We start from the raw sequence: 72,089 nt of genomic DNA, 5'->3' as shown, positions 1-72,089 counted from the left end.
CACATCCTCCATCTAGTAACAAGTCTAGTAGAAATTAACTCATTTTTATCATTCTTTACTACTATAGTACCACCCTTTTTAGGTATAACTTGGACAGGACTGACCCACTTAGAATCAGAAATAGAGAAAATAATGCCAGCATCAAGTAATTTCTGTACCTCTTTCCTTACCACCTCCAGCATTGGAGGATTTAGTCGTCTCTGACCCTGTGCACTAGGCTTGTGGCCTTCTTCCAAGTGAATACGGTGCATACAAAAGTCAGGACTAATACCTTGCAAATCATCAATGCTATACCCAATGGCCTTTTTATGAGTTTTCAAAATAGTCAACAAAGCAGAAAGTTGACCTTCAGTTAGGCTAGCATTGACAATTACGGGGTTCATTTCACAGTCATCAAGAAACTCATATTTAAGATGAGAGGGAAGGGGTTTTAGTTCAGGTTTCTTTACCTCAGTTACCTTAGGTGCGATACCGAAACTGTATACCTTTTGATGGGGGCATTCCTCTCCAGTTAGAAGCCTCTCAATCTCATGAACTTATGGACTCCATGAACCCGTCTGTTCAGCTGAATCAGAAACTAGAGCAATCTCCAGAGGATCCCTGTCCAAACACATAGAAAGACACTCATCAATAGTAAAATCAACAACATCTATACTATGACAAGTTTCTTCTATCACGGGATGTTTTAATGCTTTTTCTAAGTTAAAAACAATGGTATCATCCCCCACAGCTAAAGTCAGTCTCCCTTGCCTAACATCTATAACCGCCCCTACCGTGTGAAGGAATGGTCTACCAAAGATGATGGGGATTTGGTTGTCCTCAGCCATGTCTAAGACAACAAAATCTACGGGAATGAAGAATTTCCCAATTCGAACGGGAACATCCTCCAACAACCCCAATGGGTGTTTAACAGATCTATCAGCCATCTGCAAAGTCATATTAGTAACTGTCAACTGACCTATATTTAATTTCTTGTAAATAGAATAAGGTATGACACTAACGCTAGCTCCTAAATCACAAAGAGCTTTACTAATAGCAAGATGACCAATATGACAAGGGATATAAAAACTTCCTGGGTCCTTTAATTTAGGTGGTGAATTAATTGGCAACATGGCACTGCACTTCTGAGTGTAAGCAATAGTTTCCACTGCATCAAAGGATCTATTCCTTGTCAAAATCTCCTTCATAAACTTTGCATAAGCCGACACTTGAGTAATTAATTCAGTGAAAGGAACACTTATCTGTAAGTTCTTCACTACCTCCATAAACTTACCAAACTGCTTGTCCAGCTTAGATTTTTGTTGACGGTGAGGAAAAGGTAGTGCAATAGTAAAGGGCTCGGCTTGTTTAGCTTTAGAATCAATTTTTGAAACACCATCGTCTGCCAGAGAGGTGCCTCGATTGAGCCCTGATGTTACTCGATCGAGCACAGAAGTTCCTCGATCGAGCCTGGGTTGACTCGATCGAGGAACCTTAGCAGGTTCATCTTTTTCGTTCTTTTTGCTTTTGTCTTCAGCTCGTGTTTCAACTTCGTCATCTTCTTTTTCATCATCACTAAGCTCCAAATTGCCCAATCCTTTAGGATGCATATAAGGTACCTCATTATCAGCAGTGGGCACGTCATTATCATGGCTTTGCAGCTCGGGATTTGCATATGTGGTACCGCTCCTCAATTGAATGACATTAGCTTGCTCGTGAGCTTGTTTACCTTGAGGAGGAAGACCCCCGGGCTGTTTTGATGGATTTTAAAGTGCCATCTGAGCCACCTGATTATCTAGCATCTTATTATGGGCAATCAGCTCAGAAATTTGAGCCGTCTGCTTCTGCTGCATTGATAAAGTTTGTTGCAAAAGATTGCGCAACTCTGCCATCTCATTGTTCGGAGCTTGTTGAGGAGTTTGTTGAGGAGGTTGTTGATATTGATTGTTAAACTGCTGACCTCCTTGATTTTGCCTTTGATATCCCCCTTGTGGTTGATTACCACGATTGTTGGGAGAGACATAAGTATTCTTTTGTGGTTGCTGCTGCTGCGGGTTTTGCACATTTTGACTAGACCATTGAATGAAAGGATGTTCCTTCGTTCTTTCATTGTAAAAGTTGGAGAAAGGTGTACCTTGTGCACCTTGTCTGTAAGACTGAAAGGCATTAATCTGCTCCAATGTGCTCAAACATTCAGCTGCATTGTGATCGTCTAAACCACATCTAGCACAAGACTCCTCTAGTTGTTGACTCATAGCATGGACTCTCTCTTTACTACCCAATGATTGGGTAGTCTTTATCTCAGCAATTTGGGCAGAAATAGCCTCTAATTGTGCCGCAAGAGCACTATCACCAGTTCCTCGCGTGATTCCCCTAGGATTTCCATACTTGGCAGTATGGGTGGCAATCTGATCAATTAACTTCCACGTGGTAGCATCATTGGTGTTGTCCTGAAACCTCCCATTAGCTAAAGAATCCAAAAGGGCATGATGATCGTCATACAACCCGTTATAAAACTGGTTGCAAAGAAACCACTTTGGGAAACCATGATGGGGAACTGATCGGACTAAACGTTTGAAGCAAATCCAAGCTTCATTCAAATCTTCAATAACTCCTTGCTTGAAACTAGTAATTTGACTTCTCAACGCATTAGTCTTCTGAGGTGGGAAGTACCTCTTATAGAAAGCAAGAGCTAAAGTATTCCAGTCAGTAATTCCTTCACCCTCCATATCTAAATCTCTCAACCATTCTGCAGTTCCATCCTTCAGAGAAAAAGGAAAAAGTACCTGCTTTATCTGATCTTGTGTCACTCCAGCTGTTAAAGGGATAGAACAGCAATAAGTGACAAATTTCTCCATATGTGTCGCAGGATCCTCAGCAGCTGCCCCTCCAAATAAGATCTGCTCCACCAAATTGATGTAAGAAGGGCGAATTTCAAAGGTTCCATTGTCAGCAGTGGCGGAGTCAGGATTTGAACTTAGGGGGGGAAAAATTTTTAAGGGGGGCGAACGACTAATTTCATAAGGTACATTCGAAAAAAATTCGAAAATTTAACTAAAAACTTCGAAAATTTCATCCGCCAGGGGGGCGACTGCCTCTGCTAGCCTCCCTAGCTCCAACAATGATTGTCAGTAGTGGGCAGCTTGAATCCTTGTGGGATGGAAGCCAAGGTAGGCTCGGAGTGACTGGATAGAGTAGGCATGATGGTAATCTTAGGAGTGGGAATTTCGACAGGAATTTCAAGTTTGGGAATTTCATTCTCTTCGTAGGACTAGTCGGCCGAAAATTCTGAGCTCGCCGTGTAATACCCCGTATTTTATATAATCGATTAAACAGATATTATTATATATTAGTTATTATACATTTTATATTGGTTGCATCGTAATATCGTGAATGTTATTAAGTCGGGTTTATATCGTATATGTTGAGTCGGGTTACATCACATTTTGTCTTCTGGGTCAAGAATCGTATCACCCATTTACCCATCTACAATTGTAATACTCCGTATTTTAGTTGGAGTACTCGGTCGAGTACTTGGTTGGTACTCGGTCAAGTGTGTGTTACTCGGCCGAGTGCACTTGGCCAAAGTAAAACCGGTTCAATGAGTTGACGGTTTCTTTTATGTTTTGGCCAAGGTTTTTATTTTTAACTGTTGAGTCATTTCTAATTTCATTTTATCATTCATAAAACCATTTCTAAACCTAGAGAGAGGGAGAGGAAAAAGAATTGTCGAGCCTTTCATTTGATTGAAGATTTCTCATCGATTTCAACCTAATTCGATTTCCCTGTTTGTAAGTCGATTTCATTCCATTGTTTATACTGTTTTAAAGTCGTCGTCTTCGAAAAGGTTGAAAAGAGAGTCCTATTTAGTTGATGTCTAGTTTATGCATATAAAATCTTGTAGTCAAATTCTTTATGGTTTGTCCTAGGTAATTTATTTATGAACATGTCGCTGAAAAGTCCGCGAATCTGATTTGGTTGTGGAAAATGATTTGAAACCCTAATTTTTATGTCGATTCAGTTATGAGGCTTCTTCATAAATCATCTTTGTATAGTCTAGATGATAATAGAATTTGGAATTTCTGGAAAATAATGTTTTAAACTCGTTTTATGAATCAATACTTTTTATGCGACGGTTTCTGTCAGTTTTTGGAAATCAGTCTGAAAACCCTTGATAAGTTTGGAATTTGAGAAAAACACGTTAGATATAATTTGTAGCTAAGACTCATGGGGTTCCAATTCAATTGGCCTTGAATCAATTCGAATTTGCTGGAATTAGTTATTCATTTTATACCGAGTCTACCATGTGCAGGAAAATCAGGAAAAGTCGTGTTTGTTCTTTAAGTTGATATTCCTATTAAATTACGATGAGTCTAGGTTATGTGAATGATTAATTGACTGAGTAGGTGGTAATTATACATAATTATGTTATGTAGGTGATGGATATGTGAAGGATCATAATTGATTGCTTGTGCGTGCTTGGATTGCGAAAAGGTAGGGAAATACACTTGACTTATATTTGTTGTTAAATTGGATTGACCTGTTGTGTTTCGTATGACCAAGCTGTGAACGTTGACTTGTTTCGTGGTTGTTGATTTATGTTATGATTCATATACTGGAATGTGGTTGACTGAATTGATCGTGTTGAGTATGTTATCACAACATTCGGTAGCTGGCATGATTTCATTCATTGATAATACATATTGTGTTGCATTGATTACTGTTGAGCATTTCATATGCATTGGAGTTGGAGGATGGTGTGGTAGTGACGATGTTGAGATACGATGTGATGTTGTGATAAGGCTCAGGCTGGTTCTGCAGGACTTGCCCTGGTGCCCTCAGCTGTTGAGCTGGTATATCGACGACGGTCGATTGTTGTGCTACTGGGGGATCGGTATGGCGGGCGTTCGGGTTATGAGATATGAGTTGAGATGGAGATGGAGGTGACGGAGGAGCATGCATATCATATTTTGTTGTTTCATTGTATTCCCTACTCAACCTCGTGGTTGACCCTGTGTATTCGTGAACACCTGTGATGATCCAAATATTGGGAGCGGACTTGACGGAGTTTATGAGATGGGATGGGAGCTTGATGGGCGTGAGACACTGGATCAGAAGACTTAGTAGCTAGATCATCATTTAGAAGACTTTCACTTTCATTTATGTTAGTTCTTTGTAATTTGAGGTAAAAGAGGTTTTGTAATTATAATTAAGTTAAAGTAATTATATAATTTGCCTTGGAGTTTAATTTGTTATTCACTACCTCGGGAAACCGAGATGGTAACAGTCCGGTTTATTAGGGAATGTCTTGCTATAGGCTCCTTCATAAATCGGGGTGTTACAAAGTGGTATTAGAGCGAACGATCCTCGGGCCTAAACCAATGAACCTAATGAACGTAGGATTTGTCTAAATAAAATGAACCCCTGGGAATAAACTGTTAGGAGCTCACAGTGCGGTTAAGAAGGCGCCCTTAATGCGTGCTCTTTTGCCCTCTCGTTTTGAACTGAAACCGAGATAAATTGAGTGAATGGGGTAGTTAGAAGGAAAACCTTGGATATAATCGAGTTGATGTATACCTTGAGACCCATATATTCTAATCATTCTGCAGGACAACGTTACGGTAAGTATTTTGTATGAATGATGACGTGATCATATGATGTTGTGGAGATGAGAAATAAATTTTCGTGTTCAGGTTGATAATCAATGAAGTGTTGGATTGTGATAATCGTGAGCGTGAAAATAATTGCGAATTGATGATATTTATCTAGATGGATGTTGATTGACGTGTTGATAGTGCTATTATGTCTAGTGATATGCGGTTATGTGATCCCGAAGCCATGCTAGTATAGTATTGTGATAGTAATCAGAAACACTATTGAATTGCATGTTTCTAGTCATAGCAATCGTGATTTAGATGTAAGGAGTAGATCGAGATGCGAAGGGATTCTAGGGGATAGATGTTTACGTAAGTACAAAGTGTGATATTTAAGTTGGGATGGGTTAGTATACATAGTATGTTCATAAGAGCTTGTAACATAGTAAACAATGACCTAGTGCTGAAACTCGTTTTGTTTGATTTTACTCTTTAATTGACTTTACTGCCATTTCTTTTCTGTTTATTGCCTATGGATGAAAATTTTATGAGAGATAGCCTCGTGAGTTAATGTTCATTTGGCGTTAGTTTCATGCTTATAGGATATACGGATTAGGAGTAATAAATATTTTAGTGGGCTGTGGTCAGGAAGTTCCTGTGCAGTGATGTTTTGACCAACGATTTTGTAAAAATCCTCATTTAAATGGTATTAATAATTTTTGCATAATTCCAACTCCATCGATCAGAAGATTCGCATATGTTTTCAAATTGATAAGCCACGAAAATTCTTGATGTCTCTATATTAAAAGGTGAGTTTTGCAAACTGACCCAAGTTTCGGACCAATTGTTGTTACATGCTGTTTGGACCAACGGAGTTTTAAAATGCTTTAAAAATTGAATTCTTGAGCTTTGGACCTCATTCTTTTTCTCACGTATTATTAACTCTCTGTATGTTATAAAAAGTAATATAACTCAATTTTTCGTTGAACGGTTATTTATTCGTGATTTTTGGAAGTTACAAAGTGAATCATAACTTTTAGAATGTGAATTCTATGTTAAGTTTTCATACAGTTGTTTGATTATTTCATGAGCCTTATTAATGTGAATTTATAATGTTCTTATATGATGATAGTAACACGCATATTCATTGGTTATGTATCTTAACAAGTGATAAAAAAAAATTATTGTTAAAGTTTAGTTTATAACATTGTTGGCATGATAGTATGTGTGAAATTGAATAGCTGAATATGATTCTTAATCAAAGGTGACATGTTTTATACGAGTTCAGTTGTTTGCGTACCTTAGATGTTGTCATGTCGTAATGTCTCTTGTTGTTCCTAATCTTTGTAATGGCCGGAATATGTACATAAATACCTATGTTGTTTTATCTTATTAAAGTTAGTGGCAGGTAAGCATTAAATCCAGATATTCTAATATATGTTCTTGATTGTTACCATCGTTATTTTCTCTTGCATAGATAATACATGCTACGGATGTTGGTAGAAAGCTGGAATCGCACCTGATAGTTGGATGTTGCCAATTTATTGTTGTTTCCGCATGAATGTTTTATGATAATATTAATCATGTTTAAATGTTTACACACGTATGGTAGTAATGATTATGTTAAACTGTCCACACATGTAGTATGCCATCTGAGTTCTAATGTCTTTCACGTGAGTTTGTGTGCCTATAGCTATATTTATTACCTTCATCGCATTAAACTATTTCAGTTGAACCTAAACCTATGACATGATAATAAACAGTGTTGTTATTCCTTATTGGATATGCTCGTTATTATATTGTCATAAAATGCTAAAGTGATTCTTGCAATTGTATGGGCGTGATATATAGGAAACTGTTTGATGTAGCACGACATTTGACATATCTATATTCTCGAGTCGTTGCTATCAATTATATTTTAATGAAGATTGCTTATGATAACTATGTTGACAATTATAATGGGATAACCCTTTGATGATTCACATGATATGCGTTGGTTTAAATGATAGTCGTTGTAGTTACATTTAATTGAGCCTACGAGTTGCCTAATTATTCAAATCGTGCAAATCAGAGGAGTTGTTCAAGTTACTAATCTTTTATCATAGATAATGTTCTACAAAGTATATGATGGCAAAAGTATATGTTTAAGCTAATCATGCGATATCTTTTGTTTTCTTTGAAAATGAGTTATACTAAGTTCTTTGGACACAATTGAACGATATGGTTGCTAAAATGTTAAACACATGTGTGATATGGAAGTAATGTTGATGTTGTCATGGATCATATGTTGTTACTTTTATTGGGAAATATGTTTTTGGATTTATATCATGCAAACCGACTAATTCGTCTTGCATATCGATGAGTCAAATGGTTTTGATTACATGTTATGTTTTCTGTGGTTTCAAAGTGCTTAAGTAGTGCATATGCACAGCATGTTTTAATACTCCTGGTGATTGTTAGTAGTAGGGCGGAATGAATGCGCATATGGATCAATTGTTCGGAATTAGTAATAATTTTGGCTTGGGAGAGGAATTTGGTGGGGTCAATGTTAAATTATATCTTTGGTATAAGTATATTCTTATGGTTGATCTTTCTAAGGTTGTTGTTCTCTAGTAGATAATGCGGGTGTTCTGTGTTGTGTGAAGGATCATAACTCTTTGTTAATATATCTTGTTGATCAAGTCGTCCGGCAGGGTATGGTTAATATCTTTTGCTCACATGTCCACACGTATGATGTTCCTCTTGTGTGTTAAACAACTGGTGGCATAAGATGTTGTGTGTTGTTTATGTCCTTGATGGGTGATTTCTTGCCTTAGTTAAGTGAAGTGCGTTTATCCGTTACAAACCATATATATATATATATATATATATATATATATATATATATATATATATATATATATATATATATATATATATATATATATATATATATATATATATATATATATATATATATATATATATATATATATATATATATTGCATAGTTAAGTGTTTCCATATATGTGCACAAGATAGTTAATGAACCCCTATATGTACCTGAAACCGAATACCTTGGTTGATTGTTCCTTTAGATGTAACGTGGGGGTAGGATGAGGTGAGAGTACGAAGTGAAGGGATGGATGAACTAATTCGGGAGAGACAATAGTAGGCGAACTGTGATAATCTCGAGTTGACCAAAACCTTGGTACTACAATGACTACTCGGAAACTTGTTATATGTTTTTCACACACTTAAACCTCGTGAATGAATCCTTTATCTTAACACCCTTCTACGGTATCACCCCTGTGTCCTAATTTGTTTAGCTTCTAACTCTGTAGGACGGATCCCTACAATATACCACCCGCGGGACTGCTACATGTCACGTGATGCTGACTTCAATGAGCATTGTGAAAAACTTTGTGCTACCATGGACAAGTATGGCCACAATGGGCACCCTGAGTACTTAACTAATACTCAGTTAAGAGCGTATACCCTTATTGATACTATCCCTGACTCTGGCATACTAAAGGACAGCAAACACTTCTATATGAGAGAGTTGTCCACCCATTGCATGAGGTTATGCCGTGACCCCAATTACTGCGACGGGGCCAGTTACCCGCCCGAGCATACCTTTGACTTTATATCAGGCGACCTGAGGTACGAATTTTATGCTAATGTACCTGATGCCGAAAGTACGTTGAACCACCCAAACCGGACATTGGGGAGGAGGTGAACCAAGAAGGGAATGACATAGAAGTCACTGGGAAAGGAACGCCTGAAACTAAGTCACCGAGTCGATTAAGCGCGACCTAAGGACTGTTATGTCGAGCTAGTAACACCATGATTGGTCATTATGAAACCGTGTAAACCTTTGGCTCTTTTCTTGTTGATCTTTTAGTTTGATGTTGTGTTTTTAAGTTAAGAATGAGCTAAGTAATAAGTGTTATTTGTTGACAATCAGTTAATTCCATAATAAAACCTTGTTTTCGACCTTAATGTTAATGCGCAATTTCTTACCATGTGTTCTTTTCTGTTCCATGTTGTTGACAGTGATGTTGTTGTATATGTATATGAAAGTTGAAAAAGAGGTTACGAGGACGTAACCATGTTTTTAGTTGGGTAGGATTGTAAAATCTTAATGTTTATGTTGCACTTGAGATGGAAATTGGTTACTAGTGTTGAGTTATTGAGTTACTTGAGTTGAAATCGATATTGAGATGGAAAGATGACGGTGTTCTCAGGTGGTTATTTAGTTGTTATACATTTGTGTTCTCAGGTAGTTATTAGTTGTAGTTAGTTGGGTTAAGTGAAGATGAGTTAAACTTCGGGACGAAGTTTATTTTTAGGAGGGTAGAATGTAACATTTTGTGTCTGTTATATTTAATTGATGTGTCAAAAGTGTGTGTTAACTGTGTTAGGAATGCGTGATGTCCGTATGTACGATATACAATACCCTTTTGATGTTTGAGTACCGGAGCAAACTTCGGGACGAAGTTCTTTTTAAGGGGGAGAGACTGTAATACCCCGTATTTTATATAATCGATTAAACGGATATTATTATATATTAGTTATTATACATTTTATATTGGTTGCATCGTAATATCGTGAATGTTATTAAGTCGGGTTTATATCGTATATGTTGAGTCGGGTTACATCACATTTTGTCTTTTGGGTCAAGAATCGTATCACCCGTTTACCCATCTACAATTGTAATACTCCGTATTTTAGTTGGAGTACTCGGTCGAGTACTTGGTTGGTACTCGGTCGAGTGTGTGTTACTCGGCCGAGTGCACTTGACCGAGTAAACCGGTTCAGCGAGTTGACGGTTTCTTTTATGTTTTGGCCAAGGTTTTTATTTTTAACAGTTGAGTCATTTCTAATTTTATTTTATCATTCATAAAACCATTTCTAAACCTAGAGAGAGGGAGAGGAAAAAGAATTGTCGAGCCTTTCATTTGATTGAAGATTTCTCATCGATTTCAACCTAATTCGATTTCCTTGTTTGTAAGTCGATTTCATTCCATTGTTTATACTGTTTTAAAGTCGTCGTCTTCGAAAAGGTTGAAAAGAGAGTCCTGTTTATTTGATGTCTAGTTTATGCATATAAAATCTTGTAGTCAAATTCTTTATGGTTTGTCCTAGGTAATTTATTTATGAACATGTCGCTGAAAAGTCCGCGAATCTGATTTGGTTGTGGAAAATGATTTGAAACCCTAATTTTTATGTCGATTCAGTTATGAGGCTTCTTCATACATCATCTTTGTATAGTCTAGATGATAATAGGATTTGGAATTTCTGGAAAATAATGTTTTAAACTCGTTTTATGAATCAATACTTTTTATGCGACGGTTTCTGTCAGTTTTTGGAAATCAGTCTGAAAACCCTTGATAAGTTTGGAATTTGAGAAAACCACGTTAGATATAACTTGTAACTAAGACTCATGGGGTTCCAATTCAATTGGCCTTGCATCAATTCGAATTTTCTGGAATTAGTTATTCATTTTATACCGAGTCTGCCATGTGCAGGAAAATCGGGAAAAGTCGTGTTTGTTCTTTAAGTTGATATTCCTATTAAATTACGATGAGTCTAGGTTATGTGAATGATTAATTGACTGAGTAGGTGGTAATTATACATAATTATGTTATGTAGGTGATGGATATGTGAAGGATCATAATTGATTGCTTGTGCGTGCTTGGATTGCGAAAAGGTAGGGAAATACACTTGACTTATGTTTTGTTGTTAAATTGGATTGACTGTTGTGTTTCGTATGACCAAGCTGTGAACGTTGACTTGTTTCGTGGTTTTTGATTTATGTTATGATTCATATCTTTTGGAATGTGGTTGATTGAATTGATCGTGTTGAGTATGTTATCACAACATTCGGTGGTGGCATGATTTCATTCATTGATAATACATATTGTGTTGCATTGATTACTGTTGAGCATTTCATATGCATTGGAGTTGGAGGATGGTGTGGTAGTGACGATGTTGAGATACGATGTGATGTTGTGATAAGGCCTAGGCTGGTTCTGCAGGACTTGCCCTGGTGCCCTCATTTGTTGGTGGTATATCGACGACGGTCGATTGTTTGCCTACTAGGGGATCGGTATGGCCAAGGCGTTCGGGTTATGAGATATGAGTTGAGATGGAGATGGAGGTGACGGAGGAGCATGCATATCATATTTTGTTGTTTCATTGTATTCCCTACTCAACCTCGTGGTTGACCCTGTGTATTCGTGAACACCTGTGATGATCCAAATATTGGGAGCTTTGACTTGTGGGTTTATGAGATGGGATGGGAGCTTGATGGGCGTGAGACACTGGATCAGAAGACTTAGTAGCTAGATCATCATTTAGAAGACTTTCACTTTCATTTATGTTAGTTCTTTGTAATTTGAGGTAAAAGAGGTTTTGTAATAATAATTAAGTTAAAGTAATTATATAATTTGCCTTGGAGTTTAATTTGTTATTCACTACCTCGGGAAACCGAGATAGTAACAGTCCGGTTTATTAGGGAATGTCTTGCTATAGGCTCCTTCATAAATCGGGGTGTTACACGCCGTCTCGACGTCAAGTATACTCAAGTCTTCTACTTGACTCACTTCTTTCTGAAACTTCCGTCTGTAGCGAAAAGTCTTCTCTGGTTCAGGATCAAAAGGAATAATCTCGGACCTAGTCGACCTGGGCATACACGGAACTAACAAAAAGAGTGTGAGAACGGTCTCAAGGAACTAGGTCCCTTGAGACAAAAAGACAAAATAAACAGAAACAAACTAAACAATTGTTGCCTCCCCGGCAACGGCGCCAAATTTGATATGGCTAAGTCGTATCACCAATATCAAAATAAAACTATCGCGGTACTAACCAAAATAGCTAGTGGTAAGACAGGTATCGAATCCACAGGGAGGCGGTAATAGTCAGTTTGCTAATATTTAGATCGTCTGAAGGTAACCGTTTTCTTGGGGGTTTTGGTTTGTTTTCTATCAACTAATGACGAATGAATGAAAGGTTTATAACAATAATATTAAAGGTCTAGAATTTTCGGTTCACTAGGTCAATTATATGGGGTCTCTTAATTAATTGCTAGGTCTATCAAGTTATCTAAGGTCATAAGATTGATTAATTCTGTTTATGCCCTTTAGATCGATTCTAACATGCAATCGCTATAATTAGACACAATCTATTTGATTATCGCAACCTATATTAATTCTAACCATGTCGGTGAAAGTATTAATTCGCTACACTAGTTAACAATTCAGGCCTAAATTAATTAACTAGAAGAAGAACGATAATCAAACAATAACTTATACGATTTCACTAGTAATAAATTAATAATCCCCTTTCCAATCAACCTAGATCCTCTTCATCCTAGATGAGGAATTTAGCTACTCATAACGAATGTAACAACAACAATAACGATAATTGAAGACATAATTAACAATATGAAATAAGAACAATTAATTGAGAGCATAAACTTGAATGAATAATTAACGAAGAATGATTAATACCGTAGCAACAAGGAAAGATTAAGAACTAGAATTCCAAGCTAAGAGAGTTTTTAGCCGTCCTAAGCAAAATAAAGCGCAACCTAATAATAACATACGAGTTTAGAATTTATATTACAAAATAACTGTTTTAGGAAAATACGGAAATTAATCCGTCAGATAGGTTCCTCGATCGAGCCTAGCAGCAATCGATCGAGGAGGATTACTCGATCGAGCCTTAATGGACTCGATCGAGGAACTAACTCCACAGGGCTTGTTCTCGTCTTCTTCACTTCTAATCTTCAAGCCACCTCGTTTCTCGTGCCATGCTTTGTGTATTCCACTATGCCATATCCGCAATGCTCATCTCAACTCGATTATCCTCGTAATGCGTCATTTCTGCATCAAAACACAAAATAGCGGCAATATCGACAATTCACCATAAAAGGCATATAAATGACATAAAAGGCACGAAAACGCTAAATAAATCATCATGAAAGGAGTTATAAAAGTGAAAAAGAAAGTGATACATCACTACTCTCTGAGCCAGCTACAAAAAAGAAAAGAATTTACAAAGACAGACTGCCTGTGTTGAGGACTAGGATGTCTCCTTCTGGTTTTTACAATTTTATCAACCATGAGACGAGTCCACCTTCTGAAAACCAGATAGAAGCCATCAAACAAATGGGCTTTGGTGACCTCTTACACCTTAAAACCGATCTTATTCCTGGAAACTTAGCTTATTGGCTAGTTTTAAATTATGACCCCTTAAAAGGATCGTTGTTTGGTGGGAAACTTCCTGTTTTAGAGGAAGATATACATCTTTGCACGGGAATACCAGTGGGTCCACAAGTTGTTGTTAAAGCAAAAGTGGGAGATAAGTGCCCTGAATATCTGTCTCTCTTGGAAAAATTCAAAAGTCAATATGCAAAAGATGCAATTGAGGTGAAAGACATCCTGATCAAGCTGCAATCACAAAGAGATGGTGGTGATGATTTCAAGCGAAACTTCATCATCTATATATTCTCTGCTCCTCTAGGTGGTGTCGTAGGCAATAGGGCAAGCCTAAGACTTCTTAAAAGTTTGTCAAACCCTGATTGCATCTCCGAATTTAACTGGTGCACTTTCATCAAAAGGAAATTGGCTGACAGTGTTCAGTCTTGGCAGAAGGAGGAGTTCGAGACCAAGAAGCTGAACGAAAATTGGTTTGATGGACCAATTATCGTCTTGGTTTTCATTTACCTAGATCGCTGTGTATTTAAATCAAGGCTAGTGAATCGACAGTTTCCAACACTGTCGACTTGGACAAAAGAAGCAATATCCATGCGCGTAAAGGCGGAATTGAATGTCAAACATGGTGTTGTAAAATCTTTCGGTCGGGATTCTATTGAGCCTCCAATGGTGATCAACCACAATATTCCACATCATTCACAGTTGTGTCCTCCAAAGATTGAGCTTGGTCAGTCTTCCAAATCAACAATTCAAGATACTGTTCAAGATAAAGTATCTGAAGCCGAAGCTGTCATTTTACCTCTACCTGGGAATGAAAATACAGGCACTAGTGAGTTTATCCATAAACTTGTGCATTCTGCAAAGGCAATGGCTCAAGCTTTTGTGGACTACAAATCACTTGCTAGTCAAGCTCCCTGCAAACTGCCTTCAACAACAACAGTGAAGAAACTAGTTGCAGTTGTAGATGGTATGGCAGAAGGTTTTAAGTCATCTCAACAAGAGGATGATGCGAAAAATGTGGAGGATTTGAAGAATGAGGAAAAGGTCTCGGACATTGTGGATGAGAATATTGTTGAGAAAGTGGTTGAAAATATTCATGAGAATGTGGAGAAAGGTGGAGAGAATGTGGATAATTTTTTGGGGTGGTTTGAGGCTGATTTGTTGGAGGCATTGGATGCGATGGGTGAAGCTTTGCAACCAATAGCGCCACACTATTTACCACCACCAACTGTTAAATACCCATCCTTTAGGCTCCTACCAGCTGATGACCATTTGTTGTCTCAACCTTAACCTGCAACATCTTCTCAACCTGAACCTGCCACATATGCTGCTGTAGATGTCATCCCTCCTTTCACTGAGCCCACTCCTGTGGTAGGGAACACATCCTCTCACGCTGCTATGGATGATGTTCCTCCTGTCAAGGACGTCACTGAGCCCACAATTATTGTTCTAGCAGCTACTCCTACTCCTTCTACTACTGTGGTACGGAACACAATACTTGATAAACCATCTGTCAAATGACGATCTGTCAGTAATGTCCATATTCGTCGATCGCCACGTCATTTGGCAAAGTCGATTGCCAGTGTTCCTTGCAAAACCCCAACTACTGCTGCAATCCCATTTCCCTTATCTCCATTACCAATTGAAGACGATGTTCCAGTTCGTTGTAAGAGGAGGGTTGTAGTTCCAGCGGAAGTTTTCCGATCGCCCTATTTGCAAAGAAATCTTAATATTATTAGGGATTTGAATCAAGATGAGAAACAAGTATTAGGTTTCATACTTGGCGAAGCATATGATGAAACGGAGATTCTTTTCCAAACTCAATGTCAGACTTTGATAAGGAGCCAGTTGAAGAGTGTGGCTGAAGGCGATCGGATATCTTCTCGTGTCGTAGATGTTTATTGTGAGATCTTAAATAGTAATGAGATATTCAGATCCCGGACTTCCCCTTCTCGTTTATTTGTGCCGTATAGAAATGAAAGTGTTAGTCTTATTACTCTCTACTTTATCCAATTCTCCAAGTCTATTTTACATGATGTTGACTTATAATCGTTACTCACACTGATCTTATTTTTTGTTCCCAGTGTCTCGACAATGTTGATGTTTCTGGAGTTCAACTAGTAAGTCTTTGATTTTGGTCTGCTTATATTTCAACTTAAGTTCATTTTTGTCTTTTTTATTCACTGCATTTTTATCTTTTTAATTCAGTGACTTTTTGTCCTTTTTCAGGTTTGCGCTCCAATAGTCTCCTCCTCATGCCCACCTTTCTTGATTTATATCGACATAAGAACTAAAAGTAGCAAAATGCAAATCATCCATCCTATGAAAGGCACATCTGTTGATTATTCGTGTTTTATACAACCTGTGGTACGTCTATTGTTTCCATTTTGCTTAGGAAAATGTGTGTTATTGTGATTCTACTAGGAATTGACTTTGTGAATGTAGGACTTTATTTTGTGAATCCTACACTTAAGGTTTGTGAATCTTAAGTTACAAGAAAGCACTCTTATCATTTTAACCACTTATGTTGACCAAGTTTCACAAAACAAGCCCTAAGATTCACTGAACAAGGTCTGAGATTCACCAAGTAAGTAAAAGGGCAAAATAAGTGACTTTAACCACTTATGTTGACCAAGTTTCACAAAACAAGCCCTAAGATTCACTGAACAAGGTTTGAGATTCACAAAACAAGGTCTGAGATTCACCAAATAAGGAAAAGGACAAAATAGGTGACTTTGTGAAAGTAGGCCTTTATTTTGTGAATCCTAGATCTTATTTTGTGAACCTGTGGTCCTTTACCATTTCACTTCAAGTTTTACAAACTAAGATGTATGGTTCACATGATTCGTAGCTAGTGTTTGTGTTGACAGTCTTGTACCTTATATGATTCCTAGCTAGTGTCTTGTACCTCACAAAATAAGTTTTGTTCATACCTGTGCTAAGAAAGACTAATTTCTCTTTTGTTCATACAGAAAGAAAGGCTCATCCGGCTTCTTAAACAAAAGTTGCCAGCACTGACAAGTATTTTGTGCACGATGCCCAAAGTGTTTATCCCAAAATCAAATCTAAATTCTGATGAAATTGATAATGGCCTCTATTTATTGAACATATTAGAGAATTACAAAGGAAACAAAAGTGATTGTCCAATAACCATATATACTGTAAGATTACTTTTTCAACTTTTACTCTCTATTTATACATTGATAAATATAAATTTTTATAAGTTTGCAACACATTATTATTCCCCTTTTTCCATTTATAGGAAATTCAGCTGAAGCGTTTTGCATTGAGGGTGTGCCATCACATTATTACATGTGATAAGAACCTATTAAGAGATAGAATGAAAAAAGATGCACTAGAATGGAGTCGTGTACCGCTGTAAGAACCTTCTTTTACATTCTTTATTACTTTAGTTGATTAAATAATCTTATATGTTCGTATTATGGCAGTGGCTCTCGACCACTACCTTACAGTGACCAGCAATTGTTGGATTATGTTTGCAGATCCAAATCGGCGAAAACTAAATTGTAATGATTTTGCTTTGATTTTTTAAATTGTTTTTACAATATTAAAGTTATATTATGAGAGATATATTGACTAATTGCATTTCCTAAATATTTAAGTGACGCTATGGTGTCCACTCCGTGGATGGAAGTCACAAGACATGCTTTGTAGACTCTTGGACCGCGTGGCTTTGTTATGGATCAGGTAAGTATCATTTTCCTTTCCTTTTTCTTCTCATGTTTCATTTTGTTCACTCAATGTCTCTTTTTATTAACAAATTTGATTTTGTAGGTGATTGATATGTTTGGAGTTAAGTCCACACTGGGTAGATCATATGTCCTCTACTTGCCAACGACAGTATATGTCAGCTTGAAATCCTTTAGATGTTGATATTCAAGTATTTGATTTCTTAATATTGCGCTGGTTTATTAAATTAGTCCTACTTTTGTCACATGCAGACTGTTCATCTCGAGCGCAACCCAGCTATTTGGGGTCAATACCTGAAGTCTGATTACATTCCATTTGATTGTAGCAATATCTAAAAAGTGAAAGATCCTTCTTCTGCTATTTATTTTCTTCTTTATTTATTTTCGTTCATGTGTATTGTTGATTGGTTTGTCTATTGCAGGTTTTTATCCCTATGCGTACCGATAAGTGTCATCATTAGTGGGCTTGCATTTGCGATTTAAAGCAAAAAGTAAATTTCATCCTCGACTCGAGCACCGATTTAGATGCGGATCCTGATAACCACACAGCCATAGAGATTGTATGATTTTTTCCCAAAATATTTTAGAGTATTTATCTTTAGTCTCTTAAAAATATAACCCAATATAACCCTGTCATATTTTTATATTTTATTGGCTTTTTCATGTTCCAGTTGTACCATATTTCATCTGTTCTGTGTGGTGGTTCATCTGCATTTGAATCTTTGCGGTTGATGCACATGAACGAAATTGTCAACCTTAAAGTCCCTCAACAAACAACATGGTAAGTAACCATGTATCTTCGTTTTTTAGGCTATATTTGTGTTTTTATCATACAATTTTGAATGGTTGAAACTGGACCTGGATGGTTGAAACTTGGACCTGAATAGTCCCTCTCTGACCAAAACCAAATACCCAATCCCATATTGCTGAAATGAATGGTTGATATTTGAACTTAATAAATTTCTTTATCTTAATTTGTGAATCCTGGAACTTATTATGTGAAACTGGAACATCAAATTGTGAAACTTGGTCATGAATAGTTGATCTTCACTTGAAATGTTTCTTTTACTCATAAATGTTTTTTTTCTTTGTAGTTTTGATTGTGGAGTGTATGTGCTGAATTGGTTGGATGCGTTGGACAATGAAAGTTTATGGACCAACAGTGAATATTTTGAGGTAAGTTAGTGATTTTTTTTGTTTTTGCTGGTATAAATTTACGGGTTTTCCCCCCTAGCTTGCCATTGCTACATATTAAATATATCAAGCACACCTCTATGAAAGTAAGTACCCAATCTCATAATTCTTTTTTGTCTCATGCGTTCATCAAATCTCAAATGGTTTAGTTTCATTAATATACTTACGTGGACTGTATGAAAATCTCTTTTGCAGAAATTGTCGGACTATCGAAAGAAGATAATATTGGAACTTCTTAAATGGGATAAAAAATACAAAAACGGTACACTTCCTTGACTTAAAATTGATGCAAAGTCCATTTGGTCATAACTTGGGTGAACATTTTGTAAATAAGTTGGGTGAAAATCTCTTAATTGTTACTTGTTTTTGATGGTATAGGTGTTTCATTGATGACATGAAAGTCTGTTTGTAAGCAAATGATCTTTCTCCGATAGATATGTGTTCACTGGCGGACATCCGTTGCTTCAGCAGGCCTACTATATCTATCTTGTGTTGATGTATTCAGTATTCGAAATGGTGAAATTCGGCCATATGACCTTGTTTTTTTGTAATTGTACCATGAATTGATTAGTCTTTAGTCTTGTATTTGAGTAGCCGAGAATGTAGTGAGTAGTCGAGAATGTAATGCTACAAGAAATTGTGAAACTTGGACCTGAACATAAGATGAGACGGTTGTACTTCGTATGACGGTCTTTTATTGAGAGACAAAGATGTTTAATGCAAGCCTTCTCATTTCATTCGCATCAAAGAACGAGGACTAGCACCCGAAGCGGGCAACCCCGTGAAGGACCTCAACTCCTTAAGTGCCACCATGGCACCACCCAACGGATATGAGGACCACCCTCCTCCGCCAATCTTGCGGCCCAATAGGCCTCGGTGGAAGCAAAACTATCCGAGTACAACTTCTTCCTCATGGTAAGGTGACGGAAAGAATAAGAAGAAGAATCAACCGGAGGCTCTACATACCTTAGCCTCTCCAATAGCCACACTTGGAGGATCCTTGGAGATCCGAACGAGGGAGCTTCTCCACAAGAGCCCTTCTTGTCCAAAGCTTGGATGACCTCGCCAAGCACCAACCATGATGGATCTCTGCCATGCTCCATTTGCTCGACTACATGTACAAGGGTCATGCTACCATAGCATTTTGGTCCCTCCTTCTTCAAAGCATCAACAAAGAGGTATGCATGGACAAGGAAAAAGGCAAGAGCCCTCCTCCTAGCCACCTCTGAAACATTGGCATCCAATCGATTCGAAAAGATGTTGATAAGCGCCAACATATCCACACAATGAGGAGCAAGGAGAAAGTTGACTTGACTTGTCGATAAACCCAACATCGAACAGAATTTCTCCTTATAACACAACCGAGTCGGAGGAAGTACCAAAACACAACCCGGCCACCCACCAATGGCTTCTACTTCCTCGGCAAGAGGACAAATTTTGCCTTTCGGGAAGACGAAAACATGATGTTTCGAATTCCAAAACCGAGAGCATTCTTCAAAAAATGAGGATTGCACCTTGACTTGACGAAGCACCAACAATGGACCAACTCCCGTGCAAATGAGTTGATACTTCTCGGGAGGTGACAAATCCCGACACCATTGTCGCAACGCATTTTCAAAGGCATCCATGAATAATTTTGTGGAAGAAGAAGAAGTTTTGTAGAGATGTTTTTTGTGTTTTGGATGATGAAACAATGAAGTACAAACATCCCTATTTATACAAAACAATCAGCGCATTTTTCCGAAAAAAAGGAAGAGCTGGCTTCTATCGCCAATTAACTCGTGCCTCTTTGGGGCCGTTCTCAGGATTCCCACCTTGAATTGTCCCTTTCAAGTTGTGTTTTCTCCTGACACCTCAAACCTCCCGCCGGAATGCTCGCGCCTCTTCGGGCCTATCCAAGATGTTTTATGTTTCCTCACACTCACATTTCCTTGTTTTCGCGTTTTACGAAATCCGACACGGTTTCCATGACGCAGCTTTAAACATACGGGTTTTTCTCTTTTTTTAAGGGGAGGAAGGGCTAATCGCCCCGATCCACGATAGATCGTTTCCATGTCAATCGAAATTCCGAAAATTTTTCGCTCTTTTCGCTTTTTCCACAAAAAATCGGAAATTGATAACACGACATCAATTTTCTTCAAAATCCGAGTCTAGATCTCACAAAAATCAAAAATAAAATACACTCGCAAAATTTAATTTAAAATTCACCCCTGGCGGTTTGAGTTTGAATTTTTCGAGTAATAAATCAATTTCAACAATTTCGATACAATTTAATTCAAGACACGAGTTAATTGTTCAATTTTCAAATCATTTCTTTTCCGAGAAATCCAAACGTGACGATTCGTCGCGGAATTTTCAAAATATCATCTCAAATTTCAAATTTCAATTTTAACTTCGAGTCATCGTGGTTAATTTTGTTTTCAATCAAATGCCTATTTACATGTTTACATTTATGCGTATGTGCTACCTGTTGCCTGTTTTCTACACTAACGATGCAGAAACTAGTGCGACGCAGAAGGGAACTGACAGCCAACAACGCTTCTCCGAAACACAACACAAAAAAGCCGAAAATTACAAATAAACCACAATCCAAAAACACATATATACAAACCGCCTCACGCAAAATACATCGACACACGTTTGATACAAACGACTGACCATACAAACAAGAGCTAGTACAGACATATATCATACAGACGCGGGCCTAAAACAATGAACTAGGGGCTATCTGCCACCTACCGAACTAAGCACTCCATATCCTTCCGATCGGAAAAGAAAAGGAGCAACACGGGAAACAGAGGAGTAACAGCGGAAGCAGAGGTGGTTACCACAACGGTAATACCTCGTTCCTACTCCACGATAAAAAAGAAGACAGTGTATGGCAGACTTTGGATGATAAAGAGGCCAAGAACCATGATGCGGCGCACCACCCCGGTGTTGACCTCCAATCATCATCCATCCTGCCTATGAGTCACAATGAAAAGGATAAGTCGTCCGCGTCAGCCGCCTCCCCTCCTCTACGGAAGCATCCTCTACCACCACCTCGGCTCTGGCAGCCTCCCCGGTCACTTCTCCTCCTCCCGGGTCATCCTCCTCCTCCAAGGCCTCAACGACAGACCCCGTAGGTCCCGAACGCTCCCCTACAACCAAAGGCAAACAAAAAACGTCAGCCGAAATTTCGGCATTACGACGGCATAAAATGGACGAATCCAGAAAAAAAACCTGCCAAACAAAACAAGGGCAATCCCGCCCAAACTCAACCAAACAAAACAATTTACAAAAACGCACAAAAAAAACCACTCGCCCTTCTTTTCAAGCAAAAGACGAGTCAAAAAAACGACAACCAAAAACGGCACCTCAAGACCCACACAAGGTCCGCCAACAACCCAAAATACGTTCTCGATGCAATTGGGTCTTTTCTACGACTTAAAAGGGCAATCTTACGCCAATTTGAGCGCAAACAGGTCAAAATTTCAAAAATACGACCACAACGAGGCAACGTGATTTTACCACATCTCAAAGCGACCTAAACTACCAATAAGGTCCATTTCAAAACAAACTGACTCAATTCAAGCCCAAACATGCGCTTATTTCGTCAGACATAAAAGGCAAAAATTCCAATTTTGCCCACAATACCCAACAAAGGTCTAAAATGGCAAACACAGCCTTCCCCGACTACAATGCAACCTAGTGGGGCACACAACTCAAGCAAACAAACTTAACATTGTGAAATGAGACGGTTTCCTTGTCTCATTCACGTTTTTCGAGCATAGGGAGCGGGAACGGGGACCAAAATGCAAACTAAAACCACCCCTATACTCCTAAACAGGTTTCTAACCTAATGCAATCATCAATTTCACTCGAAATTGGCTTAATCAAAAACGCCCAATTTGATTTTTAAGGGTATATAATTTCGCCCCAATTCAATCAACAAAAAGACCAACAAATTCAAATTGATTCAAGAGGAATTACATACCTTGAGATGACATATTGATAATGGCATGAACTCAAGCAAGCTAGAAGACCAACAAAGGCAATTTGGTTTGTTTTTGTCGAAGAAATGGAGAAGACGAAGTGAGAATGGGGAGCTTCCCATTCTCGCATCTTTTATAGAAAAAAAGGGAAGCTCCCTTCCCTCACCAAGGTGCTCGCGCCTTAATGAGGCCTCCCCTTGCTTTTCCAGCGAAATTTTGGGCTTTGGCCCAATTTCCCCACTCAAATTATCAAATTTCAACAAAGGCGAATAAAACCGCCATGTCACTTCAAAAATTATAGTGAAATTCAAAATTCACTATTTCTTCAAATTTCAATCAACGGCAATTAAAACCGTCACTTCAAAAATAATAGTGAAAATTCAAAATTCACTATTTCTTCAAATTTCAAACGACGGCAATTAAAACCGTCACTTCAAAAATAATAGTGAAATTCAAAATTCACTATTTCTTCAAATTTCGAACGACGACGATTAAAACCGTCATTTCACTTCAAAAACAACAATAGTGAAAGTTCAAAATTCACTATTCCTTCAAATGTCAACGGCGGCAACAAAAACCGTCATTTCAAAAACAATAATGATGAAATTCAAAAATTCGCTATTTCCACGGCGACGTCAAAAGCCCTATCTGTCAAAAAACAAGCAGGTAGCAAGATTCAAACTCGCTATCCCCACAAACATTCAATACAAACACCGAGATTCCCCAACAGGATGTCGGGGGCTTCCTCGCGAAGCCCGCTATTTCAAAACAAGCCCATCTAACGCGGCTGCTTCCACGGTCGATCAATCGGCCCTTCATTATGGTTGGCGGGCCTTACAATCACATATGGCTGGCGAGCCTTACAACGCGCAGTGGCTGGCGAGCACCTTCATATATGTACAACAGCTGGCGAGCCCCTTCATATACGCACAACAGCTGGCGAGCCTTTGTCCGTAAACAATATACAAATCGAGGACGTATCCCGAAGATGCCTCGGGTACGACTCCTCCACAACAGCTGGCGAGCCTTTGTCCGCAAACAATATACAAATCGAGTATGTATCCCGAAGATGCCTCGGGTATGACTCTCCCACAACAACTGGCGAGCCTTTGTCCGCAAACAATATACAAATCGAGGACGTATCCCGAAGATGCCTCGGGTAGGACTCCTCCACAACAGCTGGCGAGCCTTTGTCCGCAAACAATATACAAATCAAGGACGTATCCCGAAGATGCCGCGGGTACGAATCCTCCGTACAGCTGGCGAGCTTTTGTCCGCAAACAAGATACAACTCAAGGACATATCCCGAAGATGCCTCAGGTATGACTCCTTCTTATGGCTGGCGAGCCTTTGTACGTAGTCTAACGGACTTTAAACGACCCACACGGACAGCCGACAGACTCTAAACTATTCCCGACGACAGGTCCTTGGCTCTTACCGTCGAGTCACCTTGGCGTCGCCCTTTCCGACGGCAAGTCTTTGGCCCGAATCCTTTCGAGCCGCCTCAACGTCGCTTGGGTCTCTAGGTTGTAATCTTCGATTGACCTGGGGACTCTACTTTGACTTTCGCCCTGTCCAAGCCTTAGTCAAAGTGGGGGCTCTGTAGATACCCAGTATCTGCTGAGACTCCAATAAACACCCGATGATTATCGGACTATAACATGCTTAGGAATCGCAGCGTTTGATCGACAGTTTGTGTACAACTTTACATCGGAAAACTTAAAACGATTTCGAAAATAAAACTTTTCAAAAGTACCTTAAGTGTTTAATACATGACGACGGGGTCGCAATGACACTAACTAGAGTCAAAACCGACACCGGACCAAAAACCGACTCAAAATTCAAATCCCGACTCCAACAACGAGTCAAACACAAAAAACAAACCATTCAAAAGCTTCTCTGTTAAGATTTCCCGGAATCTTACATAGTCAAGTACCAAACATGTTCATCTAAATCCTAGGATAGAACAAATCATGATTGCATTCGTGGGATAGTGACAAGACACCTCGAAGACGTGCGACATGGCTCGCGCCTCTTTGAGCAGCCCAGGTGGCCACGTCGCTCAAAACTCACACAACCACTCATTTTCCTATAAATATCCCTCAAATGCCACCATTTGAGAGTTACGCGAGTGTCCGCCCCCTCTTTTCCCCGTTAAAATTTTCGACTCGACTTCCTAAGTCACAATCCGACACGTGTTTACGACCTACCGATCGTAAACACAAGCCTTACACATTGTTTGGTACCGTCATCGTGCATTAAATCACTTGACCGACCATCTCGACCACTACACCATCACTAAACTTAACAAAACACTCTTTTTACTTACCAAAACGGTTTAAAACTGAGTTTTCCGACCAAACGAGTTGATACACTTAAGTCGATTTCTCGCCATAAGCCTAGCATGTAAGTATGAGGGTGTAAAAATCTTCTTTTATCATGTTTTCATATGTTTCATGACTACAACATGCTAAATCATGCATAACATGGTCCAAAACATGAGAAGAATGAGCCAAAACCGGACTTTTAGTTGAGGCAGAGGCTACTTACGTAGCAGATAGGCTCGCGCCTGAAGGACCCTGCCCAGCTTTAAGTCCAAACCGTTTTTGGTCTCTTCATCTCTTTTATTTTCATATTTCATATTTGTAATCGGTTTTTACCATTTCAAGTATTTTCAAATCGTTTTTACAAGTTTTTAACCATAAAATATTTTCACCCTTGGTTCTTAATACCATGACAGTTTAATCCGTTTTTCGGTGATAATATTTGGTTAATTACATTTTAAAAGGTACTTTAAAGCCTTTTATTTCATTTCTTTACATTTTCAAACAAATGTATTAGTCACCTATACAAAGTCATCCTTGGTTCCATATACCATGTTGGATTTTAACCCGAGTACGATGATGAATATTGACTAATTATATTCAAATGAACTTAAAATAATTAGTTCATAATCATTTTCAAAACTATTCATGTCAAGCTTACAAAGTCGAACCCGACATCGAATATTGTCAAAACGATGACGATTATTCAAGTCTCGTTCTTCAAATCAACACAAAAGCGGTCAAAACGGCCTTTTCAAAACAAAACGGGTTCAAATACCCCTTTTTCAACACGTTTTATAAACGTTTTTCAATGGTCAGAACGCGTCTTCCATCGTTGACTGGCCCGCGCCTAAACAGGCCACTCCTTTTTCTATTTTTCAAACCATGGGAGACCCTCTTTCATCGCCAATAGGCTCGCGCCTCTTCTGGCTGCCTGATGCAGGGTCTGTTCCCTTTCCAGCACTAGTCTAGGACGATCCCAACTTCGGTTAACCCGAATACAGGATGGATCAGATGACTAATTCGCTCATTCAAACACCGTATTTAAAAAACGCCTTACTAAGACAAATGGATCACGCTATGCACCATAAACCTAATTCGGTAAATGGATGTTTAATTTCCATCTTGAATCAACAAATCCAACTCGACATCTTATACTTGATACTTGGATTAAATCAACCGACATAGAAAGCTCTCACATGTTAGGTTTAAACTAATGGATGTGCATTCATGCATTTAAACCGTTTTATCAACTTTTGCATTCAACCAACCAAGATCGATCAATAGAGGCCGCTACTGCGGGCGGGATTGGGTGTCTGATTAAAGGGCTTACCAATACGTACCTTCACCTCTTACTCAGAAACTTTGGATAGTGGATGACCTTATTCAGGGCGTACGAGAGTCATTCTAGAGATAGGATGCTAAAGAGGGACGATTCCTTATCTTTAGTACCTATGTCAAACCCTGCTTTGTGCTTCGTTTGACCGAGGTATAAAGTGGATTCGAATGGGTTCCAAGCATCCCACAAATGCTTGGTGGCGACTCCGAACATCTCTAATCGTTTCGAGACCTTTATCGAGACGAAACCGACCGATCTAAAACGATCCGGTCGAAAGCATTCTTACGCCGCCGAGCGTGGCTTTCAAAAAAAAGACCGTTGTGCGTCCGCAGATCGGCCGGGCGTGCAGGTGGACCCACGTCCACAGTATCTTAGACTCTCTAAACCTAGACTATATATACAAAGCTAATCTGAAAAATAGTTCATAAAATAGAATAAAGGAGATTTAAGAGACGGAAATAGTAAATAAGCGATAAAAGGTAAGATCATCGTAATTTATGTTTATATTGTCTTAATCAATTAAGTTATCATATGTACACCGTATGGACCACCGTGAATAATGCCGGTGACCTTAGTAGTTTCCCTTGACTGTAGTGATTATAGTAGGTCCATTGTTGACCGTCGTTGACCACCGTGCTAGGCGAAATTGGCGTCTAATGAGGGGGGGGGGGTGCCGTGAACCTTAAGACGAAGTTTGTACCTTGTGTGGTTGTCGACTTGACTTGGGACTTAGGTGATTGGTTATGTCGGATAGGGGCGGTCCTATTGGTGGTGTTAGGGTTGTGCGTCGTGGTGGTTGGTACGGTGGATGTCTAGTGTGGTGGTTGTCGCGTGTTGTGTTGCTTATACAGGATTTGTGTCGTGTATGGGTGGTCGTGAGTTATCGTGTGGAGTCGTGGCAGGTGGTATGTTGTACCATATAGTTATATGTTTTGTTTTGATAATGAGAAGTGTGCTTTTTATTGTATATACTCTTTACGCGTGATCGTTTGTTAGTCTTTGCTAGGTTTTATAAAGGCTACGATTATTGCACACAATGTTATAGCATTTATGGTTATAACATTGAGGATTTGTGAAGTATCATTGAAGTAATGTTATAGCTGCTTACTACAACATTGAAAGTTCTTAAAACATCATTGTGACTACTTCACTCACAAGTTTGAAGATCAGTCAAGAAAAAGGCATCATCAAGTCTATAAGAAGCTCAAGATGAAGAGCTTATGATCTAAATGAAGAGATGATCCTACTACTGAAGATCTCCAGAAAGATTAGCTAGTATAGGACGTCATCTAATAACGGTATCTATGAAATAATATTGGGAAAGTAAAGTTATAGCCACTTCACTCATAACTTTACTTTACCAAGCTTAATGTTATAGTCATTTATACTATAACTTTAGGTTGCATTTTGAAAGCACGATTTTAGGGTTTTAAAATCAATTTTCGAAAGCTCAAATCAATTCTCTATTTTCGAAAATACATGTATATATGATAAAGATGAGATACGAGTTTAATTAGACTGAATAATTTACGTCTATCCTATTGGTGAGTAAAACGACTTATGGGTCGTCATGCTACCTAGGGTTTGTTAAATTATCTAAACTTAAACCCTAATCCATACTCCTTATTTCAGCTAGGGTTTCGAATGAATTGGGCTTATGAGTCATCTCTCATGTCGAGCATATCCCATGCACAAGTAATCTACAAGAATAAATCTAGAATAGATTGACATAAGATATTTTTATATCTTAAACAATTATTTAAGATTTATTCTATTTACTTAAATTGAAATATATGTTATGGATTAAATTAAGGAAGATAAGATTTGTTTCTTAGGAGGGTTTCGATTAACACCCTAGTTCTCTCTTCTACTATATATATACATGTACTTCCTTATTTCAAGATAACTTTTCGCAATATCAAAATTCTCTTGCAAACAAAACCCTAGTTTTAGACTAAGCATGTGTAGTAGGACGACCTAGTCATAAACGAGAGTTTCTCTAGGACCCGGTCTATGGTTTTTAACTCTTGGAAGGCTCATTCGTGTTCAGGCAACTATTTGAATGATTTATTCTTCTTGAGGAGGTCATAGAAGGATCTGCATCTTTCTGATGACCTAGATATGAATCTATTCAGGGCTGCAACTCTTCCTGTTAATCTTTGGATATCTTTAACTGATTTGGGAGATTCCAATTTCAGGATGGCTTTTATCTGTTCTGGGCTGGCTTCAATCCCTCTTTTTGTCACCATGTATCCAAGGAATTTGCATGAAGAGACTCTAAAGTGGCATTTGCAAGGGTTGAGCTTCATATTGAATTCTTCCAGGATCTTGAAGGCTATTTCCAAATCTTTTACATGATCTTCAGCCTTCTTTGATTTAACCACCATATCATTAATATAGACCTACATTGTATCACCTATTTGATCTTTGAACATCATGTTGACCAGGCGTTGGTAGGTTGCCCATGCATGCTTTAGGCCAAAGGGCATTGCTGTGTAATAATATATGCCCTTTACCGTGATGAATGTAGTGTTTTCCTGGTCAGCTGGGTGTATCTTGATCTGGTTGAATCCACTTAAAGTATCCATAAACGTTAATAGCTCGTGCCCTACTGTAGCATCTACCATGGCATCAATATGAGGAAGTGGGAATGGATCCTTTGGGCAGGCTTTGTTTAGGTCTGTGTAGTCTACACAAACTCGCTACTTGCCATTTTTCTTTTGTACCACAATCACATTTGCTAGCCATTCAGGGTACATTACTTCTCTGATCATTCCCATATCTAGGAGTTTGTCCACTTATTCATTAATGATAGAGTTGCGTTCAGGGGCAAACTTCCTCCTTTTCTGTTGCACAGGCTTAAATGATTTGTCAATATTGAGTTTATGGGTAATAATTGTTTTGGTAAAAATTTACCGAGTTATTAATTTAATTAGTGAGTGATAGTGATTAATCTATGGCCAACGACGGAATTAATGCAACGAATTTAACGAACGAATGAACAACGAAATAAGAGAGTGACACGAGGAATTTTGGTGACGCGGAAAACCCGGTGTGGGAACAACCGCGGGAGGAGTCGGAATCCCACCAATTTGGCACTATAATCGAGACAGAATTATGCAAGTAAGGAAATACAAGGACTAATTTTCTATTGGAATAGTGCTAGATGGTAGACGGAATTGAGTGAGTATGAGCGTTGAAGTGTGTGGAATGAGATCCCCTTGTAATTGTGACTTGTTCCTCTTTATATAGTTGTTGTTGAATGCTAGGATTGAGTCAACAACATCCTCTCAATTTCTGCTCCTGAATTCCTGCGTCGGTTACACCAAAATAGGAGGTGGTTGCTTGACTCATTCAATGTCCCATTAGTTGCTTCTTTAAATTCTCCATTAAATATTCCTCTATCTTAAAACTAGCCGTTATTGACTTTTTCCATGGAATGCTCCAATCTTCATATTCCCCCTTTCTGCATCTGCGTCCAGGTTCTTGAACGAGACCGCTCCGATTTTGACCAATCCCCAAATAATAGGTAACAGCTGTTGACCCATTTATTTCATCATTTACTCATTATGTTAAAGATTCTCTGTTGACTTGTTCAAACCTTGCCAAAGAAGATATTTATATTTTTCCCAGTATGCAAGTAACAACTTTGACTTTATGTTTGTTTTTTTCCACTTTCATCTTATGGTCCATATCGCGCCACGTCATCAATCCTTCCCACTTGGCTTCGTCCAATGGATAGATGCCACGTCATTACTTAATAAATTTGTAATTTCTATCCCTAACAATTGCCCCCAATTTTTCTTCTCAGCCTCAAGATGAGGAGGGAAATTAGTCTTTCAGGCTCTGGATGCTATGTCGTCTGATATGTTGCTCTACTTCTGCTTTATTTGTTGTATTGTTGTTGCTGCTTCTTGACTTCTCACCCTCTTCCAGGATCTGCTAAGCCTAAGGTTACTTTGGAAATGATTCCGACTTAGAGGAGGAAAAGGGGCCGCTGGGCTGCTCCTAAGCCTGCTGAGAAGAGAAAGGCATATTCTGGTTCTGCGTCTTGATTTAGTGCCAGAAATAAGGTTGATACTGCTTCGGCCATAAAGTGTACTTCCATTGAGATTACTTCATTTGCAACCATGCCCCCAATCTGTGGGTCTACTCCACCATTTGGGTATGTTTCTGCTTCTGGAAATGCTTCTGTTTCTGGATATACTCCGGCATCTTGTTCTCCTGCTGCTGAATTTCCCTGGAGCTTTTGACAAGTCCAGATTTCTCGAGAGATTTAAGTTTCTATGATGCTGAGATTCGCCTCTCACAGGCTCCGGATACTGAAGCTTCTCTAGCCTTCAAGGTGCAGGTGCTGGAATCTAGAAGCAGAAGAGAAAAAGTTGGTCTGAGAATTTCGAGGGCTGAACCGGACATGCCGTGCAGTGCGGAGGGAGAAGGTGCTCTCGATGATGCGCCGGATCCGAGGAAGAAGTGACTCGCCGCTCGTGGTATTCGAACTCTCGCCTCGAGATCGTGGAACATCGACCTAGAGTAGTGATAGTTTCTTGCAGGTGAAACTTATTTTGCTTGTTAGCTAGTATCTGGTCCTGTGGGGCGTAGTATTTTATTTTAGTTTCTGATAAACAATTCGGTATACTTTGGTCTGGTTCAGAGGACCAGATGTATTTATCATTTTGATGAACATTTATGCACTACATCTAAATGCAGTATTTATGCCTTTAGGAATATTTTGTATCGTACCATTTCTGGTGTACTTTGATTTGTGCATGCACTTCGTATGTTTGGCCATCGTTGTTTGATGGCTGGCTAAGAGATCTAGTACGCCCACTCGTTCAGAGAAGCCAGGCTTGCGTGGGTGCTAATGCAGCGCGAGAGACTGGTTTGTCCCGGTTGTACGTGCTTAGCCACGGACACACGCCTTCTGTAGTGAATACAGACCCTGCCAGATTAGTTTGCATTTTTATCCACTTGGCCATTTATTTGAAAGACATTTATGAAAAGGAACTTACACATTTAAAATGCTTAAAGTTTGTTTATTAAATTGAAAAAACTTTCAGAACCAGAAAATGTTGAAGTTACAATATATGCAGAAAAATTTGCAGAACCAGAAAATGTTAAAATCGGAATAGACGTAGAGAAATCTTCAGAACCAGAAAATGTTGAAATCAAAAAATATATACGCAAGAGTTTCAGAACCAGAGGATATTGATGGTTAAAATATGCAGGAAAATATATGTAAATGGGTTTTGGAGTTCAATCAATTTTTTAGAGCCAGAGAATATTCAAAGCAAAATCTAGAACCTGGCTGAGTTGTATCAGTGGTGATTACCCGATTCTTGACCATCTTTGGTGGCTTAGGTGAAATACTTTTTCAAGTGGGTGATGTTTCAGGATCTGGGAACCATTTGCCCTTCCATAGTCATGAGTCGGTAAGCTCCATTTCCAACTATGCTTTCCACTTGATATGGCCCCTCCCAGATGTAGGCGAATTTTCCTTGCTCACGGTTCTTGGTATCGGAAGACTTTTCTCGGGACCGGGTCTCCTACTGCGGGGTTCTTACTTTCACATTCTTGTTATAGGTTCGCCACCCCCTTTGTGCTGTCGGTATGAAGCCATCCTAATCTGGGCACTAGTTCTGAGCTCGTCTATTGTGTCCAGACTGCTTGCCATTTCCACCTGGTTCCGGTCTTCTGTTATGCATCCATACCTGTGGGTTGGGACCTTGACCTCGGATGGAATGACTGCTTCTGCTCCAAACACCAGGCTGAAGGGAGTTTGTCCCGTTGTAACCTTGGGTGTGGTTCTGTCAGCCCAGAGAACCAGAGGCAGCTCTTCTGCCCATTTGGCCTCTATCTCCTCCAGCTTCTTTTTTAAGTTTTCAATGATAATCTTATTGGTGGATTCGGCTTGTCCATTGGACTTGGGGTTCCTGGGAGTAGACTTTTGCAGTGAGATATTCCACCTAGCACAAAAAGCTTCTGTCTTATTTCCAATAAATTGGGATCCATTATCATATATAATCTCAGATGGAATGCCAAACCTGCATATGATATTGCGTTTAATGAAAGATATAGCTTGGGTTTCTGTAACCTGGGAGGATGATTCTGCTTCTATCCACTTGGAGAAGTAGTCAGTCATGGCGAGCATATAGATTTTGTTTCCTGGTGCCCTGAGTAATGGTCCCACGATGTCCATTCCCCACTTCATGAAGGGCCATGGTGAAATGACCTGATGCAGAGGCTCTGCTGGCTGGTGGCTGACGTGCGCGTGCCTCTGGCAAGCATCGCATTTTCTTGCAAAATCCATGGCATCTTTGCGCATTGTGGGCCAGAAGTATCCCTGCCTCAGTGCCTTGTTGGACAGGCTCCTGCCCCCTGCATGATTTCCACATTCTCCACTGTGGAGAGCATGCAAGACAGCCTGAGACTCTTCCCGATCCAGGCATCTGAGGTAGGGTCCAGCGAGGGATTTCCTAAACAAGACACCATCAATTAGTATGAATTTGGATGCCTTCATTCTGAAGCTCATTACCTCCTTTTTATCTGCCGGCATGATATCGTTCTGCAGCCAGTCCTGGTACGGTTTCCTCTAGTCTGGAATATCTTCTTTACTGCTGGTGCTGCACAACACCTCTGTTTCTTGCTCAGGTTTTAGTATTGCTGGTTTCAGTACGTGGACAATTGGTACTGTGGAAATGGTTCCTGCTTTGAAGGTTGCCCCCAAGGTGGCTAGCGCATCTGCTTCTGCGTTTTAGTCCCTGGGGATTTGTTTGATGTTGAACGTGGCAAATCTGAGGGTCAACTCCTTTGCTACGTCTAGATAGGTCATCATCCTGGAGTCCCTGGCTTCATAGCAGTCATTTACATGGTTAACTATAAGTTTAGAATCACTGTAAACCCGGGAGGTGTCGATTTTGAGATCCGAGCCGACCGGACCAAGATCAATGCCTCATACTCTGCTTCGTTGTTTGTGGCTTTAAATTCACATCGTACAGCTTGGACTATGAGATCTCCTTGGGGTGATTTGAGGACCAACCCTACTCCTGCACCTTTTACGTTGGAGGCTTCGTCCACATGCAGTTCCCACACTTGATCTTTTTTATCTTCTTTCAGGTTCAGGATGTCTTGTTCTGCCTGGGTCTGAAGAGCCGGGCAGAAGTCGGACACAAAATATGCCAGAGCCTAAGACTTTATTGCTGTACGAGGTTCGAATTTCAAGTCATAACCACTCAGGTGCACGGACCACTTAGCCATCCTTCCTGACAATTCTGGTTTTCTCATGATAGTCTTAAGAGGATCATTAGTCATCACATAAATGGTATGAGACTCAAAATAAGGACGCAATTTATAAGATGCTGTAACTAGTGCAAGGACAAGTTTTTCTAGTGACGTGTACCTGGTCTCTACTGGAAGCAGAGACTTACTGACGTAATACACTGGATGCTGCGATCCTTCCTGCTCTCGTACTAATCGCACTTTCGCTTCGCATACATGGTTGCGAGGTACATGAATAGCGGCTCTCCTAGCTCTGGTTTCGACGAAGTGGCGGGGTGCTGAGATAATGTTTCAGCTCCTAAAATGCTTTCTCATGCTCCTTTGTCCACTCGAATATTTGGCTCTTTCTAAGTACATCATAAAACAGCCTGCATCTGTCCGAGGATCTGGATATGAATCATTTAGAGCCGCCACTCTTTCGGTCGATTTGGACGTCTTTTGGTTTTGTGGTGACTCAGTTTTGCAGAATTGCTTTGATTTGCTTGGTGTGGCCTCTATCCCCCCTACGGGTCATCATTTACCCCAGAAATTTTCCACTGGATACACCAAAGGTACACTTTGTCGGATTCAGCCTCATTTGATATTTTCTGAGGGTGTTGAAAGTTTCTGCCAGGTGCTGGTGATGTTGCGAAGCTTGCTTCGATTTGACGACCATATCGTCTATGTATACTTCCATAGTTTGGCCTATTTGTTCTTTGAACATCATGTTTACCAGCCTCTGATAGGTGGATCCTGCATTTTTAAGTCCAAAAGGCATGACGTTATAGCAATAGATACCTCGCTCGGACCTGAAGGCCGTCTTCTCCTGGTCGCTTGGGTGCATCTTTATCTGGTTATATCCACTCCAGGCATCCAGGAATGTCAGCATCTCATGACCTGCAGTAGCATCCACCATGGCGTCTATTTGTGGTAGTGGAAACGGATCCTTTGGGCAAGCTTTATTCAAATCTGTGAAATCAACGCAGACCCTCCACTTGCCATTCTTCTTCGCAACCACCACCACATTAGATAACCATTCTGGATATTTCACTTCTCGAATCTTTCCTGCAGCAAGCAGGTTATCTACTTCCTGATTTATGACCTGGTTCGTTTCAGAAGCAAACTTTCTTCTTTTATGCTGCACAGGTTTATAGCTTGGATCCACACTTAACTTGTGGGTTATCACACTTGGGTCTATCCCTATCATATCATTATGTGACCAAGCAAAACAATCCATGTTAGTTCGCAATAACCAAACAAGTTCTTCGCGAATGTTACCTGTACATTCTGATCCAATGAGCATGGTTCGTTCTGGGTGCAGCGCGTCCAGGATGACCTCGTCTAGTTCTGCCTGCTGAGGCTCAATGTACTCGTCCTGGATGCGCTGGCTCTGTAATTGCTATGCAGGCGAGCCGGTTGTTGACTTTAGAGCCACTTTATAGCAATCCTTAGCTTCTTCCTGGTCCCCACGTATTTCTTGCACCACCCAAGGCGTTGGGAACTTCAGAAACTGGTGGTACGTTGAGGGTATTGCTTTCATCTTGTGGATCCAGGCCCTGCCAAGGATCATATTGTAAGTAGAGGGTCCGTCAATAACCAGATATCTTACCTGCTTGTTGACAACTCCGGCATAAGTTGGGATGGCGATTTCTCCTAGGGAATGCTTTGTTTCGCCACTGAAACCAACCAAGTGGACCGCCTTCTTTGTTAGATCTTTCTCGGTGAATCTCATGACCTTGAGCGTCTCTAGCATGATTAAGTTGACGGAGCTTTCGGTATCCACCAAGATCTTTTTCACCCCGCAATTTCCTATGGGGAGCGTGTTGATTAGAGCATCGTGGTGTTGTTCTGGAGCAGACTGGGCATCTGTTTCGTCAAAGGTGACTGATAGCAGATTCTGGTGATTGATCCTACAGGAATTTTCTGGTTTGTCTCCCTTGGTTCTGGTTGCATGCCTCTTTGCTGCTGAGTACGTCAATCCGCACAGCTTTGAGCCACCTGTAATAACATTCACAGTTCTAGTGCATTGAGGAGGAGGAGATGGCGGAACCTGATCTGCAGAGTTCACCCTGGTTGTGCCTCTGGGTAGGAGGTGATCCAAGTTTCCTTGGTCATAGTGATACTTGACTTCCTTTCTAAGGGAATGGCATGCGTCAGTGTCGTGGGTGTTGCTGCCGTGGAACTTACCCTTTTTGCCGGTATCCTTTCTGCTGTTGGAGTATCCTTCTGCTGGAGGCTTGGGCCATCTGACTCTGCGTCCTAGCTCCTGCAGGGCTTTGAATATTCCTGCAAGATTAGTAGTAAAACCATACTAACTTACTTTTGGAAGCAGATCTGCTTCGCCCTTTCCTTCAGAATTTCCAGAAACTTTGTTCACACTTCTGCTGTAGGGTTTGGACCTTTCGCTCTTCTTTTATACTGGGGCTTTTCTGGATACTGGTTCTGAATCGTAAGTGCCTCTTATGGGTGCAGAATCTTCCTCCAGCCTCATGACAGCAATCGCCTTTGATTGTACCTCCTCAAAGGTGGTGCATGGTTGCATGGTCAGGTCCTTGTATAGCTCTGAATTCTGGTGCAGTCCTCAATGGAAGGCTTGTATAGCGGTTTCTATATCGCACCTCGGGATTGACACCTTCTCCTTGTTGAACCTGTTCAAGTAATCACGGGTAGATTCCTCAAATCCTTGCACTATTCGATAGAGGTCGCTGGTCTGCTTCTCTGGCTTTCTGCTGCTGGCGAACTGCTGGTTGAATGTATTAACCAGGTCGGCAAAGTTGAATATGCTCTTGTTGGGTAGGCTGACGAACCACTGTAGGGCTGCTCCAGACAAGGTTGATCCGAATCCTTTGCACATACAAGCTTCCTTTAAGGGCTCGGTCGCGGTTATCACCATCATTTTCTGCTTGTAGTGGTTGACGTGGTCAATTGGATCTATGGTCTCGTCGTAGAGCGTCATGGCTGGTGGGACACATCATTTAGGAACGCCGATAAGGGCTATGTCGTCCACGAAAGGTGAGTCTGTGTAGCTGTCTCGTGCTGCTTTCTCTAATGGACGCGCTACGCCTGGTATCCTGTACATCATGTCCCTCAGCTCCTGGTACTGTTGCTCCAGCGAACTACCTGCTCCTGCAAGAGGGTTAGAAACAGGCGGGAAGGAACCGACAGGTGTACCTCCCAACCAGGGTCCTCCAGAAAATTGGCCAGATGTTGGATGACTTGTCATTGGCGTTGTCGATTATAGATCTGGCGCCATCCGGTGTCTGCTGAACATCCGATCCAGGCTCACCGGTGAACTGGATGTATGATGGAGCATTGCGTTGATGACAGTCAGTTGCCATCCCGATGTCGGTGTGCGGGAGTACGAAAAAAGGGAGAAGGTTAGATCTGACGGAGTGCTAAACAAGGCATTACGGTGTCTGCTGCAGATGGGTGGATTGTCAAGCGACAAGCATCCCAATCCTCCGGGCTCAATTGGTTCATTTGGGTGCTACACTGCAAGGTCTAGTCACGGTGACTAGTTCTGACGGAATTGACCGACTTGATCCTCCACCGCTGGTCAGGTTCAGGGCCTCAGGTCTTGGTCTTTGGTTTGGGTTGATTTCTTTGTCACGATCTGAGCAATCAGGTTCTGGTTGTCTTTCCTCATATCCTCAACGGCCTGACGCAGAGTATCCATCCCTTGAATCATCACCTGCATCGGGTGAAGCGCTAGAGGTCCTCTGTTTCTGAGAACTTCTGCACCTGATCCCTCCTGGGTCGGGGTTCTACAGACTTCACCTTCTCTCTTGGGACCGCTTTCCTGCTTGGATCCGGGTCGTGGGTGCGCCTTTCGCCTTGGGTATCTGCGGCGGTTTCTGAGGTAGAGGCATGGTTCTGGGCGACATGCTGACGGGAACCGTCTTTGGATCTTTGGAGCGGCGCTTCGATCCTGAGATGCAGGGGTGATTCCTGCTCCAGAGGACGGGGTTGACATACTCTGGCTGCTGCAAGGATTTTGGCTGGTTCTGGACATGATGACGGTTGGTATGGTCTTGCGAGATTTGGCTATAGAAAATGATCACTATGCCCCACGGGGGGCCCCAAACTGTTTTGGTAAAAATTTACCGAGTTATTAATTTAATTAGTGAGTGATAGTGATTAATCTATGGCCAACGACGGAATGAATGCAATGAATTTAACGAACGAATGAACAACGAAATAAGAGAGTGACACGAGGAATTTTGGTGACGCGGAAAACCCGGTGTGGGAACAACCGCGGGGGGAGTCGGAATCCCACCAATTTGGCACTATAATCGAGACGGAATTATGCAAGTAAGGAAATACAAGGACTAATTTTCTATTGGGATAGTGCTAGATGGTAGACGGAATTGAGTGAGTATGAGCGTTGAAGTGTGTGGAATGAGATCCCCTTGTAATTGTGACTTGTTCCTCTTTATAAAGTTGTTGTTGAATGCTAGGGTTGAGTCAACAACATCCTCTCAATTTCTGCTCCTGAATTCCTGCGTCGGTTACACCAAAATAGGAGGTGGTTGCTTGACTCATTCAATGTCCCATTAGTTGCTCCTTTAAATTCTCCATTAAATATTCCTCTATCTTAAGACTAGCCGTTATTGACTTTTTCCATGGGATGCTCCAATCTTCATATTCCCCCTTTCTGCATCTGCGTCCAGGTTCTTCCGAACCAGAATCTGCTCCTGATTTTCAGCCTTCAATCCCCAAATAATAGGTAACAGCTGTTGACCCATTTATTTCATCATTTACTCATTATGCTAAAGATTCCCTGTTGACTTGTTCAAACCTTGCCAAAGAAGATATTTATATTTTTCCCACTATGCAAGTAACAACTTTGACTTTATGTTTGTTTTTTTCCACTTTCATCTTATGGTCCATATCGCGCCACGTCATCAATCCTTCCCACTTGGTTTCGTCCAATGGATAGATGCCACGTCATTACTTAATAAATTTGTAATTTTTATCCCTAACAATAATATTGGCGTATATACCAGTCATATCAAAGTGAGACCATGCAAAGCATGAAAATTTATTTTTAAGAAAACTTACTAGTTCTGGTCTGATATTGTCAGGGACATCAGATCCTACCAGTACATGTCTGTCAGGATACTCAGGGTTTAAATTACCTGATCTTTCTCCATTTTGGTTTCTGCCACATAAGTACTCCTGACAGGGTACTGTAATTGCTAGGCGAGTGACTTACCTGCCTTGGAAGGTTTTAATGATTCAGTATAACATTCCTAGGCATATTTTTGTTCACCTTTGATGGTTGTTATTCCTCACTCTATTGGTATCTTGATGCATTGGTGGTAAGTTGAAGAGATAGCTCGAACATTATGGATCCAGGGTCTGCCTAGGATGGCATTGTAGGATGACAGGCAATCCAGAACTCCAAATCTCTCATATGAGGAGACTCTTTCAACGTATGTTGGCAGGTAGATTTCTCCTAGAGTGTTCTTTGTTTCACCACTGAATCCTACCAGGACATTTGATTTCTTTATGATCTGGCTTTCATCAATCTTCATTGCTTTCAGGACATCAAGCATGATTAGCTTGACTGAGCTGCCCCCATCTACTAAAATTCTGAGGACACGTGCGATTCCTATTTGCATGGTAATGACCAGGCCATCATGATGGACATCAGAGACTCCCTGCATGTCAGTATCATCAAAAGTAATTTGAGGTAAATTTCTAGGTTTAAAAGGAGATTTCATTTTTGACTCCCTGGCTATTTTCTTTGCAGAAGAGCTTGTTAGGCCGTAGATTTCAGATCCTCCATTGATGAACTTGACCTCATAGATGGGTGGTGCTGGAGATAGGTTACATTGTGGTCTCTCATGGTCCTTTCTTGTTCCATTGTCTTACCTGCTCTTTGATGGCACTAGATCTTTCAGGTAGCCTTTCTTTAACAGGTAAGCCACTTGCCTGCATAGTCCCAGGTATTCCTCTGTTGTGTGTCCTATGTCCATGTGAAACTCACACCATCTTGTTGTGTCTTTCCTTGAATTAGGGTTATTTGTCTTCTTTGGCCAGTTGACACTGTCTCCCATGTTTTCAAGCCTTTTGATCAATCCTGCAGTGTCAACAAAGAAGTTATATTCTTGAATAGGGGGATAAGTATAGGAGTTACCTCATTGTTCATGTGCATAGTTGACTTCTGATATGTCAGGCCTTGTATAAGGGGATGGCCTGGAACTGCTTCTTCTATGATTTGAACTTTTCTGTTGGACCTGTCATATCCTGAATTGTTATCAGTGGTGTCTGCTTTGAAACCTTTATCCTCTTCTAGCCGTATGTAGCCAAGGGCTCATGTCTGGACGTCTTCAAAGTTCTGACAAGGCTTCATAGTCATTTCATCATAGAAATCATTGTCCAATGGTAGCCCTTTCCTGAAAGCTTCCACGGCTGTTCCAACATAACATTTGGGAATTGATACTTTCTCTTTGTTGAATCTGGTCATGAATGCTCTGATTGATTTGCCAGGCTTTTGCTTGATCTGACAGTCAAGGGTCTCTTTTCAAGTTCCCTGCTGCTGGCGAATTGGTGGTTGAAGGAGTTTATCAGATCAGCAAAGGACTTGATGCTTCCATTTGGTAGATTTATGTACCATTGTAGGCCATGTCCATTCAGGGTTGTTCCAAATCCCTTGCACATGCAAACTTATCGCAGTTCACTAGGCATGGAGGCTGTCAACATTCTTTGTTTGTAGTAGGCTACATGGTTTTGTGGGTCTGTAGTTCCATCATAAACTCTCATTAATGGCACCACAAACTTTTTTGGTAGATCTATCTTTGCTATCTTATCCACGAAGGGTGAGTCAGCAGAGCTTTCTGGATTTTCTTCTTCAATGGGTGTGAGTACTCCAGGGATCTTCTCAAATTTCTCATGGAGTTTCTGGATTTCCTGGAGCATGGCCATCATTATTGCTGTGTTGGTTTGATCTGGTACAGCCTCTTCATTTGGGATCTCTTCTGAGTCTGTATCACCTTCTCCTGCTCTGGATTTTGATGGAGTTGGAGTACCAATGTTGGAGAAATCATTGTTCTTGATGATTGAAGAGAATGGTGTGGTGTCAGGCTGAATTTTTAATTTTGAACCCGAGGCTTTGTCTCCTAGCCTTTGTTTCAAACTAGATTCTGATTCCTTTAGTTTCATAACTTCAGCTTCAACCTGGGCCATTTTCTGTTTCAGTTGTTCCATTTCCAACAATTGGTCTTTGGCGTGACGATTGTTGTTCAATGCTATCTCCAGTCATTTTTTGAAATTGTTTTTGTGTTGTTTAGATTTAGGTTTTGATTATTTTTGAGCTAGATGCCCCACGGTAGGCGCCAATTGTTTTAGCATGAATTTTCACAGAGATAATATCCTGCCATGGAAGAATTTGCAGGGTGATCTAATTCAAAACAAATAGCCTGACTAGTATAATAGAACGAATAAAGGAATAAATGCAAAAGTATTACACAGAGATTTATACGTGGAAAAACTCTAGGAATAAGGGAAAAAACCACGAGCATCAAGTCAGGAGGGATTATTATTATGACTTTTGATACCCTGACAGGAAATGTGTATGTCAGGTGAAATGTATAGTACGGCTGCTTAGTAGTAATGCTAAGATATTTAATTGAATACAAGTGTGAGAGTAAAGTGAGAGTAAGTAAATGTGTAAGCAAGTGATCCTCTTCTTTTCTTCTCTTCTATTTATAATAGCTTTGCAACGACTTCTTCAGGGTAATTTAGGGTTTTTTTGGTAAATTGGACTCGTGCCCTATTTACCCGGGGGTGGTTGGTTGACTTCTTATAACCTTTCAGCCGTTACTCTTGCTTAGTCAAATCCTCTATGCTTTTTGTGTGGAATGTTGAATGGGTCTCCCTTGATTGTAGGAACTGTTTTCCTAAGCCTTGCCCGTGCTTTAATTGTTGTCTGCCTTGCCCTGGCTATGCTGACTTTGTGGCTAACGTGGTATCCCTTCAGGCCAGGCCTAGTAGATGCATGTCCTGTCTTTCCCTCCTGGTTGGTGCCTGATCAGGCGTTCTAATTCTTTGTGTGAGATAACTAATGTTCAGGCTCGGCTTTGGGTATTGCCTGACTCGTATCTGATGATGCAGGGTAATTCTGGGTCCAACACTCCACATGCATTCATCCACCAATTCACACGACGCATTTCTATATAGATATACAACATACAAGACAAACACATAACGATCCCAAGACACACCCCATAGTGACCGGTTGAAAGTTGTAGGGCGAGATCGCCACTTTAGGACGTCTCCCAAGTCTTTGCATTAGCTCCTAACAACTCCTACCCAGGTTCATTTTATTTTAACTCCCTAAGTTCATTGGGTTCATTAGTTACAGGTTCCAAAATCGTCGCTCTGATACCACTTTGTAACACCCCCATACTCCAAGTGCCTTACCAGGACCACTTAAGGCATGATAATGCTACCATCTCGGTTACCCGAGGCAATGAATATCAAATAGACCATAAAGAAACATACTTTAATAATTAAGTTTAAAGCGATACAAGTACAAATCCCAAAACCGATAAAGTAAAATACAAATGTTCCTCAAACTATCAAACCAACTAAAACAATATAAAATAATGTTCGACACAGCGGAAGACTTCTAAACAGCTCGTGATGACTTAACCCAGCTATCCCATGCGCATCAACCCACACCTGCTCAATAACTGCTCACCATCCCCGAATGGATCACCACAGTTTTTAAAACAATTTAAACGGAGTCAGTACTGATTACACAAAACAACACAGCTGCAATAAAACAATACTATAATCCAATCCAATCAACCAAACTCCGTCACATCACCACACACCTGACTACACACTAAAGTGTGTAATTCTACCGAAATACTCATCGCAACAAGTATTCCACACCGCCAGTGGCGGACCGCAGCCGTTCCCACCTAAGCCCCGCTCATCTCATCTGAGCGATAAATCCAAGTTCCTAAATGTGCACATCCCTTCTGTGGCGGGTTCCACAGAAGCCGAATCAAGGGCGTGAAGCCACTCCCGCAAGTGACTCCACTCAGCTGAGGACGCACCTCGCAAACCACAGACAATTATACAACAATCACCTTATACTATCAACAATCACCAATTCCAAATACAATCCCAATATGATATACAACAACAACAATTAATCACCAACAACACCATGTAATCAATACTGAGTAGAGAAACCCTACCTGAAATAGCAATCACACGAGACCGTCACAACAGCTAATCAAAATCTTTCCTCTATGAATCCTCCTCTTATAACACATAATCACATAATTACCACGCAATCATCATAATACACCCAAATCCCCCAATTCTACCCAATTAGGGTTTAACCAAACTTATCAAAACATTATAAAAATTATATAAGAAGCTTACCCTCGACACAACGATCACAACGGCGTAAAGAACGAGACAATCCGACAAACCAAGCTTTGAGATTTGCTAATAATGCGATGGATGCGAACTACGAAACTCTTTTCTTTTCTTTGAAAGGTTTAAGAAGATGAAAAAGTGATTAAGCAAAGTGACGGAAACCCTTTTATATTAATCTCGCATTATTAACAAAACCCAGCTAAACAACCCGTAATACGCACTTACTCGATCGAGTAAGTCACTTACTCGATCAAGTGCCCCTTACTCGATCGAGTGTCACACATACTCGATCGAGTACCCATCAGGTCGGCTACTGTTTTGCGTAAAAAGATACTTACTCGACAGAGTAAGCCCCACTCGATAGAGTACCCATAGTCATAGAAAACCGTAGTATTACAGTGGTTGAGGTAAATATTAGTGGTATGGAACCAATTGGGGTGGTGGTTTGCATAGGTTATAAAGCATGCGGTGTCGAGAGGTTTTTAGGAATGCAAGATATGTTATATTCTCTTGTTGGCAGTGCGATAAAGGGAAATGCTAGGGAGAGTATTTGGTTAGGGTATAAACAAGTTGGTAGTCATGGAAAAAACTCTGGATGATGTTGGTGAGTGTTGGATAGTTTTTGAGGTAAAACGTAAGTCCATGAAATTCAAGGATGGTTACACGATCTCATCTGATCAGCCAGTCAAGGAGTACATTGACCATCACCATGTCAACGATAACAATTAAACATGTCATTGTTTCATATTTTTTAATTAGGGTTTATACCCTCTTCCCTCATCTCTCATCAACATTTCCGTTCACCATCTCCTATCAACTCCTCCGATCAGTCGAGAACAAACATCGCTCCGATCGACCTCACGCCGGCCAACCTCGACTGACCTCCCTCTGCCCCGCAATCCCCCTCCCTTGCCTGCACTCCCCTCTCTCATTTTCGTTCACCAACTCCGACCTCCCTCCTCCTCCCCCCTGCCTCGTACTCCCACTCCCTCGCCTGCACTCCCCCGACCAACACTGACCACCCTAATTAATAATAATTGCTTTACATATTAATTTCATTCACTCAAAATTAAACCTAATAATTTCAAAAAGACGTATTAATATTGCTAAAAACGAAAAATTACTTCACTAGTCAAAGAATTATAATCCATTGTTCCAGTTTTTAGATTAATTAATTAGATTGCTAAAAACGAAAAATTACTTCACTAGTCAAAAAATTATAATTCATTGTTTTAGTTTTTAGATTAATTAATATGATTGGAGTAGTTAGTTTGATTATGATTAAGGAAAAGTGTGGTAGTAATTCGTAAAATTATAGGAAGATGACAAAATTGGCGATTAAAGCATTTAGCCGAGACAATACTTGCCATCCGGTCTCTAAATGATGGCGATTCTTAAATGGTAGAATTAGATCTACAGAAATGAAGACAATGATGATGAATTGAATTAATGCAATGTTGAATATTGTTGAATATTGACACGTCCCATTCAGGCATTCACAATACATATCCAATTTGCCAATTTTACACATTTCTTAAACTGCGTGTCTCTGCCTCCATCTTTCCTCTTCTCTTCTCTTCTCTCAAACAATGGCGATTCTTAAAACTCCCGCTTCTGCTTCTACCAAAGGTGCGTCTCATACTCTTTCATTATTTCCTTTTCACCTTTGTTTTTTCACTTTTATTATGCCATCATAATTCTCTCATCAATCTCATCCTACCGTAACACGACTAATAATTAACAATTTAACATGTCCTTGTTTTATTTTTTGCCAAATTTGCAACTTCTGTTAACCTCAAAATTCAAGTTTAATCTGTAATATGTTTTGGATCCCATGCAAAGAAACAACATGGTCTTTGCTATTTACTCCCTCCGCCCCAATCATTTGTTACCTTTGATCACTTCTGCCAAATAATATAAAAGGTAAACAAATAAACCATATACAAAGGAGTAGTTTCTAAGTGGTATCCCTCTTTTTGTGAAAAAAAAAAAAGCTTTGACGGATCATAACCCCAGCTACGAGTTCAGAAAGTACTGAAAATTTATTGAAATCAAAGATCTCGTAAAGACTGTGAATACGAGATAAAAAGCACCCTCTTTCTGAACGTGAGGTTATGGCCACTCCAGTTTATTTGGTGAAAACCTTTGAGGGACCATAAACTACGAGTGATTTTCGGTTTTCGGGTAATATAGCAAATCACTCTCATAAGTTTGATACTACGTGCAATTAAGCCCCTTAACTTATAAATGTAGCAAATCAACCCCATAAGTTTCTCTTAATGTGCAATTAACCACGTATCTTATTTTTATGAATAAAATTTGCTAATTAAATATTTTATTATTATTTAAAATCAAAATTATTGATTAGATTTTAATCCTAAAAAAAACATGTTCAATTTTTTTTTAATTTATTTTGGCGAAAAATGTTCCTAATATGAGAATTGTTAATGATAATGAAAAGTTACATTATCAATTGGTTCGCATTTTTTGTTGAATATGTAAATATTATATTTAATTATTTAAGAAATATATTTATAATAATTTTTATAATAGAAAACAATAGGTTTTAGTTAAAAAATTTGATTTCTGCTTAATTGCACATTTTTGGAAAGTTATGGGGCTAATTTGCTACAAGTGAAACTTAAGGGGCTGTTTGCACATAGTTCATAAGTTATGGGGTTAATTTGCTACATCCTCGTTTTCGTTTTCCAAGTAAAAGATCTCATAATGTGGGTGAATTTAAAAAAAAAAAATCGTCGCTTTCCGTAACCAAAATTTAAGTTAAATTTTTTTTTTTTTCCTTTCTAAAAAGAGGGAATTCAAGGGTACAGCCTACAGTTGAGAAAATCTCTCTTTTTTGTCAGAATACATGTTTCAAAGGTGAAAATTTGACGCTCTTTAGTTAAAATTTTGATTTTCTTCTAGTCTACTCTATATACTATTTCCGCAGTTGTTGTACTCTGTAACACACTATCACCTTTTTGCTTATTGTTGACAGTAATGGTATTAATGTTGCAGATGATGTTTACAAGGAAGGGAATATTTCTTATGTCAAACTGCCACCGCTTGATGTTTCAGCAGCATTTCCGCAGGCAACTCCTGCATCTGTGTTTCCCCCCTGCAGTGAGATTTTATTCGTTATAAACTTGTATTTTCTGGATGATCTTCCAATTCCCTTTGCTTTCCGCCAAAAAATGTTTCTTTTTTCTCCCTTTGAGTTACCGTTCGATAAGGAGTATATTTGAGGCTGGAACCTTTGGTGGAGATTAGTGACATTTGTCATTGATAATTAAGAAAAGATTGAAGTTTATCACTTAATATTAACTCTGTTACTCTAATAAGTGCTACCTTTAATTCGAAATTATTGTACCAATTGACTTTGGAGGTCAGCCGATGCCAATTTTGACCATTAAGTTCTTCAAAATATATATAGAGCGATGTAATGTAAGTTTGTCATGTTTTGATGATCAAAACAAGTATCTTCATGTTATCTCATTGATAAATAGTGAGAACTGTTTTATATTGTGAGAAAATTGTGGTCAAAGTCGACATCTTTGACTACCAAAGTTACATGATGACAATATAAACTATATGGAGGGAGAAATAGCACGATATTTTTGGGTTATTGATGTTTATTGGTTCCTTAAACAATACTTCAATGTGTATGCTCTAAATTTTATCCTTTGAATGTCAGCATCTGACTATTATCAGTTTGATGATCTACTGAGTGCGGAGGAGAGAGCTGTGCGTTCAAAAGTTAGAGAGTGTATGGAAAAAGAAGTTGCTCCTATTATGGCAGAGGTAATTAATATATGAGCATGTGTAGTCTGAAATCCTCTTGTTGTGTGGTTTGCTATCTAGTCTCTGTGCTCGGTTTGTTGAAAATGTTTGCTCTAAAGTCTGTTACTAGATAAAAAGTTTTTGAGTGAGATGCATAGATGGCTGGCAAAAGGAAGTGTGTAGTGGAAGCTCTTTTCTGAATCTGCCTGCTATCCAATATCCAAGCAGTGGCAGACCCAGAATTTTTTTTTGGTGTCCCAATGAATTTTTATATTTCCAAATTTTTTTAGTACAAAACGTGGAAGAAATGCACCAGAAAAGTTTTCTTTAGTGTTTGTGGACCCCTAGTCTATAAGCGTATATCAGCGAATGATTCCGAGTCGTCTCTTCTTTCTTTCTCTAGGGAAATACAATAAGATCTCAATTACCGTTAATAGTTGGAGACTTGAAGTTGATACACCTTTTGCTTGTTGCAGTACTGGGAGAAAGCGGAATTTCCCTTCCAAATTATTCCAAAGTTGGGGGCATTGAGGGTTGCTGGGGGAACTATTAAGGTAACTGTTATTTTGTAGCTTTTCCAGGGTCATACCTTAGCTTATTTCGATGTTATGCTCATAACTTCTGTTGATCAGGGTTATGGTTGCCCAGGCCTTTCTGTCACTGCCAATGCTATTGCAACAGCCGAGGTTGCGAGAGTTGATGCTAGTTGTTCGACGTTCATATTGGTCCACTCTTCACTGGCGATGCTTACCATTGGTGACTTTTTTGTCTTCCTTATTCCGTTTCATTTGTTAAACTTTGATTCAGTGCATAATTGTATAACATTCCTATTTATGATCCATGGGGTACTATTGAAAACAAAAATTATCGTGTAACTAATATTGATAACACTTTATTGTGTATTGAGGATAGCACTATGCGGTTCAGAGGAACAGAAGCAGAAATATTTGCCTTCTTTAGCAGAATTTAAAACTGTAGGGTGTTGGGTAAGTTCCACATTTTCTGTAATTAATACCTTATGTAAATTTTGGGTAGTATCTTCCTGAACGTCGTCTTTGTTTGCTATAGGGATTGACGGAGCCTGACAATGGTAGTGATGCAAGTGGGTTGAATACAACAGCAACAAAGGTTCGAGGCTTCTTTGCCTATGTGATATTTTTACTGTAAATAGTAATATTCTTACTTGTAAGTGGAGTATTGGTGTGTCCATGTTTAGGTTGGTGGAGGTTGGTTGATAGAAGGTCAGAAACGCTGGATTGGGAACAGTACTTTCGCAGACGTGCTTGTCATATTCGCAAGGAACACGACTACAAATCAGATAAATGGGTTTGTGCAAAAACCCTTTAAAATGTTTCATTAAGTTAGCTGCTCTTGGGATATCTGTATGTGTGAAGTGTTGTGAGGTCATACTTTACAGGGCGCTGACCATTGATGAGATGAAAATAACTCACTTAAATGTCAGATTAGCCTTGTGTTGGTTTCAACTTTCAAATGCAGTTTTATACGGTGGTTCTGATAGACTTGTATTAAATGCGTAGCTGATCAGTGTCTCAATGTCGAATTACTAAGTATGTGTGAAATGTCCTTGTATCTGAATTAACATAGTTAATAGGACGGTATTTGACTTGTGTGTAAGTTTCCTGCCTGTACACTATTAGACTATTTATTAGTTTTATAGAATGGTCAACGAGTCAAGTAAGTAAGAGTGTTTCCAACTAAATTGAACCTAGGTCTTAATACATTATCCGGCTTCTTATTTAATATGAATTTTGTGCAAGGGTCTAAACCATGTTATAACAATTCAGAACCTACTTTGCTTTAGCTTATAACATTGCGCCTCGCTCTCAAGTGCAATAATGACACTAGCCAAAATGCCTTGGGGACCTTACGTGTGCCTTTTGCATAATGCGCACTTAACGAGGTGCACTACTATCTAATTTCCATAAACGACGACAAGAGTCTTAACCCAAAAATGAATTTGATGTTGGCTAACAGCACTTTTCCATCCTTGTAGTTATTTTATTATCCTTTCGTTTACCCCATTATAGCAAGAGTTTATTTTTTTTTATATATTGACCCTCTTTAAAATCCATAACGGTATTGTATCATAAAACTTCTGGTTAAAAATATACACTTGTCTTAAAAAACAGTGTGCCTCGTGTGCATGAGGCTCACACGTTCACTTCGCACCTTGCACCTCGTTGCCATGGGCCCGCATCGCTTGGTACACCTTTCGCCTTTTGAAGCTAAGAGTCACTACGCAATCCTCTTGTTTGGATATCAAATAAGGTTGGAAGGAAATGGAGGAGGAGGGATTTGGAGGGATCTATTTTCCCTCCAAGGCAAATCAAAATCCCTCCACCACAGGAAAGATTTGAAGGGAAATTGTATCCAAACATCCACTTCCCAATCTCCCTCCCCTCCCTTTCCCTTCCCTTCCCTCCTTCCCCACGCCTCCCTTTCCCTCCTATTTTGGTATCCAAACAATGCCCTAGTATTTGAAATTGAACTACCTCAGACCAGGGGCGGATTTGGGGGTAAGATGGGTTAGGCACGTGCCTACCCCCAAATTCCAGAATTAAATAGCTATTGGTGCATGGTATAAGCATTAATCCTAGAATGATTGAATGATTAGTTATCCACTATCTGAATGAGAAGACCAGTGTTAGAATCCCACTAAAGCTTTAATTTTTAGAATTTTTTTATGGTTGTCACCCTTAGTAGAAGGCATGTGTTAAATGTTTCTTTCATTGCTTGAAAGTTGAACCCAAGACCTTATAGTTCTTGTGTATATGCAAACATAACCTTAAATGCATATTGTTGTAGTGAAATGTAATATAACATCAAATAGAAATTCAGTAATTGCCCAATTAGTACCAAATATTCTTATATTTAATAAATATATTCGGAAAAAAATCCAATACCAAACATTATTTTAATACCGTAATAAAAAACCGGTGCCTACCCTCGAGTAAAATCCTGCGTCCGCCCCTGCCTCAGACCTCAATCTACAAAAGAAACCTCATGATTGATTATGTTGTTTACTTCTATGTTGTGGAGCCTTAACATTCTGTGATCATGATTGTGTCTCGCTCTCTCTCCTAAAGTCCTAAAGGCCTTCCATTATTTTTTTCAGATTCATAGTAAAAAAGGATGCTCCTGGTCTTACTTCAACGAAAATAGCGAATAAAATAGGATTGCGGATGGTTCAGAATGGAGACATAGTCCTGAAAAAGGTTTTTGTCCCTGATGAGGATAGGCTAACCGGTGTCAATTCCTTCCAAGATACAAGCAAGGTAACATTTAGCCATGTGTTTGATTTCTGAAGCCTAAGATTTGATTCGCTTTCATGTATATCTTTCTATTTTGTTTACCATCTACTTTTGAAGTGTTATTCTATCTTGCATATATGTTAATTCATTGGGGTCATGTTACTGCTTTAAAAATTCACTAGTATTGGTGCCCTGCTTCGCCCGGGCTACCTCTACTTACCATTAAATTTTTTTTTCATTAAATAAAATTACTTAAAGTTGCATAACCCATAAATTTATCATTAATATATTTTTCTATGATATAACCTAAAATTACGATGAAATAAATTTTGAGACAAATTCACTACTCCGCTATTAATATTTTACTCTTATTAATGAAACAATAGTAATAACATTTCACTACTTGCCCCTAATCATTGTTACTTTCTTTCGCTCTCCGTAATTATTATTTATCACTCACGCCGCATTAATATTGATAATTTCACTACTCCCGCCGTAATTATTGTTACTTTCACTACTGCCGCATTAATATTTGATAATTTCACTACTCCCGCCGTAATTATTGTTACTTTCACTATTGCCGCATTAATATTGATTATTTCACTACTCCCGTTGTTGTTCTACCACTTTCACTAATCTCGCTGATAATATTGTTACTTTTACTATTCAAATGAGTGATTACTATCATATAACTATATCCAATGTTACTACAATTTTTTTCTTTACTGACGAAATTACTTTTACTACTTAGGCATGCAATTTTAAGAGAATTATATATTTATATAAATATATTACATATATATGCATTAAATCAAATCGAAAGATTATGCAATATTATATATTATGGAATCTAACTTGAATTATTTATAACCCACTTATATTATATTTTTGTATGTTAAATAATAAACATCTCTATACATCTAATAAATCTGTAAAGTTTAATAAAATTGCATAGATTTTAAATTTAATATATAATTTTATGATGATAATAATTAATACCATAAGTGTGCATGTTTATACTAATTATTATTTTATTTTAAGGAAATTGACCATCTTATAGTCTACTATAAGTATTGAGGAAAATTACCAAACATCTTCTTTCTTTTAGTCTCCTTGAAATTGATCATCTTAATTAATTATTTTATTTTAAGGAAATTGACCATCTTAATTAATTATTTTATTTTAAGGAAATTGACCATGTTTTAGTCTCTTACAAATGTTTAGGAAAATTACCAAACTTCTATATAATTTAATTTTAACCCAAATTATATAATATTTGCATTGAAATCCCTTAATCGGGTCCATCACACAGTGCTAGTGATTTAAAACTATATAATATAATTAATTTGTATAACTTTCTTTAATTACATTAAAATCCCTTGGTTTCTGGATTTAATATATAGTATTAATTATCAATAAACACGAGTAAACACATGGCTTGCTTGAGATGGGGGTAATTGTTACCTGGGTATTACATATTAGGGATAAAAACAAATGGGGAAAAATGGACAAACCGGTGGTACTTAGGGTGAAAAAAGTGGTGGAGGAAGTATCACTCCTATCAGTAGTTAAAGCATTACCTAGAAGAGAGGTCAATACACATTACCTCCCTTTATGGAATAACTATTACACCTCCTTCCTTACTGCACCTTCTGTTGCCACCACTTTCGCCCACATTCTTGATGCTTTTCAGTTGCTTCCATAGGCCGTAACAATTACCCTATCCCAAGCACACCCACATTGTTACCAATCTTACCATTTAGCTTCCACTAAAGACAGTGTTACCAATCCAAGAGGTTGGCCTTCAAAATGGATGGACAACTTAAGATCTTCCATTTAGTATCTCTCTAAGATCTTCAGGTGTGCTGTTGGCTGAATTTTTGTTGTACGTGTTTGCTATGGAATATCGCTTTCTGTTTGATGTGTTGGAAAATGAGATTGTTTAACAGTAATAATTGCATAGGAAGAGGTGAATGGGTTAATGCAAAGTCCAACACTCCATTCTCACGCTCCCTTTCAGCTTTTGTTGTAGGGATTTTTTGCAGCACTACATCATTTTACTTACTTCATTTACTCAGGCTATCAGTAATAATATCATGTCTTTGAATCCAGGTACTTGCTGTTTCCAGGGTCATGGTTGCTTGGCAGCCAATTGGCATTTGTATGGGTGTTTATGACATGTGTCACAGGTATTTTGAGTATATACTTATTACTATATTACTCCCTCCATCGTGTTTATATTGTCCTTATTTGACTTTGGTGGTTAAGCAATGTCGACTTTGAGCGATATGCTTTCACGAAATAGTGGTTGTGACTACAAACATGATAATTTTACAATTGTTTTCATGTATTTAGTGAAATTAAGTGTCAAAAGTTACATCAGTTAACCTCCATTTGGCCAAAGTCAAATGGAGAATAAAAAGGGGATGGAGGTAGTACTAAGCTGCTTTACATTTCTGATTTTTTTTACATGAACAATCTCGAAGGTACTTGAAGGAGCGGAAGCAGTTTGGGGTTCCGTTGGCCGCATTCCAATTAAACCAACAAAAGCTTGTTCAGATGCTGGGAAATGTTCAGGCAATGTTACTAATTGGTTGGCGCCTTTGTAAATTATATGAAAGTGGAAAAATGACTGCTGGCCATGCAAGCTTGGGAAAGGTGAATTTTCTATAACTCAGCAAGAATCTCATGATTTTCAAGAAAATTCTTAAGTTTAATGATTCTATATGAACTATCAGTCATGGATAACCGTTAAAGCTAGAGAGACAGTTGCTCTTGGCCGAGAGCTACTTGGAGGCAATGGAATCCTTGGCGACTTCCTTGTTGCGAAGGTCTTGTTCTTTATCCTTTGTTTCTGGATTTATGTGCAATCATCACATTGTTTTGTTTTTGGTCTTTGAGAACTGTTCTGTATCCACACTTGATTTTTTTATTAATGTCATAGAAATAAACTACTTGTCAGTGTCTTGAGTAACTACTTGGAGGTAGAGAAATTCTTTGCGATTTCCTTGTTGATAAAGTCTTTTTCTTCATCCTTGTTTCCTGGATAGGGTTTCTGTGCAACCGTTGCATAGTTTTTAACATTGGAGGAACTGTTTACTTATCACATTGCTTTCTTGATTGCTGACATATATACAAATTTGTTGTCAGTGACTTGAGTAATTTTGGTAGTTACTCCAGCTAGTGTGCATGGTTTCAGCTGTTGTACCCTTCCTTGACAGATTAAAGCTATTTCAATAGTTTATTACATTATTTTTTATTGGGTCTCCATCTTTTAACATTTCCGTTTTATTTCTTTGTTGACTGATTCACAATTGAAAATGCCCGATATGAAGTTTACTACATAGTCCATCTTTAATTTGCGAGTTTGGATACCGCCGGCTTTTTGATGGTCAAGTTGTAGGAAATTTTCTTTAGATAAAAGAAAATTAATTTGGAAAAATTGATACTACCTACCTATTTTTACACTTTTTAACGAATTACTCTGTACTATTTAATATAATTCTTTTTAAAAATTGCTACGTATTATGACACTTTATTACAAACTGATTCCTAAAATGAACTTTGTAGGCCTTTTAAAGTAACTTCCTGTATGTTGTACAGATTAGATTCATTTTACTAACCATTAAAAGACGCAACACATTACAAGAATATAGCCAACTAAAATGGGCGGGAGATCATTTAAAAAAAAAAGTTGACCGAATTTCACTTTAGGTATTAATTTGTAAAACAAGTGTCTCAATCGGTAGTAATTTTTGAAAATACTATATTGGGTATTAATTTGTAAAAAATACTTATTTGTAGTAAATATTGGTTTAAACTATAGAGTTTTCTAGAAGTGTTCCTATTCTCTAACGCTTCTCGTCTTAACAATGTCTGATCTCCTTGAATTTGATCCTCAGGCTTTCTGTGATCTTGAGCCCATTTACACATATGAAGGAACCTATGACATCAACACACTGATAACTGGAAGGGAAGTTACTGGCATTGCCAGCTTCAAACCAGCCTCAAGGAGTCGCCTATAGTGTAAATATTCTGCTTTAATGCCCCTATATTTTTTTTCTTTTGGTGGTTGTTCAGCTACTTGCATCTGTGTTAATTGTCAAAATTATAACGGCAAACTACCAGGAGAAACGTTTGGAGTCATTGTATATGTGTCTTAAGTCCTATCAAGACAAAAGTTTATTGACCAGCAGTGAAATTAACTTAGAGGGCGTTTGGTTCGAGAAAGAGTAAGGGAATGAAATCAGGAAGAAGTTAAAAAGGAAAAGGAATAAAAAGCCCTTTGATGATTGTAGTTGTTTGGTTTCAAACACTCAAAAATATTCCATAAACAACCACCTCCACTAAAATCCACAACCACACTGGCACTACGAAAAACCTACCTACTCCTACGCCGTCGCCAGCGACCTTCTGTTACTCTATCCCGGCGACGGCACCGTTGTCCTCGTCGAAACCCCCCTTCATCACCCACTAAAACCACCACTCATCCTAAAAAGCCCTTTCCACTCCCCCAAAAACACCAGGATGCGGGAGGGGTTTTTGGTTGTGGAGGAGGTTTTTACTAGGCGGAGGTCATGGTTTTAGCGGGGGGTGGGGGGGTGACGAGGATGACGGTGGTCTGGAGCATGGAGGGCGATGGCTCGGGGAGTCGACGATCAGCGATGGGGCGGAAGGAAGGTGCCGCCAGGTAGTGGTGGACTGGTGGTTGCGGCGGCTGTGGTGATGAGTGCTCGTGGTAGTGGTAGTGGATGTTGGTGTGTGATAGTAATGGTTGGGTTGGTAGGGAAAGGGAATGGTATACCCTTGGGGGGTGGGGGTATGAGTGTAGAGGAGTTTGGGGGTGAGGAAGGGTAAAGGAACTATAGAAAAACAAACACAAAGGGAATGATTAATTTTGATTCATTATCCTTTCCTGAGAACCCCATACCAAACTTTCCAAGTCTTGCATAACATGTCATACCTTCTCCACGGCAACGATGCTACAACTGGCTATATCTGTTTTCTGTGTCCAAGAATGGAATGCTGCATAAAGTTAGATTGCTAAATGATGAAACGGTGAACATTTTGCTATATTTACATGTTCAATAGAGCCCACAATGTGCTATTCTTTGACACTAGATTATGTTGGAATAAATCAAAATAAATCTCTAGTCATTTTTTTAGTACAAAGTTGCAATTATTTGCAATTTTTGTTTTGTGTCATTTGAAAACAACCTATTTGCATTTGACCCCATCTGTCTATTTGCGGGTCTTTGAGGCGCCAGTGCAATGTTTTTGTAGTAGACATTGTGCTGTGTTACTAGGTGTTTACAAAATGGTACGAAATCTTAGTTTGATATGTAAATATTAAAAGTCGTCACAGCCCTATCTTGGTTTGTTGTCCAATAAATGCTGTTGATATCACTAATTCAACATTGCCACGGTAACCTAAAAACCTTGATAACTCCGTCATGATTTGATGTGTCGGCTCAAACCATGGTTCACATTACCATGCTATAGTTTTGAGTGTGTGTGTGGATTTATCAATCATAGATTTCTTGGCATGCAGGTAGAACTTCAGGTTCTGTGCAGTCTCGTACCTTCAGCAACACTGATAATTAGATGCAAAGAAAATACTAGAAATCTGGAAGTCTCTGAAGTTATTTGCAGCAAGGAAATGTGCATGTATGCTCGAAAGAAACAGTTTTCAGCTTTGATGTGAACATGCATGATTGTAACTTAACAGTGAGAATAAATGTCAAAGAACATGTACCATTGTGTATTATTTGTGTGAAACACAAAAACCAAGTGTTGCTCCCATTTCTTGTAGTCCTAGACTCGGTGTTGTCAAACGAGGCTATTTCGTAACTATTTTTCCAAGAATGGTTTTATCATGGATGGGAGCAATCAATTTGTTTACATATCCACCATCCCTACCACTAGCCACTCCCAACCACACCACAATCAGCTCCAACCACTTAACACCACAACATTTCCCTCCAGCATGATGGTTTATCATCCCTCTACCAAGTCTCTGTCCATCCCACATCAACTCTTGGCCACCTAATGATCATCATCCGCTCCCAACGCGCATCAACACCTCACATGGCCCATATCAAGTTCGAATCAACTGTCGTCTTTGATCACTACTAGCCTACATCTCCCACCTTCCCACCATATAACTATTTCACAGTTCTCGCTCATTCTAAACGTGAAGTTCAAGTTAAAAAGTAATTTTACTAGTTTTATCAAGTGGCTAATAGGGTTATTTAATAACAATAATCTCAAGTACAGGGAACTTCATTTTAACTCATAATTAACCATAATATTGCATCTTACCACAAGACACTAGAGTGATCGACAATTTGCTTAGCAAGTCACTTCCCCTTATTCACCTCACAAAACAACTCACCCCAATCCTTCTCTCATCATTTCACCACCACCACAACCACGAGCATGCACTCATAACCACCTACGCGGTTACACCCAACTCCAATCCACTTGCGTTCACCCCCACCCTCCACGAGATCATGACCACCATAACTACACCATTTCACAACCACCTTAACCCATAAACCACTACCCTAAATTAACCCATAAATCACCACCCTAATACCATCTCATAACCGATGCCACCACCGTCGCCTCCTTAAACAAATGGCGTGGCTTGTCGCCTTACCAGCTCCATTGTTGTCAATCCGTCCCCGACAATCACGCCCTTCTTTCTCCTCGTTCCTCCCTATCAACTACGCCAAACACCCCCACACCCTAGCGATTCAATTCAACGAATGGTGGGGAAACGGATACATGGAGGTGCAGCAGAAGTCGCGTGGCTTGAGTACTTGTCGGAGGCTCAGAGCTTCGATTATACACGGACATATTCGCCACCGATGCAACCACGACTTCCCTCACACACCAAAGGTTAAAGGTTAAGGAGGCGGGAAAGGAAGATTTTGCTGCGATGGAGGAATTGAGTAAAAAAGGGTCAAATATGTCCGTGTGAGATGAATAAAACAAAAACATAATACGTAGGGAAAAGTGAAAGACTCCTAATATATGCATGATATTTGATTCATTTTAATATTAAGACGAATAACCCATTTAACACTGATAAGTTTCACCTTAGAATCAAAGAGGCCCAAATCTGATGAGCTAATCCCAACCCTAAAGCTCGAATGGGGTAGCCTACTTAAACTAGGGTTCTTCAACTCCACCCGTTCGCTCATTCTCACACCTCAGATCTCTCTAACTCTCACTTTTTGGTTCATTTTATTTGTTTGTAAGAGTATCGGTCTTTCAAGCATTTTGATCCATCTCTGATAATTTATTGAATAATAGACTTGGTATTTGAATCTGTTTTATAAAACCGTCTTATGCAAGATTAACTGTTGTTGAGTTATATATGCCTTTGATTTTCTCAAGAGCTTTGAACTGGTTGGCTGTCAGAATAATTGAGTTTCTGATTTAGCTTTCGTTGAAGCAACATATATTTCAAGCTTATTTATTATATGTTAGTATTTGCAGTGCACTATATTAATGGTGCTGCAGCTTATAAGTTTGAGCAAATTTTATTCAATAGCCAATTAATCACACGACGAATACAATAGGATTTAGCTTAGAAAGAATATAGAAAAGCCTCAAATGGTTGGCTCATCAGAATGTCATGGTTTCTGTAATGAGCTTTCTTTGAGGCAAAAGATATCTCAATCCTTTCACTTGATATGCTGTTGCACCTTTGCTTTGTCTGTCTGGTGCTGCAGTTTGTGTTTTGATTGTTTCTGTTTGCGTAATTGCGATTAGCTTCTTCTCTGGCCGTAAGGATGTGTTTGTGTTCCTGAATGGCTCGTTCCACTGAAGCTAGAGTCAAAGAGGATCTTCTTTCTAACTTGTACCTGCTGCCTTACACAAACTTTGGTTGCAGCTCAAGAGGGGGATTCTACGAAATTTCAACAACTACTATTGCGTACAGCGTACTTGGGTGTATTCCAAGTAGGATCTTTGAAATTTCCACTTGTTGTATCACATTTCGCGCCAAATTCTTCTTGCAAGATCCTCAAATGGTGGAGAAAGATATTGTTAAAATTGGTAAACGAAAATGAATTGTTTGTTTTTGGTGTAAAAAAAATCGTAATTGCTAAATCCCGCAATAGTTTTACTAAATCCCGAACACTTTATCTCTTTATTCCAATCCTATCCTTCATCCTAAAAAAAGTAAAAAAGTTTTCCCCCTTTTCCCCTCCCAAAACTTAATAAATTGGTGTTAGGGTGCAAACCCATGTCTCACATCGTATGAGGCCTTTTGGGAAGGAGCCCAAGAGTAAATCCGTGAGGACTTGGCCCAAAGCGGACAATATCGTACTATTATGAGCAGTAGACACAGATGCAGGCTTAACAGAAGGATATTCACCCTTCCGCATAACAATTTGTTAAGGGGGCTGATTTTCGCAGTACACATTTTACTCCTCTCAGTACATAGTTGACAATTATACCCCTTGCATTTTTTTTCTCTCATTTTCCCTTTCTAACTTCTCCCTAATTTCACATACTCATCCTCTAATTTCACATCACCCTATTTCTTGCTAGGGTTGTCGTCGTCGGGAAAGCCGGCAATGGTGCGTGAGGGTTGAATTTCATCTGGTTGGTTGCGTCTTGAATGTGTACTACGTAATTTGCAAGATTAGGCATAATTGATTTTGCATAGTTATCAAATCATTATGGTTTCCAATTTTCCATCCAACTAATTCCTTGTGTGATTAATATTAAAGGAAGAACTTAACCACAAACATCGATGAGTAGATATGAAGTTCTTCCAATTCTTAATATAAGATGCACAACGTCAGTCACAGGGTTTACGATGCCGCTTGGCCATAAACCACCACCAACAAACCCCATCATACTACATTAATTAGCCCTTAATTAATTTAAACATAAACCCTAATTAAAAAGGAACAAAATTATAAGAAATAATCCCTTCAATTATTAATATAGGATTAACGAATTAAATACATACTCTACAGTCGAATAATCGTTCATAATTGAAGAATTTTAAGGAGGTTGAAGAAGGTTATGGTTTCATAAATTGAGAGAAGGTAGAGAGAATTAAGTTTGATGATTTTTAAGGAAGGGTAGACAAATGGAAAATTTAGTGTAAGAAGTACTATAATGAGTAAAAATCGTACTGGGAAAATAAACTACGTTGGTTAATAGTTTAACAATTATGTATCTTAATTCGTACATGTTGTAAGTAATTTTGTTGTTTAATCAACAATTTTGTAATACACGTCTTTTAATTGATTGAATGAATGTTTTTTAAAAACAAAAAGGATAAATTACTAATAACCACCACGTATTTGTAATACACGTCTTTTATTTGCGTAGTTTTACAAATTACCACCTTGTATTTGCTTTTTTACAAATAACAATAACCCCTCACCTTTCTTGTATATTCCCCAACCACCACCGTATATTTGTCCCGAACCTCGTTTCTCTTATTTTCCGACTCGTTAAGCCTAAATTTAGTTGTATTGCCCAAATTACCCTTTTCTCTAACATTACAATTTACCCCCAAATCTCCCAAGACATTTCTATACACCCTAATTCCCCTAATTCATAATCTTATCTCATTCCTCCATTATTAACTTCCCTTTGTGTGTTCATCTCTCTCACAATTTCTAGATCCCAAAAGCAATTTAGTGTTTGCAATTTAGTTCTGTTGTGTAATTGACGGGTGCATCAATTGTTGTTGTTGCTGCAATATCGGAATCTGAGTGGTAGTTTGCTGAAGATAATGCATCAACTGGGGACTGACAGAGCAGACACACCTCTCAAATTATGCAAATTGGATGATAACAAGGCTTGATACTGCTGAGTTTGACTATTAACAGAAAGCATACCCATGGATTGGAAATTCAAGGAATTAAGCCCTTGCTGAGTTTGACTATTAACAGAAAGCATACCCATGGATTGGAAATTCAAGGAATTAAGCCCTTGCTCTCCACCACAATAAGCTGTTCGTAGGGTTATCCATTATTTGATGCAAAATTCAGAACTTTTTTTTTCATTTTAAATGAAGCAAAGACCCACAACTCTTTTCTTTTAACTTTTATAATTTAGTGGAACACAGGTGTAATTAATTACTCACTGAACATTCATTAGGGATGGTATTGGGAAGTAAACGGTTGATCGATGTAACTGGGGATGGTATTGATCTGATGAATTAGGGAATAACTGGGGAATTAGGGGGTTAGGGATAATAAATTGGGGAAAGAATGGGATTTGTTCGTCGAGGGTACCCAGTAATCAGGTAGTAAGGGTTATTTGGGTAATCCGAGTAATTTATCACTTAGCGAGTCGGAAAATAAGAAAAATGAGACTCGGGATAAATATACGGTGGTGATTGGGGAATATACAAGGAAGGTGAGAGGTTATTTGTAAAAAAACAAATACAAGGTGATAATTTGTAAAAATATGTAAATACGTGATGGTTATTTGTAATTTATCCAAATAAAAATCACAAATTAGGGTTTTATTTTTTGTCGTTGAAAAGATTGATTGACCAAATTATGATGAGCAAGTTAAATTATCAATGGCCAGAATCAACTAAAGAAAATTAAATGACCAAGTTATCAATGAGTATAGCTTGCTTTGCTTTCTTCATCAATGGTGTGGCGTTTCTTTTTAATAAATCATGGGCACACAGCATAACACCATCAGTGACCACCAATCCTCCACCATAACCACCCTGCGTCGTCGGCCAACACCGAACGACCGTCGATTGACTTCTGTCACCGACGTCCTCTTCCCCTCTCCCTGTCATCAGACAGTTTCCGGGGGGCACCTAGCCTGGTGGTCCATTGGGGCATTTATTGTGGATTTTTTTTTTTTTTTTTTTTTTTTTTTTTTTTTTAAGTTTTGATTTATCTTTCTCTTTGTGGGGTGAGAAATGAGAGGGATAAACTCGGAATAGGATGTAAAAATGTGCGGAATTTAGTAAAATTGTGTGCGGGATTTAGCATGTCCCAAAAAAATAAGGAAAAATTGATGAGAATAATCTCACTTTTAGATCGTCTTCCATGAATAATTTCAGCTTTCAATAATCTATAAAATAATCTCGGCTTTAAACCCCATATTCTTTAAACAATCCCTCTACAAAAATGAACTGTTATAGTAGGTAACGTGACCATCTTCAAACGGTTGATCAATTCCTCCGCACTGTCACTCGGTTTTTTACAAAATTAAAAAACCTCAGACACTAATTTCAAATTCAATTTAGGAAATAAATGGGTAACAAAACGTCATAAAACATGAAAATGTAACACGATGACCTCGTTTCATAATTTCGATTAGCTAGAGCTTGACCTAAACCTCTGGTTGTAAGATATTTCATAAAATAAATAAGTATTATATTAATATTTAATTAAGTTATTTTATGGAAATTAAGTTGGTCAATTGTATGGTGGAATTTACCTAGGATTCTGTTTCCACTATTATCTCCCATAACTTACCATTTACAATTTAGGAAACTGTTCAGTTGGCTCTTTGATGGCAAGAGTCTATATAAGAGGAACATATTTATTCTGATTAAGGTTGACTAAGCCTACCTCTTTAAGAAAATACACCATCTAAATTGTGAGGCCGAGGGTTGGAAACCAAGTCAGATTTGGGATATCAGAAATTGGGTCATTCATTAAGACAGATCAATTATTTCAAGCAATGGCTGGAGGTAAGTAATCGATCTCTTTTATCGCTTCCGCATTCAGTTTATACATGTTCATTATGAGATTAAAACATGTTAATTTTAGACTATAAAACTTACAGTTGGTATCAGAGCGAATAATCGCCTCTGTCTTGCTTGAATATGAAAACCTAAATTTCCCTTCTGACTTTGTATGCTGCGATCCAGAATTTATTTTGCAACTATTAATGAATCTGTTTCGTGGTATGATATTAGATCTGGAAAAAAATCTTCAATATTTTGTTGTTGTTGTTGTTGTACTCGCTTGCTGTGACATAACGAACACATGTTGTACTGCTTAGCTCGCTTTATTCCATATACGAGTACCTATGTTTCGTAAATTTGTTTTGAAAATTTGCGCAAGTTGCATTCCCCATGAATACTTCAGTGAGTTTGCCATGTCTTAATTCCATCGTGACTATTAGGTAGAATAGATTGGAAATTGCTAGCATAAGGTAATGGCATGATATTCGGATACTGTGCTTGTTAATTGTCATGGATACCTTTTGTCTGTTGTGGGCTATGTTTCATTCGGTCCTTATCTATTGTATATTTAACTGTTTTGATAAGAAGTATTGTCTTAGACCAATTGTGTTTTTTGGTCATTAAGACTTCTCTATACATTGAGCTATTAGTATATAGACTAAAATTAATGTTGAGTAATTCAAAATTTTGTTTGTTAGAGAATAGCCACAGCATCTCTAATTAATTGAAATTTTATTTTGGAATCACGTGTGGAAACTAGACATAATTTGTGATTAGTCATATGTATATAATGAGACTTACCCACAGGAATCTTGTTGTATGTATTTGTATGTCTATTTAGGATAATATATTGAATCTTGTTTCTTAATCTACCCACAGGAGTTAAGAGACGTATATGATTTGATAGTATTGTCATAAAGTTAAAATTTATATGTATCTAATTGAGTAAGACTTTAGCCCACATGCAAGTTTTATGTCTCTAAATTCATATTTGAGCATGATTTACATTGGTAAAGCATGATTAAATTTAAAGTCTCAATTTTGGTAATAAGCATGTTATTTTATTATATTTGCAGTAATTTTACCTGGGAGTTCTGTTGATGTTAAATTTGACATTCCTGAATTGAATGGTGATAACTATAAGGTCTGGAAAGAGAAAATACTACTGCAGTTGGGATGGTTAGATATTGATTATGCTATTCGGAAAGACGAACCACCTAAAGTAACTAAAGAAAACACTAAAGAAGCAATTGATCTTTATGAAAAGTGAGAGAAATCTAATCGTCTCTCCATTATGTTCATAAAGACCAGAATGTGTGCTAGTATTCGTGGTTCTGTCGATCAACATACTAAGGTTAAAGATCTAATTAAGGCCATCGATGAGCAGTTTGCAACTTCTGATAAAACTCTTGCTAGTACCTTAATAATGAAGTTTTCATCTTTGAGGCTCACCGAGACTAAGGGTGTGCATGATTATATCATGCGCATGAGGGACATTGCAGCTCATCTTAAGACTTTGGAAGTTACCATGTCTGACACTTTCCTCGTGCACTTCATTTTATGCACTATTCCTCCAAAATATGCTCCTTTTAAGATCTCTTACAACACATAAGGATAAATGGTCAATTAATGAACTTATGGCCATATGTGTTCAAGAGGAGGGCAGATTGTTAATGGAGGAAGGTGAAAAGGTAAACCTTACTGTTGCTTCTTCTTCAAAGAGGCAAAAGGATCACAATAAAGATAAGGGAAAGGGGAAGATTTCAGCTGAGCTAGCCATTAAAAAGGAGTCTACGTGTTTCTTCTGTAAAAAGAAGGGACACATGAAGATAGACTGCATTAAGTTTAAGGCTTGGCTAAAGAAGAAAGGTAATTTTCATGCGTTTGTTTGTTATGAATCTAATATGGTTAATGTTTATCATAATACATGGTGGATTGATTCTGGAACTATAATCCATGTTTCGAATACCTTGCAGGGTATGACAAACCTAAGGAAACCAGTAGGCAGTGAACTTTCAATCTATTCAGAAAACCAGATTAGTTCACATGTGGAGGCCATTGGAACATGCAGTTTAATATTAAGTAGTGGTTTTATTTTGCATTTGGAAAAGACATTCACAAATAGGATTATACATCCAGTTGTACCATAAGCATGGTACAACCAAGTATAAGAATCCGAGCTTATGTGTATTCTTTCTGAGCTAATTTAAATTTCATGTTTTTAATGTGTAAATGAATGAACTCAATACTTTCTAATAAAGCTCATATTCTTTAATATAAAGCTCGGATACTTTGACACAAAGCTCAGGTTCTACACCGTACAACATATACAACTGGTTGTATAGTCCATGAATTGAAAGACATTTTATGTTCCGAATTTCTCTAGAAATTTTATTTCAGCATCAAGACTTGTACCTTTAGGTTTTACCTTTAATTTTTCAGACTCTAAATTCAGTATTCTCAGAAATTTTGAAATTATTGGTTATGGTATTTTGTCTGATAATTTATATCGTCTTGAACTGCAAAATAATATTACTCATAATTCAATGCATGTCAATGCTGGTTTAAAACGTTGTATTATGAATGAGAATTCCTCTATTTTGTGGCACTGGAGATTGGAACATATCTCCATTGAGAGGGTAAAAAGATTAGTAAAATATGGAGTACTTGATACTTTAGACTTTACTGATTTTGATACTTGTGTTAGTTGCATTAAGGGTAAGCAAACTAATATGCCTAAAAAAGGTGCAAAGAGAAGTTCTAGCCTATTAGAAATCATACATACGGATATTTGTTGTCCGAACATGAACGCGAATGATCCAAAATATTTTATCACCTTTATTGATGATTACTCACGTTATATGTATCTTTACTTACTTCGTTCTAAAGATGAAGCTTTTGATGCCTTTAAATTGTTTAAGGCTGAAGTAGAGAACCTATGCGGTAAGCGCATTCAGATTGTGAGATCTGATAGAGGTGGTGAATACTGATGCCTGTCGTTGTGTGCACCAAATATAATATTTATAATACCTATTAAAACTAACAGAAGTTAGTGGTAACAGGGTCGAACCACAGAGAGGCGGGGGAGTTTCTATTATTTAATATTCTAGTCTTAGGGTAACAATTTGAGGGGGTTTGAATTTTGTCTAAGTCTAAATGCAAATGAAATAAATAAACAAATAAAAACAACCAAATAATAAGATGATGTAAACAAATAAAAGAAAGGAGCTAGGATGATCGGGTCACTATAGCTACGATGACACATAAGTCTAGGTAAGTCTCGAAATACAGTCGTGGCTGATGGGTATGACAAGTCCTCTCGGTCCAAGTCAACTAATAGCCCCTCTCGGTCTATGCTATTAGACCCTAGGTGTCACTAATACTAACTTTCGTTCTTGACTAGTGATCCTAATGCCTAAATTACATTATCTTTCGATCTAGCAATTTAGCCGTCTTAATTCGTTAATCTAAGTCCTTCCCTATCTTTCGATCTACGGGTTGGTCAAAACTAAGCATCAAACAAGTCTCCGCTAGGTCTCATTGATAGATATTGCACTTAACGATTCAAACGAAGCGAATCAGACACGAAGGTGGTCGATCGACCAGCTACCCCAGTCGATCGACCAACCGACTCAGTCGACCGACCAGATAAGTCAGTCGGTCGACCAAGCCCTAATTCGAGGGTAACCTATTTTAATGCCATCTACGCTAATAGCTCGCCTACATCCTAGCAAGGGTGATTTAGCTACACATACTAACAACGATAACCATAATGTAATTTGCGATTAAAGGAATAGAATTCATAATTAAACTAGAAGAACAATTAAATTGCATAAAACGTTAATGACGGTTTCGGGATATCTACACTAGCAATTCTAAACTAAAAGGCAAATAAAGTGAACTGTAAATTAAAAGGGAATAATACTGAAATAGCAAAGCAGAAGAAGATCCGAAACAAAGCTTTATTGAGAAATAAAGTATGAAGAACAATCTAACGTATTGAATAATTAATTGCAAGCTATTGATAACCTAATAGGAACTGAATGATGAATACAGGATATGAGGTTACGTTATATAGAGTTTTTTCACGTAACCCATATCTAAAAACCTAATTACAATGGGCTTAATCCACATCTTTTATTTCCGTCTAACAGCTATGGTGGTCGACCGACCACATGCTACGGTCGACCGACCAACTATCGGGCTTAGCAATGCTACTGTTCACGTTCTGAATCTGGCGCTGTTACTTATGCGGTCGACCGACCATAGGGCACAGTCGGTCGACTGATGTAGCTGATAATTTGCTTCCAAATTTGTCTTTCAAGCTCCGAAATGCGTGCCAACCTTGTTCCTCGAGCATTCTCCTTATGTCCAATCCTATGCTAAGCGCTCCGGGACAGATTTGGTCCATTTCCCACTGAATTCTTCACATTCCTACAAAATCACACGAAAAGGAAGAAATACACGAAACAAGGGAAATAGTAGCATAAACTACTCAATTGAGGTCTGAAATGCGTGTGAAATGAGGTGCAAAACATCATATATTAGACACGCATCAAACTTCCCCAAACCAAACCCTTGCTTGTCCCCAAGCAAGAACTAGACTCGATCTTGGAACCTAATGGAACGAGTTCAATCTCAGAGCGAAATGCAACAAGTAAAGCCTAAACCAATTTAATGCTACAAATCAACAATCAATTAGTAATATAAACCATGCAAACGAGTTATGTAGTCGTTAAAAACTTGCTGAACCGTAAACTATAGAGACTTATCATTTTGGACTCTCACGGGTCCCTCATATCACACATAAGCACAGGTGAATATATGTAAAAGATAGAAAGAATTCATTTTGTAGTGACACTCACCTAACTACGACCTATAAGAACATGCCTGCAATCTAATATGAAAATAATCTCTACAACCGTACATACGCATTCCAACCATAAAGGACCATGACACATGCCGAGGTAAATATGGATATGTGAGGAAAAGGGTAAGAAGGGGCTAAAATGAATTTGGATATGAGGAGTAATAAGCCAAGCTAGTACTACAATCCAAACTATAAGCGGATCCCAACTTCAAACTCAATGTAAATGATACAATATGGTGCCAAATTGAAGCACAAAACTCACAACCTCCATAGAATTCAACTCCCCAAAGAATATAAATGATAACATGGGAGTGAAAATCACCAAATCATAATAATTGAAACATGTGATTTTTTTCAAACTGCAGTAACTTGGTCGACCGACCATAGGGGACGGTCGGTCGACTGAATGTCGGGTCTGATATAATTTTTTCGAATTCTGTTTTTCTTTTTTTTCTTTTTCTTTTCAATTCTTTTCTTCCCACATTTCTCCAACAACATAATTGAGCATATGACCAAATTTGCAATAAAACATTCCCACAAACACAAGTACTAGCTCGGATAAGGTAGGCTAAATTATAGTCTGTAGTTTATGAGACAAAAAGGCTAATTTGGCTAATGAGAGGCTATTGGGCAAAAATGAGGAAAGGGACCTCTACCACATGTGTCAACAAACCACAAACCAAATGCGTACAGGTATTAAGCAGATTAAGTTCATATTTAAGCATATTGATAAAACATGTCTCATAAGGAGTACTACTCACATTCCTAGATAAACCGGTCACAGATGACACCAGTTATAGGCTCTAAAACTCAGAAAATGACGTAGTTTGCCAAAAATCTAAGTCAAGTCTCAAGTTCAGCAAATAAATTAACAAAAACTCGTAGACTATGCAAATGATTCTACTAATAACATGTCAATTAGCAAGGCTTAGGCATAAACAGATGCAAATGCAATGTCATCATTGAAATACTATCGTTCCGACTCAACCTATATGCTAAAATAAACGTGCATTTTTTGAATTTTTTTTGAAATTTTTGATTTTTTTTTTGGTATTTTGGTATATATGGAGAAATTAAATAACAATGCAAACAGAATAATTAAACGTGAATGCAAAAACAAATGAATGTTATGCAAAACCCTTACCCAAACCAAATCACACAATGTCCCCATTGTGCAAAATCATGTATAAGAAGCGAAAAAGGAAATGGGAATTTGCATTTAAAGAACTACAACTAAATAAGACATAAGAGATAAAGATGTCGGGAACTCACAAGATTTAAGCGCAAACGGAAACCTCCCCAAACCAGCTCGAGCTAGGAGGTTCCGGTAGCCAGCAATGCTACCATAAGATACCTGAAAGACAGAAAAGCAAACATCATTCGGAAATAAAAGAACTTGGGCGGGAAAAATGTGCATGGAATTTAAAGTAGAAGAAAACGAGAGTTAAGTATAGCAGCGTTGGTGGTCGACCGACCGATGGGGCTGGTCGACCGACCACACGACGGGTGAATAGTGCTCTCTGGAAGCAGCAACCCGGTCGATCGACCAAGGGAACCGGTCGACCGACCACTGTACCTGACACATAACCTATTTTTGTTCGAAATAACTCAATAGATTGAGTTATCATGGTCTACAAACCTGCAAATGCACAATATATACGCGCCCAAAATTCGCGCAAACCCAATAAAAATAGTCTATAGTCTTAAAAATCCTAAAGTAAACCAAACAAAGCAAAGTCTCGCGCAAACCAAAAACAGTAAAAAGTCTTAAATGCGATAAATTGTCTTAAAAACTCAAGCAATAAAATGTTTATCCGCGAAAAATGCGGAAAATCTCCGACCATGGCTTCTGGCTACACGAAGTACCCTCCATGGTGGTTATCTTCTCAGCACTCCAATCCACAACATCGTCCGACAGATCTACATCTGACGCATCCTCCCAATTGTCATCTGACTCCTCAAGCTCCAAGTCAGAAACTGTAACTTTGGCCGGCTCATCCTCTTCAGGCTCCTCGTTAGTGCCATAGCTCAAGCATCCAAGACCGCCGCGCTGAACAATAGGCTCAACTGGAGTAACGGGCAGCTCATCCTTCCCCAAACCAGCTCCTACAATAGATGAAACAGACAAATCGTCCTCCAATTTGCTCCCAATCGGGGGCGGAGGTGTCACAACAGCAGGAATAATGGGTACAGGCAATAAAGTAGGAACATCAGAAATGACCACAGAAGACGGTTTAGCAGAAATAGCATTGCATGTAACAGCCCACATGGGATCCTTCTTTCTAGCGGTTTGAGTAAAAACAATGGACTGTTTGCCCACCCTAAAGGTTAAGGTCCGCTCCCCAACATCAATTATTGCACCAGCAGTGTGCAAAAATGGTCTCCCTAGAATGATAGGTATATGATCATCCTCGGGCATGTCTAGGACAATAAAGTCAACAGGGAAAAAGAATTTCCCTATTTGGACAGGAATGTCCTCTAAGACTCCTATCGGCTGGACCGCAGAGCGATCAGCCATCTGGACAGTCATGTTGGTCACGACAAATTTGGTCAAGCCTAATTTCTTCGCTAGACTTAAGGACATGACACTAATGCTAGCCCCCAAATCACATAAGGCTTTCTCTATGGGAAAGGTGCCAATAGAACATGGGACGAGAGAAACCCGGATCGGCTAATTTAGGGGCGATCTCAGGTAAGATAGGAGCTAGACTCCTCGGTAAAAGCCACGGACTGGACAGGCTCAAGTGACCGCTTTTTAGTTAAAAGCTGTTTCATGAATTTCATGTAAGCGGGCACTTGATTGACCAACTCAAGGAAAGGTACCTGAACATTTAAACTACGAATCACATCTTTGAATTTATCGAAAGATACCTGTTCTTTGGTCGGAATTAGCCTCTCCGGATATGGGACGCGAATAGTACCATACGTAGTTGGAGCTCTTCTCAAAAATCTCGGAGTTGAATCGCCTTGGAACAAGAATTCACGCAAGTTATCAGGCATAGATGGGCGATAAGGCTCAGCGTCAACAGCACTGGTGGTCGGTCGACCACCCTCCTCGGTCGGTCGACCATGGACGATTTTACCCTAATTGCCAGAAGCATCAGAGAAGTCTTCTAGAACAGCTTCAGTGGTCGACCGACTGGGTGATGCGGTCGGTCAACTGCTTCCACTGCTATACGTCTTCTGTTTCTTCCCCTTTTCAGCAGCCTTTTTCTTTCCTTTAGCATTTTCAACTGTAGGACCCTCAAGTGTAGACCCACTCCTGGTAGTAATAGCATTAAGGGTCTCCTTCTTTTGGTCCGGCTGCGATGGTAGTTGCCCAGGAGCTCGAGTTGCACTCTTGCTTGCCAGTTGAGCAATTTGAGTTTCCAACATTTTCATTCCAGCTTCTCTAGCTTGAGACTCTTTCAACAACAGATTTTTCAACTCGGCAAAATCGGAGCCATGGGACTGCTGCTGCTGCTGCGGGACATACGGAGGCTTTTGAAACTGTTGTTGCTGCTTATGTAGAGGCACATAGTTATGCTGCTGCGGAGGTGGAGTCGGATTTTGGACATTCTGGCTAGACCACCTCAGATTCGGATGAACATTCGGCTCAAAATACGTGTTTGTCTGCCTATAATGTTGAAAAGCAGCACACGTCTCATTAGGAGTAGTACAAAAATCAGCTACATGACCATCTATTCCACATCTCTTGCAGACGAAAGGACCGTCTGACACAGCATTCACTTGATAGATCCCTCCTCTTGAAGCTCCTCCCAACTCGTACTTATCAAATCTGGCCGCGAGAGCCTCTAAAGCAGCTACAGAAGAGGATTCAGCAGCTCTCCTTTGATTACCTCGAGAATTTCCATGCTCAGCTCTATGGGTGGCCATGTCTTCAATTATATTCCACCCCTTAGTCTCTCCAACATTCTCCTGGAATCTGCCGTTAGCTGCGACATCCAGGATAGCCCTCTGATCAACATAGAGCCTATTGTAGAATTGATTGCATAGGCTCCATTGCTCGAACCCATGGTGCAGAATAGATCGCACCAGTCTCTTGAAACGGACCCATGCCTCATGAAAATCCTCATCAGGACCTTGCTTGAAAACTGTGATCTGAGCCCTAATCGCATTGGTCTTCGATGCAGAGAAATATTTCTTATAAAATGCCAGGGCCAACGAATTCCAATCGGTAATCCCATTAGCAGCTCGGTCCAGGTCTCGGTATCACTCCCTAGCAGCATCACGGAGTGAGAATATAAACATCGTCTCCTTTACCTGGTCCTGGATCACACCTGCAGGTGGGGGTATAGAACAGCAATAATCAATAAATATCTCCATATGCTTGGCTGCATCTTCATTTGCAGCTCCCCCGGATTGGTTTCTCTCAACCAAGTTGATGTAGGACGGCTTTGCTTCAAATTTTCTTTCCGTCCCACCTGGCAATGCGAATCCCTTATAGAGATTCTCAGCTTTCGGCTCGGAGTAACTGGCAATGCTAGCTTCCTGGGCCATTTCTTCAAAATCTGGTGAGGTAACGGTATCGGTTGAAGAAACTGGAGATGATGGTGGGTTCTCCTCAAATAATTCGTTCTCGTAAAAACTAGAATGAGAACCAGGCTCTTCCTCTGACTGTTGTTCTTGAAATAATCTCCTCTTCACGTGCAAAGTTCTTTCAAGCTCGAGATCAAGGGGAAATAATTCGCCTTGTTGAGACCTGCGCATAAGATAAAACTACACAAAAACAATGAGAAAAGTTTAAGGAACAAAAGCTCCTTAAACTAAGAAAAAGACTAAAATAATAAAATAATAAAAACTAGCGCTGCCTCCCCGGCAACGGCGCTAAAATGTGATGCCTGTCGTTGTGTGCACCAAAAATAATATTTATAATACCTATTAAAACTAACAAAAGTTAGTGGTAACAGGGTCGAACCACAGAGAGGCGGAGGAGTTTCTATTATTTAATATTCTAGTCTTAGGGTAACAATTTGAGGGGGTCTGGATTTTGTCTAAGTCTAAATGCAAATGAAATAAATAAGCAAATAAAAACAAGCATATAATAAGATGATGTAAACAAATAAAAGAAAGGAGCTAGGATGATCGGGTCACTATAGCTATGATGGCACATAAGTCTAGGTAAGTCTCGAAATACAGTCGTGGGTGATGGGTATGACAAGTCCTCTCGGTCCAAGTCAACTAATAGCCCCTCTCGGCGTATGCTATTAGTCCCTAGGTGTCACTAATACTAACTTTCGTTCTTGGACGGTTCCAAAGCATGGCTTCATAGCCTGGATATTTCACCATGGAAATATGAATACTAGAAGTAAATTACACAAGTTAGGAATCAGTGAGGATAGTACCTGTTACATATGCGGACGATTGGAGGAAACATTGGAGCATCTATTCTTTGATTGCCCGTATAGCAAGAGACTGGTATTTCACATTGGAGAATGGCTAGAAATTAGCATACCCGCCATTAATTGGCTCTCTTGGCGTTTGGGAGAAAT

The 72,089-nt window shown here is 39.0% G+C and overlaps 1 protein-coding gene across 1 annotated transcript; it reads left to right on the top strand.

Annotated features, from left to right (window-relative positions):
• Positions 1–44,368: 44,368 nt before the first annotated feature.
• LOC141587057 (acyl-coenzyme A oxidase 4, peroxisomal-like) lies at positions 44,369–55,860 on the top strand. Its single transcript, XM_074408476.1, has 14 exons — positions 44,369–44,603; positions 45,993–46,097; positions 46,669–46,775; positions 47,231–47,308; positions 47,387–47,510; positions 47,667–47,740; positions 47,823–47,882; positions 47,971–48,080; positions 49,891–50,050; positions 52,139–52,215; positions 52,513–52,684; positions 52,765–52,857; positions 53,929–54,052; positions 55,578–55,860. The coding sequence occupies exons 1-13, from the start codon at positions 44,564–44,566 to the stop codon at positions 54,049–54,051; spliced, it is 1,323 nt and encodes a 440-aa protein (XP_074264577.1). The 5' UTR covers positions 44,369–44,563; the 3' UTR covers position 54,052; positions 55,578–55,860.
• The last annotated feature ends 16,229 nt before the right edge of the window (positions 55,861–72,089 follow it).

The sequence above is a fragment of the Silene latifolia genome, chromosome 6 (genome assembly GCF_048544455.1).
Source record: "Silene latifolia isolate original U9 population chromosome 6, ASM4854445v1, whole genome shotgun sequence".
NCBI lineage: Eukaryota > Viridiplantae > Streptophyta > Magnoliopsida > Caryophyllales > Caryophyllaceae > Silene > Silene latifolia.
The sequence above is the reverse complement of the archived record's forward strand: the minus strand, read 5'-3'. Positions and strand labels throughout refer to the sequence as shown.

Bases quoted from the DNA above. Each gene is read 5' to 3' on its own strand.
- LOC141587057 (XM_074408476.1), top strand. From the start codon at position 44,564: ATGGCGATTCTTAAAACTCCCGCTTCTGCTTCTACCAAAG. The intron at 47,309-47,386 runs GTAACTGTTATT...TCTGTTGATCAG, and splicing joins TTGCTGGGGGAACTATTAAG to GGTTATGGTTGCCCAGGCCT. The intron at 52,858-53,928 runs GTCTTGTTCTTT...TTTGATCCTCAG, and splicing joins GCGACTTCCTTGTTGCGAAG to GCTTTCTGTGATCTTGAGCC.